Below are 61,518 nucleotides of genomic sequence, written 5' to 3'. Positions count from 1 at the left end.
GTTGATGTAGAAGCCAGGGTAGACTTGAGTATCGCCGCGTGGTCGTGTCGCTTGAAGATGACGACAATACGAGCTCATCAATGTACACCTTGGGGCGTCATAGTTATGGCGACGACCACTGCTTGGTGTAGGGATTTGACGTAGAAGAATGGTGGCGTGCAAGTTTCGACAACATCCTCGCTAGGCGACAAGTCGAATCAGATGGTGATGTCATGTGGACGTCTGGTGGTGCTGGTGTAGAGGACATCCTCGTGAGATCAAGAGTTTACGAAGATTACAACGTCATATCGACGTAGTCGAATGGCGGTGTGTCAATGTAGCCAGCGTCCATGCCGGGTGTGAAGTTGATGAAGATGGTGAAATCATGTTGATGTAGATCAATGAAGGGGGGTCGGTGCAGCTGAGTGATTCTCCCCTATCACTGCTAACCATCGATTGCTTGAGTAGAGGAGTATTGATGGTCCGACCAAGGTAAAGATCCGCGTGGCGCCATGCATGAAAACATCTTTACTATTGGAGTCTTCACCACCTTCATATTAAACCATGAGTTCTTTGTGTTGTTCGCGGGAGAGATGAAATGGTCATGCATGTTCTGGACATGTCCACATGCCAAGAATTTGACATCGCGATGAACTTTAAACCCATGAGGAATAGACCTCGCCGGGGTGTCCATGCATCGTCCAAATATTTCATATTTTCCCCTTATTCACATTTTCTGTTTAAAATTGTCCAAATATTTCAAATAATTCTTGCTTTCCAAATTGTCTTCATAACTTTAAAAATTCAAAAAATGTTTGGAACTTTAAATCTGTTCATAATTTCAAAAAATGTACTCCCTTTTTTAAAAAAGTTTTCGTTCTAAGACAAAATGTTCAGAGAAGGCACGTGGAGTTTCTATAACCAGGCTGAAATGCTCCTTGGTGAATAGTAAATTCGAAAAAGCATATTTTTTAAAAAAAATCTTAATATTTTTGGGCAAAATTGAAGGAACGGTTAGAGTGTACACGAAAATTCATCACCGAAAAGCGTGGTAATAAAAAGCCAAATGATAAGTGCCACACGTGTGGCACGAAGTTGACGGTTTTTTACAACTAAAATTGTAATAAAAAAACCCCCAAAACCCGAAACTTGCCATCTAAACAAAAGTTGCCATGTTTCATAATTAAAGGTGCCATCCTCGGGTAATTAGACTTGCCATGCTTTGTGCCATACGTGTGGCACTTATCAGGGTCCTAAAAAAGTTATATGCTCCGAAAATGTTACTCTCAAATGCATTTTGGAGCTCTAATTGTTTTTTTGCCACAACTTCCACTAATGTGATTTCAGATGAAATTGTGCATGCACGAAAGCCATTTGTTTAAAGTATGCCACACCGGGAGCATTTGAGCCCGGGTGTAGAAAGGTACTTTCGTCAGAGTAGTCGATTTAACCCTAAGCCCAAAGCAAGCCCACTCAAAAAAAGGAAACGGCCCATTTAAGCTTAAACCCATTTGTCTCCTAAACCCTCATAGGTCTTTCCCATTCCCGTCCACCTCCTTTCCAGAACCTTCCACACCTCCACGCTAGGATTCCGCCGCCGCCGATGGCCGCCGCCATGGCCCGCAGGCTGCTCTCCCCTCCTCCACCGCCGATGGCCCCGTCCATCCCGCGCGCCCCGGCGGCGGCGGCGAAGGAGATGCTGCGCCCAGCGGCCGTCGGGTACACCTCGTCCCTCCTCCCCATTATGACCAACCTTATCATTTAGCTTTATTGACAATAACTAAGAAGACAACCTTTTTTTTGCCTAAAAACGTGGTTTATTTCTTCTCTTTGTATTCAGTGCCAATTTTTGACCTTAAATTTAACTAAAAATGTCAATATATGTCATAAAAATAATACAATTGGGCACTATGTTCAAATACGAATCAAATGATATAATTTTTGGTGACATGCATTAATATTTTGTTAGTTAAATCCTAGTTAAAATTTGGCACAAAACACGTAGGGGACTTATAAATCAGGACGTAGGTAGTATGTGGCACTTTTAAGATAACATCATTGTACATCCCCGAAAATTGGCCGGGAGCGAGATGCCCGTGGAGATCGGACGGCGCGTAGGATGCCCGTGGAATACTTAGTTACTCCCCATTGTGGCGGCTTATATCAAACTAAACATGCATTGCTACGTTGAAGCTGAATTATAACAACCTCACTAATTTTTTTGATAGGCTTATTTGACATGGAGATTTCGATCGAGGATGCCCGTAAAGAGATTGTAAAGTGCATCGAGATGAGCAAAGATGGCATACATGCTATGCTTATGGTGTTCTCAGCCACATCACGGTTTTCTTGTGAAGAGAAGAAGACAGTTGAGTCGATTAAACGGTTTTTTGGTGACAAAATCCTCAACCACATTATATTAGTTTTCACGCATGGAGATGCGGTGGGGGATGAAGTTGCTTGGAAGAAAATGCTAGGTGTGAGGTCTCCGGTAAATTTATCTCCAGGTCTATTTCATATCTTAACACTATCAATGAAGTGTTTCACACTGCGTTTTATTTGATTGTATCACATCACAAGAATGATTCTTGTGCAGTTAGTATATATCAGTTGCAATCTTCTTGTTAACAGCTTATAATTTCATCCTCATTTTTGCAGGACATGATAAAGCTATGCCAAAATAGGGGTGTTCTCTTTGACAACATGACCAGTAATATTGAGCGTCATGAGATGCAACGTGGGAAATTGCTTGGTGCAGTTGACTTTGTTATATCAAGTAATGGTGGCACAGCATTTCCCTACAAGATGCTCCCTAACATTCAGGTGATTGATTCAGCTTTTAGTAGTATTATACCTCTGGATAGATGCACCTCTCTCTCTTTTCTCACCTGTGCTTTTGTTCCCTTGTTGCAGGAAGCAAATGATGGACAAAGTGAGAATAGTATTGGTGGATATTCTGCAGAAAGGATTTATGAACAATTGACACATATAACCAAGACGGTAAATGATTTTTACACATTAGTCAATTTTGTAGTGCAATGATGATGTCTACTGAACAGTATACGTTAATCTGTATTCCTGCAAAAAAAAAGATATGCTTATATGTATTACTATGACTATGAGGTGTGGAACAAGGTTTCCTCTACAGTCTTCTCAAGGTGACAACTATTGTTTTAGAAAAAACTGAGACTGTTGAAGTTTAATTTAGATAAAGAATATTCATTTTTCAGTATGAGAATATTCTTTAAATGGATTTTTATCTGTTGATCATGTGTTATAGTGCTCTGTATAAGTTGACTATTATGAACGTCGGATACATGATTCCTACCAATATAGAACCTGACTTAATTAATTTCATCGGTAGGTTGATGAAAACCTGAACAGTACAGAAGAGGAGATCAAGAGGCTCAAGGAGAGGCTGGAGAAATCTCAGAAAGAGCATGATAATGTCAAGCAAGAAATGACAAATGCAGAGAATCTGAGAAGGCTAGAGGAGGAGAAGATGAAAGAGCAGAAAGAGGAGATCAACAATCTCAGGGAGGAACTTGAGAAGGCAAGGCAAGAAGACTTGTTGCGCAAGGAGAAGGAGATCCAGAGGCTCATGGAGAGCCTGGACCTGGCGAACAAGGAGAAGGACAACTACAGAACAATGTATGAGAACAAGTGCATCGTTATGTGAAGAAATCCGAGGCGCAGAGCATCAGCCTGCGCCTGAACTTCTGTCATGTTACTAAGTATTTTATTGAAACTCTTTTGCATGGGGCTGCCATCTATCCTGCCTTTTGTGTATTGCATGCTTCATGTCATCTGGAAACCTTGCCTGGGTTCTTGTTTCAGTGGTATCTTTGAACAGCAATAAAGCTTAAATTAGCGCTCTGTTTATCCATTGCATCTTATCTACCAGAATTTACTCCTTACACTGGCGGAAGTAAGAATGTGGTAAATTCATTGCACTCGTAAGAATGTGCATATTATCATCTTATTTATTTCTTTGATATATCAAATAATTAGCACTCGTGACCACTTTAATAGTTTGGACTTGGTCGCCCTCTAATTTTCAACACATGAAAACCCCATGCTTTAATGATGTACCTTTTCACAATTACTCTTTCAGTTTCAAAATGAGGGCATATTTTGTTTCTTTTTCGTAAGAAAAACAAAAAAGACATGTGGAAAAAGAAAATACCCCATGGATCTATGGTTTAGGTAATCCAAAACTAAAAATAAATGAGCAACGTTTATGATAAATTCCGTACTAACTCAATAAGTGCCTTAACCGAATCAAAGCATGTTTGATAAATCGATTCCCCCCTTGATCAATAAATCCAATTTCTTTGAGCGGACTATAAAATGCACACCCACTTCTACTTTTTTATGGGTACTATTTTAGAACAATCGCACGAAGCTTTATTGAACCTTCACAATGTTTACATAGATGAACAAAAGATCACCGGGTTGGCCTAACCATACATGGCGCCCAACCCCCAGTGTAAACCATGCTTCTAAAAAATCGGGACTCGAAATTCATGCTGCTAAACTCATGGACAAAGTTACACAAATAAAAAACACCACACCCTCCGTCTTGCTTCAACGGAGGAAGTAGAAAATGTAAACTACTTTGGTCTGCCTATGTCTCGCTTGAAGCGAGACAGTATGATATTTCGCCAAAAGCAGCCGTCCGATTGGGCCGGCCAGTGTGGACACATGCCTTCATTCGTTGCTTTATTTTTTTTTACTTTTGCTCATATTTCGAAATTTCCTGAGTATGTCCACTATAAAAATCACTTTATATGCAAAATTTGAAAAATGTTAATTATGCACTAAAAATTTCAAATATGTATAGAAATAATGTTTCTGATGTATAAATTTTTTTATGAAAATTGTACAATGCGTTCGGAGAAGGTAGAATTTTGTTTGAAAAATGTTAATCATGCATTTAAAAAATGTTAAATGTATATAGAAAAGGTGGTTCCGATGTATACAAAAAATGAACAATATGTATGGAGAAAAGTAGACGTAAAAAATATAAGTTTTTGAAAATGTTAGTCACATATTTGGAAAATGTTAAATGTTATATAAAAAATTCTCCTGGTGTATGCAAACATTTTAGAATGTGTATGAAAGTAAAAAAAATGTATTTTAAAAATTTATCATGAATTTGAAAATTTTAACGTGTATATAAAATTGTTTCTAATGCATACAAAAAATGTAGATTGTTTATGGAAAAAGTAGAAATGAAAAACTATATGTTATAAAAAATATTAATCATCAATTTGGAATATATTACACGTGTTTATATAAAATGTTCCTGATGTATAAAAAAAGCACAATGTTTCTGAAAAAGTAGGTATGTAAATATTTATTTTCATGATTTTAATCTTCTAATTTTAAAATATTAAATATGTGTATAAATATGTTCCTAGTATAAAGAAAAAAGTTATAATGTGCATGAAAAAATTAGGCACTCAAAAATATAAGTTGTGACAAATATTAATCACATATTTGAAAGATGTTAAACGTGTATATAAAAACGGTTTCTGGTGTATAAGAATAATATACAAAGAAAACCTACAAAAACCTAAAGGGAAACAAAAACGAAAAGAAAAAATCATTCAAACCAGACAAAGAAAAAGAAATACATAAAAAACCGATGAAAACTTAGAAGGAAACAAGAAATGGTTGAAAAACAAAACTTTGTACCTCTCACCTCTACAAATATTTTGCAATACATGGGGCATGAAAATCCTTCAGCGAAACAAACTACCGTCTCGTGTTGATCGAGATATAGGGAGTAACTAGGGGGTACCTTTGCGGAAGCCCTTCAAAGATCAGTTTTGGTGCGCTGAGAGAGTGGCGTGCTCTCAGTTGCCGTCATGTTTTGCGTGTTGGGCGCTCCCTCGTGATATTGTTTTTTGTATTTTTTATACGCGTTCTCGGTGTTTAGATGGTTTTTGGGTTGGGTTACGGATTTTTGGGTTATTGCTAGATTTTGAGTATATATTTTATTTAAACATTGCACGAAAAAAATCATTTTTTTTCATAGAGGCACAAAATTTCTTCTCGTGGTAGCATAGATTTGTTTCCGGGAGAGGCACAACTGCGCCTCTTGAAAAGGATTTTTCTTTTTTGCTTCCACGAGGGTCACATGTGTTGCTTCTTATGATGGCACATATTTGCACAACTATGCCTCTCAGAAAAGGAAAAAAATGCGTTATTTTTGCTTCCATGATAGGACAGATTTACTTCTCATGGAGACACAAATTACATCCCGAGAAAAAGAGTGTTTTTTCTTCCATGAGAATCGCAGGTTTGCTTGTTGTGGAGGCACAAGTTTACTTCCGCGGGAGACATGGTTGTGGCTTTTGGAAAAGGGAAAACATATTTTTTTTTCCTTTTAGGAGAGGCACGGGTTTGCTTCTCGTGTAGGCACAAATTTTTCTTTCATGAGAAGCACAGTCGTGCCTCTCGAAAGGGGAAAATGTGGATAAAAACGTATTTTTGGCTACAATTTTTTCTATTGTTTTTTTTTTTGTAAAAAAGAAAGTTTGTCGAAACCTATTAACATGTGGTCTGGTTTTGAATTTGTGAAGCGTGGAGCCGGAGTACTTCAAATAGGCCCTAACAATCCAACGATGAGAACGATTCAGGATTCACACGGTTTATTGGTTTTTTTTTTGAGGAATCTCGCCACTTTATTGATTATCGGTGATGTTCATGGGTACAATACGTTGGTCATAAGGGTTGACCAACCATAAATGTCTATCAGACTAAAGATTACAAGCTAATTTGGCAAGATAGTGAGTCTCGAAATTAAAGTTTCTATGCTCATGAACAAAAGAAACAAAAGTGAACATATTTCTACGCCCCAAAATCTCCTAGATGATCGCAGAGTGCGGTCCTCCTGTTCCTTGGTTGATGTCATTGACCACACCTTGGCAATCCGATGCTATTATCATATGTGACACTTGCAGATCACTAGCAAGTGCCAGAGCCTTCCTACATGCATAAGTTTCCAAGATCGTCGGATCAAAAACTCCATTATAAACCACCGCCGATGATCCTAGATATAGACCCGTGTGGTCTCGGCAAACTGTGGCAACAGCCCTGCCACGGCTGCGCCTTGCCACCGCTTCGTCGACGTTGAACTTCACCAACCCGGGTGGTGAGGCTATCCATCTTCGTTCAGCTTCCCTCCTAGGTGTAGCAGAAACCCGAGGGGTTGTTTTTTCCCTTACTTGTTCCAGCTCGCGAAGGTAGGACTCCACAAAAGAATGGGTCTGCATGGGTGATTGAAATATTCCTTCGTGTATCGCCTGCCTCCATACTGCCCATAATGTTACGACCATCTTTGTGAAAAGCAATAGACGCACGGTTTATTGGTACCATTAACTAGTGATTTCGCGAGATATAGCTGTCGCGGGCTTCAGTCGGCCGGGAAAAAGCCCATGTGATCCTGAGCCCACACATGCGAGAGCAAGAGGCCCATTTAAGCTTAAACCCCCCGTAGGTCTCCGTCCCGACGAATTCCCCATTCCCCATCTCCCTGCCTCTCCATGGCCGCCGCCGCCGCCGCCTCCATGGCCCGCAGGCTGCTCTCCCCCACCACCACCTCCTACTCGACCGCCGCCCGCCTCCTCATCTCCCGCCGCCTCGCCTCCGCCCCGATCATCCCGCGCGCCCCGGCGGCGGCGATGGAGCTGCTGCGCCCGGCGGCCGTCGCGTCCTCCTCGTCGTCCCTCCTCCTGCGCAGCGTCGGGGGCGCCAGGGGCATGGCGCGGCGTCCCGGGGGCGGCGACGGGTACTCCCCCGCGCGGGGCGGGGGCGGAGGCGGCGGGGACCGCGCGCCGACGGAGATGGCGCCGCTGTTCCCCGGGTGCGACTACGAGCACTGGCTGATCGTCATGGACAAGCCCGGCGGCGAGGGCGCCTCCAAGCACCAGATGGTCGACTGCTACGTCCACACCCTCGCCAAGGTCCTCGGCAGGTATGTACCCGTCCATCCGGCCTCCATCCCGTCGCGAGAGCGGCTCAGCCTGTCTCGCTCGCTGCTCGGAAATGAGTGGCAAAGACTGCAAATTTGAGTCTTGTTTGGGCTCGAAGGCTAGCTCAGTGTTACTCTATGTCAAGTAGTATTGTTCATGTAAGCCTGACGGTCTGATGTTGTTCTGTCTCCGAATGCTGTGGCAGCGAGGAGGAGGCCAAGAGGAAGATTTACAACGTCTCGTGCGAGCGCTACTTCGGGTTCGGGTGCGAGATCGACGAGGAGACATCCAACAAGCTCGAAGGTTTTCGTGTTATCCACATCTAAAATTACCAGAGCAGACAAACTTGTCGGTCTGCTTCTCCTTTCGGTAGATGGGAGCATGTCTAAATACGTCTGTTGGTTGTGCTGCAGGGATTCCTGGTGTTCTCTTTGTGCTCCCTGATTCCTATGTTGACCCAGAGCACAAGGACTATGGAGGTAATTCTGGACATATTATACATATCCTGCAACCTTTTTAGATTTGTGGGAGGGAGCTAGACTATTGGGTTCTTTGTGGGATTACGACTGCTCAAATCGACAGCAGTATATCTATTGTTTTGTGACAACCACAGAGACATATATTGTCCAGTAGCATTTAAATGTGTCCGATGCAGCCTTCTGGGTAATATCTTTGATTCGATTGCTGATAAACTTTTAGATGGTTGTGTATGTGGGTACAAAAAATGATCATGGAACGTCCTCCCTCTGTAATTGCAATCCTTGGTGCTCTGATCTGTCTCTGCTTAGCAATGAATCCTAACACACACTATCACGTGCTGTAGGCAGTATGTATAATACATCATTAAATATTAATGCTCCATATAAAGTGGTAGGAGCAAAGTGTATAATTGTGTATTTATGAGTATATTGTCAACTTCCAACATTTGCTCTGTTGTCCATGTGGTTAAAGCAATGAAGTCATGTAAGTATGTAACAAGTACCTGCATATTCTCTGAAGGTTAATTATGCCCCATGTATTGCAAAATATTTGTAGAGGTGTGAGGTACAATAAATTATCACGAAACATACTCCCTCTTTAGTTATAACTTTACAACCATTGCTGCTCTAATCTATCTAGGGTGGGCAGTGATACCTAACACACACAATCAAGTGCTATGAGCATTGTTTGTATATACTCCCTCCGTAAAGAAATGCAAGAGCGGATCACTACTTTAGTGATCTAAACACTCTTGTATTTCTTTACAGAGGGAGTATATAACAGTAACAGTGCACGGTATCAAGTGCTATGAGAATTTGTATGTAACTGCCGAAATTTGCTATACAGTCCATGTGGCTGAAGCAATGAGGTGCAGTGTGTGATTCTTGCTCTGAGTGCTAATGGGATCCTAACAAGTCCGTGTATATTCTCTAATGGTATTTGTACTGATAGAACATGGCTAAGTATCTGTAGAGGTAAGAGAGGTGCCTCTAGTATTGATTATATCTAAGAGAAATGCTCTGCCTTGCTAATTTTACCATGAAATTTGGGGTAATCACCTAGTTTTGGTCAAAGCAAGTGATTTTCCTGAGCTATGCCTTAGTTTGCAGGCTACTCCCTCTGGTCACAAATATAAGATGCTGTATTTTTTTTTTTTTGTGAATCGGATGCATATATAGATGTTTTATTGTGTTTGCTCACTCATTTTAGTCCGTATGTAGTCCATATTGAAATATCCAAAACATCTTATATTTGTGAATTGAGGGAGAAGCACACTATTAATTTGTTCCTTCGCCTTGATGTAGTGTGCAAGTTTCTGTTTATGAAACGTTGACACAAAAGAGATGCTTCATTCACTATGTCTTGCTTACATTACATGTTTGGTTGTGATAATCTTATTCTGACGCTTGGTTGTGATGTGCAGCCGAGCTGTTTGTGAATGGGGAGATTGTGCAGAGACCACCCGAGAGGCAGAGGAGGGTGGAGCCCGTGCCGCAGAGAGCGTCGGACAGGCCGCGGTACAACGACAGGACCCGGTACGCGCGGCGGAGGGAGAACCAGCAGCAGCAGCAGCCGCAGCGATGATCCATCACACGACCGAGGCCGAGGCCAGAGCTGGAGGCAACCTGCTGTGCCTGTTTCAGCCCCTCGACATAGCGAGCAGTTGTTATTGCTTGGTTTTTAGTAACCCGTTTCGTGTTGCCACTCTGTTATCTGTATGTATTTGACCACTTGGAACTTGAAACTGTGAATCTTGATAGCATAAAAGAATTTTAGAGCCGCGGGTCGTGTGCTTCTGCTAGCTTGTCGTGCGGAGACTTGAACAGCATAGATGATTCAAGCTGAGATTTTGATTGAGGGTTGAATGTTCACAAGGAATGTGACTACAAGCACTAAAAATTTCAGGTCCAAACTCGAAACGCACATTGAGAAATAAAAATGACAGATCTAGATATGGATAGTGTCAATGTTGAACCAATCAACTCGTCGTACCTGAGTGCTCACAGGTGTATTTTTTTACATTAAAATCTCGGAACGATTTTATGCTATCAAAGTGTTTTTGTCTTTTTACACTATTCATGTTAGATTTTACATTTTTGTTTCTCAATCTGTGTTTTGATTTTGGACCTGAAATTTTTATGGGTTGTAGTCACATTTCTTGTGGACATTCATATTTTTTTTTGGGAATTTTTTAAACATTTAAAAAATAGACAAACCAAACACAACCTTTGATGGACTGGCTTAGGGCTGGAATTCGAGCCGAGTCGAGCCAGCTAGAGCTCGTTTCGTTAACGAGCTAGCTCGACTCGACTCGTTACTATAACGAGCTCAACCCCAAGATTGGCTCGACTCGTATAACTCGTGAGCCGAGCTCGCTTAGCTTGTTAAACTCATTTAAGATATAAACATAAAGCCCTCAAATATGATAAAAAATGATTATGTATATAATAAACATATATATCACTAAACAATTGTAATTTTTTTGTAACGCAAGTCTCCTAGGAGGCTAGGCCTTGAACTGCTCGACTTGGGTTGTGCGGCTGGGATGTATTGGGAGTGATTGATTTATTGTATCGAGCCTAACGAGTTACACGAGTACTCGTGAGATTGACTCGTTTAACTTGGTCTATAAACAATGATCTTAAACTAAAGCTTGGCTCGACTCGTTATTCTTCGAGTTCGAGTCGATTCGAGCCGAGTCACGAGCCCTTGACTGGCTGCAGAGACCACTGGGTTGGACCGCATGTGACTATAAACACATAGATGCAACACCAAATACACAGACCAGCAAAGCAACCACACCCCCACAACTGTACGACCACCATCCAAAGTTGCACACCAACGGCTTCGTCCTTCCACCACAACTGTAGAATTAGCAACCACACACGGTTTTTGTGTTTGGGCAATGGCGGCGACATCTTCCAGAACACTGGATTTAGCCAGAGACGGGAAAAGAGTAAGAACGAGATTGATCCGGAGAGGGCCCTCGATGAAGAACATGAAGCTGAAGGAGGCGGAACTCGATGGCGTGTTCGCTAGGGCACAAGAGATCTGCGAATTGGAGAAGAAGACCAGGTGGCAAAGGTCAATACCCGAAAGCCTTTCAGTGTTTATGCGTTCAGAGACACAATGGAATTTGCTTGGCGGCTGGCTTATGACCTTGAGATTCTGCCATGTGATTGGAATAGGGTGATGCATCAGGGACCACGGATATTCAGGGGTCTCATGGTGGTGACCGAGGAGTACCATGGGAAGGGAAGGCCAGCTGCAATTACTGAAAAAGATTTTCACCCCGCTTTATTATATATATATATAAAGCAACCAACGAAGCCACAAAGTTCAACATAGCTCACACCACAAACACACGCACACACACACGCCACACAAGCCGTAGCACAACACACGGACACAAAGGTTCTGCTGGAGGCACAACTCAACAATCCCAAAGAAAACAAGTGGTGGCAAAGCATGCAAGGATCAAATCCGGCTCTGGGGGTGGAGGAAGCGGCGGCGCCAAGCGAAGGGTCATCGCACGCAGATCTATAATTATGGTGGTGATAGCGTCTCGGTCCTGGGGCGCGGCTAAGCAGCCGCCAGCTGCATGTAACCACACATTTTCGACACAGCGTTAGTAGCACGTCAAAAGAGGAACACGCCGGATCACAAGCTTATTCCAGACCGTCCACAGCGTCCAGGCAAGAACCCCAATAGTCAGCCACTTAGTGTGGCAGACAACTGGAGGTGAAGCCTGGAGTTCGCTCACTCGGACCTCTAGCCAATCTCTCCCGGGAGACATATGAATGACATCGAGTTTTGCCCAGCAATCAACCCAATCCGATCAATCGAAAAACGCAGTCCATAATCCATCGAAGTTTTGTTCAAATCATAGTTGACCAAAGCTTGACGACAGGCGCGGCCCATAGTGCTCGGGCCAAATCAAGCTTTTAGTAAACTCGTTCTACAAAACCTCAACCAATTCGGGGCTAAACCTATGGGAGCGCCACCAGGCATATTCCTCACTTAGCTTTCTAATTTTTCATAAAGTATGCTCAATACCTAGCGCTCACACTTCGTCTCCATCCCGGTCCTGACCCGATCGTCTGGTTGGCAACAGAAAAAGATAATAGTCAATGTAAGAAGTACTACTGGAATGATTACTCCCTAGACTGTCCAGCTTTTCTCTAAAATCGGCAGTTTCGAGGCTGAGTTCATCGATGAAGACTCGCCTGCTTGACCCAGTTCCAGGCTGAATTTATTTATCATGCCGAGTGCACGAAGATCAGTCCGACCGATTCAGCTCCAGGACGAGCTTATTTACTGTGCCAAGCGCATGAAGATCCATCTGATTGACTCAACTTCAGACGAAAAGATATTTACCATGTCGGCTGCATGGAGGTTCACCAAGAGACTTAAACCCTCCGCTAGACTTATCTAGTCTGGCAGAGGCTCAGACACTACACCCAGCGGGTGCACTCAGTGTGCCCCCACTGAAAAAGAACTCAAAAGAAACATTCTGCTCGGGCAAATCCAGCAACAAAATTCAAGTACAACAAACCCTACAGACTCCAACTGACTACCAACAATCAGCCAGAGTCTCGGGGGCTACACCCTATGGGTGAACAAAATTCCGAGTAATCAGTTACTCGGTGCAGGACCAGCTCGAGATCACTCAAAACATTACTATAAGGTGAGTTTAACGCTCCTCCACGGACCCATTTTGATCCTTCTCCTAGGACTCAAAGTGTGAAAGTCATAAGTTTGAATCTAGAGCCGACTCGTATTAACGTTCCTCCGGGATAAGAATGGCATCTCTCCGAGAGAGCAGTCCATGCATCAGTCTTGTTGCCCAGATTTAACGACACTCACATACTCTAATCAAGAGTTAACCTCTTCCGAGAGATGAACGACTGTTACCAAGTTTCTCCTCGTGGCCTGTTACCCTAATCAGTCGGGAAACGTGGTGCCAAAATCTATTGGGATTTTGTTCAAACCTTGGTTGTTTGAGAGCACGATGATGGGTACCGAGTATTTCCGTAATCACTCGGGCCAAATTGTGTCTTTCACAAACTTGTTCTGCAAAATCGCAACCGATTCGGGGGCTAATGTTGGGGATACACATAGCAGGTAGGACCACGAAGGGTCAAAATATCATAAATCATGGGGTCCATACATCAGGTGGGCCCAGATAAATCTCATACATGCATACTACCCACTCGGACATATCGATGTACCGTCCACTCGGATGACATTCAACCACTCGGCGTATGACTCACTCGTACATATGAAGACCAACTGTCACCATGGCGGTTTTGTAGTAGGCTGATATACATGCATTGATGCTCCACCTTGTAATATAAGAGGTGAGGGGATGGCGCACTCGATATAAGCCACCCTTGCCGCGAGACTTGGGGCAGGCCCTCATTCTTGTCCCCTGGCTCTCTCGCCATTAGTCTCAGGACTTAGCTGAGGCATAGAGATTCGTTCTCATCTGTCCCTCTCATACCACTACAAGAAACTTGTTAATCCATGACGGATTTCTCATGACGTTTTCAAAAACTGTCATCGATGGCCTGGTACAGCCCCGCAAGCCCACCGAAGGCCGCTGAAGCCTGCCTAATCTTTACCCATATAAAGACCTAACCCTAGCCCTCCTCCACAGCCCGTTCCTCATTCCCCATTGACCCACACGTCGCCGCCACCCCCACCTCCTTGCCTCCCTGCTCCCACAGCTCGTCGCTGTTCTCCCCTCCTCCCCATCCCACTCCATCTTCTCCCTCCCCTCTACCTCGACCCCAACCGCCAAGCGACTACACATCACCGCCGCCCGCACCCACCGGCCACCTTGCTCACGGGCTCAGTCCTCTCATCTACCCTCCCCTCATGTTCTCTCCTAGATCTGATCGACTAGCCGACAGCCAGATCTACTGCGGTGCTTTCGGTGCCCAAGCCATGGAGCTCATCCACTAGGTCCCCTCATCTCCTCCCCGCGCCTCCCTCTCCCCCTTTCTCTCATTGATTTGATTCGGTTAAATTTCGCAGGCATGATTCGATTTCGTCAAGTTGGTGGTGCTGCTAACCTAACGAGGTGGAGAAGAAGTGAAAGTGCTAATATTCTCCTAGAGGGGGGGGGGGTGAATAGGCAATTTTTATGGAAGTCTTCAAAACAGGGATGTTTCAAAGAGAAACGATAGAAATGAACCTATAGATATGCAGTGGAAGGTATACTACACTAGACAAGCCATAGTCAAGTAAGCAATGTAATGAAAGCACGAACACTATGAGCAGCTAGGTAATATGGATCAGGAAGGAAGATAGTATGAAGCCAAACAGACAATTGTCTTCACTAGGTGCAGTCAAACAGATAAGGCGAGTAGGCAAAGACTTCATGAAGACAAACTGTAAGTAAAGCAAGAGAGGTAGGATAGAACCAGTTGCTCGGAGAGGACAAGGGATTTGTTCAACCAGTTCCAGTTGCTGTGACAACTTTACGTCTGGTTAGGGAGGCTGAGATTTAACTCAGAAGACCGCGTCTTCACCTTATTCTCCTTGAGCTAAGAACACTTATTCCTCGCCCAATCACTATGATAAGTCTTCAAGGGAGACTTCCAAACCTTCACAGACTTCTTTCACCGGCAATCCACAAGACTCTTGGATGCTCAGAACGTGATGCCTAACCGGCTAGAGGATTCACATTCCTCAAGTGTAATAAGTCTTCAGATCACGCGGATAGAAAGATTTCAGTGATGCCTAACACTCTTTGGCTCTGGGTGTTTTGGGCTTTGTCCTCGCAAGGATTCTCTCTCAAGGCTTCTGAGGTGGGTTGCTCTCAAACGACAAAAGCCATGCACTAACTCTGAGCAGCCACCAATTTATGGTGTAGGAGGTGGGCTATTTATAGCTAGAAGGCAACCCGACCTGATATGTCCGAAATGACCCTGGGTCACTAAGGAACTAACACGTGTTCCAACGGTCAGATTTCAAACACACGTGGCAGCTTGACTTGGGCTACAAGTAAAGCTGACTCATCCAGCTCTGGATAAGATTTGCTCTCATTGTCTTTGCTCGAAGACATAGGATTTGGTTGAGCATCACATCAGTCACTCTGACTTTGTTCACTTGGACCCCACTTAACAATACGGTGGTTCATATGACTCAACAAAGAAGAAAAGGAAACTACGAAACAACTATGTCTTCGCACTCCATAGTCTTCACGCGATGTCTTCTCATGTCATAATCTTCAATGTGAATGTCTTCACAGACCACCCTTGTCTTCAATGTCTTCACACATTTTTAGGGGTCATCTCTGGTAGGTAAACCGAATCAATATGGGACTACTACCTGTGTTATCCTGCAATTCTCACAAACACATTAGTCCCTCAACCAAGTTTGTCGTCAATACTCCAAAACCAACTAGGGGTGGCACTAGATGCACTTACAATCTCCCCCTTTTTGGTGATTGATGACAAACTGGTTGAAGTTTTCAATGGGGATAAAAGTATGTGAAAGTTTTAGTGTTGTGAGTATTGTCTTCATACATGAGACGAGGCTCCCCCTGAAGATGTGCATATAAATGATTTGCGTTTGAATGCAAATGCACATGGCAGGTTTTGCTTTGTGGAGGCCATCATCAAAGTGTGAAGACAATGCATTATGCATATAAGAAGTAACAAAGATAATGATATGCATAATGACAAATGGACGTCTGCAGAATGACTTCATGCGGGATTTATCATCGCATCACAGAATAGCAAGTAAAGTAGCAGACGACCATCAAGTTTAAGTGTTACAACTCAGAGAACCAAATGTATCAAAAGCGAGAGTTGTAAGACTTGGCAAAAGTAATGCAGCAAAATAATGCAACCACCCATAAGGACCCGCTTGAAGACTATCAACTCATATGCTTCTCCCCCTTTTGTCAGTAATGACCAAAAAGGTTTGAAGACATAGAGTGTCTACTCGTTCGCAGTAGGAGCAGGGTCGATGTTGGAGTTTGGTGGTGCAGGCGGGCCTGGTGCAGTGTCGATACGCGCTGAAGTGGTTGTTGGTGATGTAGCATCGTCTTCATCATCGATGACTCTGGCATTTACAGTGGCTGCCGAAGAGGAGTACTCAGAATCTTCGAGTGAAGGAGTCCGACGCAAGACAACATTCCTGGGAGGAGTGAAATCAAACTTGAATCACTCTGTGAAGCCATCTTGCTGAAGATCATCTTCAGAACTGAGTAGTGTCAGACTCTTCCACGAACGCCGACAGGTTTCATGAGTGACAAATGCATTCTTTGTGGCGAGATTGCGAATGCGATTAACATCCATCAAGAGACTCTGCATCTGATGCTTCAGCCAGAAATGATGCTTATTGTGTTTCTGATGCAAGGCCACGAGAAGCTCTTGATCATTGAGAACACGAGATCTCTTCCGAGGCCTTTGAGCAATAGTGCTTTCAGTGGCTTCAGTACGGGCACGACAAGGTGCACGAGTATTTCCAGCCAAAGGACAAACACGAATGGCAGCATGAACTCCTTCAACATGTTGAGAGAAACTTTGATGATCGACATTGTGAAGATAAATTGCCTCCTTGGCAGGCTCTGGGTATATGGCTTCGACAAACATATCAACCTCTGGCAAGAATATGAGATGGTTATGTGCAGAGGGCTGATAGTTAAGAGCAGAGTGAAGCTTGATAAGTCACATTACCCATGGAGCATAGAACTTCAGACCAAATATATCTGAGCCAGATGCAGCAAGTTGGCGAATGAAGAAATCCTGAGCATTGAAGCTGATGCCATTGAGAATATAGAAGACCAATGTCTTCATTGAGCCTTCAAGCTTTGCTGCAGAAGAATGTCCTTTGATGGGCCATAGAGTTCGCCTGATAATGTGATAGATGGTGCAAGGCAGATACTCTAGGTCATCAACAAAGAATTCCTTAGGATATTCAACATCTTGTGGCAGAGGCTTCATCATACTCAGCATTTGGCTCATGTTGGGCTCTAGCTTCTGGAATATGCTTTCCAAAGCATTGCGGTGAAGCTAACAACCAGGTTCATATAGTTCACCTGGAGTGGGCAGGCCAGTAAGCTCAATGAGATCAAGATCTTTGGCTTCATGGTGCATGAGGGAGTCCTGGACTAGGGGGTGTCCGGACAGCCGGACTATCATCGTCAGCCGGACTCCAAGACTATGAAGATACAAGATTGAAGACTTCGTCCCGTGTCCGGATGGGACTTTCCTTGGCGTGGAAGGCAAGCTTGGCGATACGGATATGTAGACCTCCTACCATTGTAACCGACTTTGTGTAACCCTATCCCTCTCCGGTGCCTATGTAAACCGGAGGGCTTTAGTCCGTAGGACGAACAACCATTACAACAATCATACCATAGGCTAGCTTCTAGGGTTTAGCCTCCTTGATCTCGTGGTAGATCCACTCTTGTAACACACATCTTCAATATTAATCAAGCAGGATGTAGGGTTTTACCTCCATCAAGAGGGCCCGAACCTGGGTAAAACATCGTGTCCCTCGTCTCCTGTTACCATCCACCTAGACGCACAGTTCGGGACCCCCTACCCGAGATCCGCCGGTTTTGACACCGACATTGGTGCTTCCATTGAGAGTTCCTCTGTGTCGTCACTGATAGGCTTGATGGCTTCTTCAATCAACAACCACGCCGTCCAGGGTGAGACTTTTCTCCCCAGACAGATCTTCGTGTTCGGCAGCTTCGCACTGCGGGCCAATTCGCTTGGCCATCTGGAGCAGATCGAAAGCTACACCCCTGGCCATCAGGTCAGGTTTGGAAGCCTAAACTTCACAGCTAACATCCGCGGGGACTTGATCTTCGATGGAGTTGAGCCACAGCCGAGCGTGCCGCACTGTCACGATGGGCATAATCTAGCTCTGCCGTTGGACAGTACCCTGGAGGCCGCACACAAGTCCGCTCTGACCCATAGTTCCGAGCCGACCGCACAGATCGAGGACAGGTGGCTGGACACCGCCTCGGGAGCTGCAACTTCCACGGCGATGGAGCCGAATACGGACCTTGTCCCTTGCAAAGCTCGTGACTCCGAGGCGCCGGACCCCTTGCCGGACTCCGAACCTCCTGCGCCCCTACCAATCGAATCCGATTGGGCGCCGATCATGGAATTCACCGCTGCGGACATCTTTCAGCACTCACCGTTTGGCGACATCCTGAATTCGCTAAAGTGTCTCTCGTTATCAGGAGAACCCTGACCGGACTGCGGACATGATGGCCGGGATGCGGACGACGAAGAAATTCAAAGCCCACCCACCACCCACTTTGTAGCCACTGTCGATGATCTAACCGACATGCTAGACTATGACTCCGAAGACATCGACAGTATGGACAACGATGCCGGAGACGATCAAGAACCAGCGCCTACAGGGCACTGGAAAGCCACCTCAATTCATGATATATACATGATGGACACCCCAAAAGGGAGCGATAACGAGGAACAACGGGACGCGGCGAAGGATAATTCCCCCGAAAAACAACCAAAACGGCGACGCAAGCGCCGCCCCAAGTCCCGCCTCGATAACAACAGCACTCATAGTGACCCAGCCATAGCGCAGGGCAAACCAGTGGGCGACGAACATGCAACCAAGCAGCCATCCGAACAGGATGAATCGGATAATCAACTCACCCTCGGCGAAGACAACAGTCCGGACGATCTCACACCGGACACACCACCGGAGCATAAGAACCTCCAAAAAAGGCTTGTCGCCACTGCAAGAAAGTTGAAGAAGGAGAAGCGGAAGCTCAAAACAGCGGAAGACATACTCAGAATGAGGTGGAGCAAAGTACTCAAGACCGCGGACAAATATGGCAATAGCCAACAAACAAAGAGCTACCTAAAGCGCAAGCTGCTACCCGAATTCGACGAGGAGGCCGTAGAGCCCCCACAATTAAAAAGCAAAGAGGCCGCCTGGCCGGATAGACGACCAGAAGGCAGGCCAGGAGCGGCAAGCGGCGCCGCATACAAGCCAACACATGACACACATAAATATCTTCGCAAAACGGATGGCCCAGTCAGGTCCATTTATGGGCCGAAGAAGAGGGCCCCAGGAAGTAACATAACACGCCGAGTGTTCGAAGATAACGGTACACCCAAATACAGGGGCGCCGCACACCCACTATGTTTCACCGATGAGGTGCTAGATCACGAATTTCCAGCAGGGTTCAAACCCGTAAACATAGAGGCATATGATGGAACAACAAACCCCGGAGTCTGGATTGAGGATTACATCCTGCATATACACATGGCTAGAGGAGATGGTCTCCACGCCATAAAATATCTACCCCTTAAGCTCAAAGGGCCAGCCAGGCATTGGCTCAAAAGCCTCCCAGAAAATACCATTGCAAGCTGGGAAGAGCTCGAGGACGCGTTTAGAGCAAACTTTCAGGGGACTTATGTCCGCCCTCCGGATGCAGACGATTTAAGTCACATAACCCAACAGCTCGGAGAATCAGCGCGCAAATTCTGGAACAGGTTCCTCACCAAAAAGAACCAAATAGTCGCTGTCCGGACGCCGAAGCCTTAGCAACTTTTAAACATAATGTCCGAGACGAATGGCTCGCCAGACACCTCGGCCAAGAGAAGCCGAGGACAATGGCCACGCTAACAAGCCTCATGACCCGCTTTTGCATGGGGGAAGATAGCTGGCTAGCAAGATGCAGCACCAGCGACCCGAGTACATCCGAGATCAGAGATGGAAACGGAAAACCACGGCGCAGAAAGGACCAGCGCTGAAATAAAGAAAAGAGCCCAAAGAGCACGACGGTTAACGCCGGATTCAAAAGCTCGCGGCCGAACAACAAAACACTTCCCCTCAAGGACAACAGCGATGAGCTATCCAACCTGAACAAAATTTTGGATCGGATATGTCAAATCCACAGTACACCCGGGAAGCCTGCAAACCACACCCACCGAGATTGTTGGGTCTTCAAACAGTCCGGCCAACTCAACACCGAACACAAGGGGCTCGACGCGCCAAGCGAGGATGATGATAAACCCCACCAGCAGAGCACCGGAAAACAGAAGACTTTCCCATAAGAAGTCAAAACAGTAAACTCACTTCATGTGATAACACGAAACAACAATGCGGCACCCGCCAAAGTAGGTGTCGCATGGTCCACCCCAGCGGAACCCCGAGATTGGATGTCAAAACCAATTATTTTCGACCACCTGGACTATTCCAGGAGCATTCGAAACGCAGGATGGACTGCTCTGATATTAGATCCTATAATCGACGGACTACAATTTACACAGGTCCTAATGGATGGCGGCAGCGACTTAAACCTGCTATATCCGGACACAATCCGCAAGTTGGGGGTAGACCGTACTAAAATTCGACATAGCCACACTTCCTTTAAAGGAGTGGCGCCAGGCCCTCCCGCCAAGTGCACGAGCTCCTTACTACTAGAAGTTATGTTCGGGTCACCCGACAACTTCCGACGCGAAAAGCTAATTTTTCATGTCGCCCCATTCAAAAGTTGCCATCAAGCACTATTGGGACGTGAAGCTTTTGTCCGCTTTAATGCAATACCACACTACGCGTCTCTTGCACTTAAAATGCCCGGTCCACGCGGCATCATCTCATTAAAAGGTCGTTCAAGACCCCGGACACGGCTAGAACGAGTCCGGCATAAATAAACTAGGGGCTCCCTAGCCAGACACCCCTTTACAAGGGGCTGTGCGTATGAGCAACAAGGAGCCAATAAAGGCTCGATTTTATTCATTTATTCATGCTCTGTTTCAAATACATTTTCGACACGATTTCTTTTTAAACCAAGTTCCTATCTTTTACAGATGAACAGCGTGTTACACCCGTCCAGGATACCGCACAACGGAGACACAGGCGCAGACGTGCAGTAGGGACCCGTTGCAAGGATTCTTTTCAGATTAAGACCCTGCGTAAACCTTTTTTACTATCTCTTGTTGCTATACATCCCCTGATTTCTCATCATAACCAGTGAGGAGGCTGACGTTTTGGCATCGGCCGCGTCAGAGGATCTTGCGCGTACCTGGACACTAGGGGCTTAGGGCATTGATGTGCCCGTCATCATAAAGACCGAACACCTCAGGGAGTGTTCGGCGTCTCGAGTTAGGCCTTATATGCATCAGCTTCGAATCATGTCTTTGGTCAAATGTTGGGTTTACCCGGCTCCTGTGTTTTGCTGCCTTACGTTCCGCATCGTCGGCTAACGCGGCACCAAGAGAACTACTGCGATTGTGCCCCGGTTCGGCCGGGTGAGCGCCTCAGTAGAGAAAGCCGAAAACTGACTGTCATGATGTAGCGAGAGACTGGTCAACCACTCGATCGACCTCAGGAATGTTTAGAATTCCTCCGCTTTGGCGAAGGACCGCTTCCCGGTTAGGCACACACGCGCCCCAAATTCGGAGAGCGCGGTGCCCCTAGGGGCTATATCATAGCCCCACCTTCGAACTCCTATGGCTAAGTGAAAGTGATAAAGCATTATAGTCCGGTTGCCTTGTTTGCTACGCTATCACCTCCTTAATAGGACCAAGACGTTGGATTAAGTGTGAAAACGCGCTATTTCGCAAACACCCCCGCACCATGTGCGTGGGGGCTGAAGCCGAAGACTGCCATCTTTCAGGTTATACACAAGTATACATCAACGGCCGCACAGGAGATGTTTCAATACTTGAATGCACAAGTACCAAAAAGCGCTGAAATAGTAAACATCGTTTTACAAACAAAAACGTTCACTTGAACATGACATTTTTTGAGCACTGCGACTCTATTACATGAGCACCACGCAGAACTTCCCCAAAATAGTGCTCAGCGGGTAACCGGCTCTCGTCCGAACCCTGGGTCGCAACAGCGGTGGCATCCATCTCTGTCCAATGTGTCTTCACACGGGCAAGGGCCATCCGTGCACCTTCTATGCAAGCCGACCGCTTCATTGCCTTGATATGCGACACCGCCCCAATGAATTGCTGCAATAAGCCAAAATAACTCTTCGGTCTGGGTCTATCCGGCCAGACATGAGCCACGATATCCATCATGGCAAGTCCGGACAACCTATTCAGTTCTGCCCACTCGGCCAGCCGATCGGTCAGCGGAAGTGAACGCTCCGGACTATGGAATTGAGACCAAAACAGCTCTTCCGTCTTGTGATCCTTCTGACTTCGGAAGTGCACAACGGCATCTGCCGTACTCGCCGCTAAGTCCATATAAGGATCCTCCAGACCCCACAGCTGGCCAAGCTGAGCATACTTTGGATCTGTAAACCTTCGGCGCAGCAGAAATGGCTTGCCGGCCACAATGTCTCCGGACTAGCGCAGCTCCTCCTTTATAGCCCGCATTGCAGTACGGGCATCCTTGGCCTCGGCGGTGGCCTTCCCTAGGTCTTCTTGCTCCGCTAGGCGTTCCTTTTCAAGAACGTCATTGCAGTCGGTAGCATCTTTCAACTTCACGGCCATTTCGGCCATTTCCTCCCTGCTTCGGCAGTGTGCGGCCCTTTCGGCTTTTAGCTCTTCGGCCGCCCTAGAGGCAGCCGCATCACTCCTTCTGGCTTGCTCCTTGGCTTGAGCAACTTCCGCCCGAAGGCTCTCCACAGCAGCGGCACCATCTGCATTGAACACACATGTTGTAAGGAGTGGGCTTTGGCTCCCTTACTAGGTGACCACGGAGAAAAAACCTACCTTGTGACTCGTCAAGTCGTTTATTGACCAGCGCGATGTCCGCATCCGCAACGTCGAGCTGCCGCTTTAGTTCGGCAACTCCATCTGTCCGGCTAGCCACCGAACTGTCCCCCACCTACTTAGGAAAGGTGTAAATCAATACCTAGGATTTTGATCCTCGGCACGCTATTGTTCTCGACACCCTACCGAGTCTCAGGGGCTACTATCTATACAGGGTGCACTTTATGTGTAAAACTGTCAAAGGGTATGTCATTTTTACGTACCTCAAACCCCGCCAGCAAACTCCTGACGGCATCACGCAATCCGCCCTCGGCGGACGAAATTCTTTCAATCACCGTACTCATCAGTGTACGGTGACCTTCTGAGATGGACGCCCTCTCAAGCAGATCCTTCAACTCCCCCGGCCGCACACCAGTTGGTGCTGAATTATTCAGCCCTGCCGGACTCAGGGATACCCTCCGTGATGACACTTCAGGCTCGTCCCCCCTATCCGACGGGGCGGCAGATGGAGGCGTCTCGCTCTCCATCATCTCCGGACGGAGTTCCCCCGAAGACGAGCTCATCTGAGAAGGACGGAGATCCGAACTACAAGGTAAAAACTTAAGTTATCCTCAGAAGCACAAATAGGGATGTCCCTTATTTACAAAACTCCCTTTTTTCCACTTACGGCTCGTTGGAGGGCTGATTCTTTAGGGGAGACTGTGCGGCTGGAGCCTCTCCGGACGCAGGACCCTCTGGTGAAGATCTCTTCCCCCGCTTGGGGGCTTTGGCCTCCGGGTTTTCGGAGGCGGTCCTCTTCTCCCCCTGGAAGGAGGGGTTCTCGATCCCCCCTCCTCAAACGCCTCCTTGGTTGAGGCGGTAGTTCCTCTGTTCTCCCCTTCGCCTTCCTCTGAAGGCGCGCCCTCCAGCATCCTGACCAGCACGGAATCCGGCGCGGTCTCTGGGAGGGGAGCCGGACACCGTATTAGTTTTGCTTGCGCTATCCACTCCTGTTTAGAGGGTAATTGGTCAGAAAGCGAATCATAGAAAGGCAAAAGAAAAAAATGGTATGTCCGGACACGGAGCTACTTACTTGTGTATCCGGGCGATTGCAGCTTAGGCCGGCGTCCTCGGTCAATTCCGGGCATGCCTCTCGTGATCCGAAGAACAGTTTATACATCTCCACGGGTGTCGCACCCATGAAGTGTTGGAGAATTCGTGGTCCCTCCGGATTAAACTCCCACATCCGGAGAGGACGACGTTTGCAGGGCAGGAGACGCCTAATCAGCATGACCTACATCACCACGACTAGATCGATCTCCCTCGCCTGGAGGTCTTGAATCTGGCCCTGCAATAGGGGCACGTCCTTTGATGGCCCCCAGTTGAGCCCTTGGCTGAGCCATGACACCAGCCGCTGCGGAGGGCCCGAGCGGAAGATGGGCGGCGGCTTCTGCCTGCTGCCCCTGGGAGCGGTTATGTAGAACCACTCCTGCTGCCACAAGCCGAGCTCCTCCTGAAAAGAGCCCTCGGGCCATGGAGCGTCGGCGCACTCTGCTTGACGCCCCTCGATCATCTTCGGCTCCATGTCGAAGGTCTTAAGCCATAAGCCGAAGTGAGGGGTAACACGGAGGAAGGCTTCGCAAAAAACAATGAATGAAGAGATATGGAGGATGGACTCTGGAGCCAAGTCGTGGAATTCCAACCCGTAGTAAAACATGAGCCCTCTCACAAAAGGATCCATTGGGAAGCCTAAACCCCGACGGAGGTGGGATACAAACACGACATACTCGTTGGGCTCGGGGGTGGGAATGACTTGCCCTTTGACGGGCAACCTATGCGAAATCTCGTGAGACAGGTACTTGGCCTCTCGCAGCTTTAGCACGTCTTCTTCCGTGACGGAGGAAGGCATCCACCAGCCCTGTAGGTCGGAGCCGGACATTGTTGAAGGTCCGAAGCGCTCGAATCTGGGGCTCTGAGTGTTGGAACTCGGGGCAAGGAGTAGATTCGATTGAGGATTGAAGAAAAGAAACGAGCCTTGGTCCCGTTATAAAGAAGGGGAATACCAAGAGTCGTCCCCGTGACCGTTCGGGACTCGCCTCCGATAGAGGGGGCGGGGCAACGGGCGCGGTTGGGTTACCCACGTCCGTATTGATGGGAATCCCGGAATAAGGGGAACACGATCTCTGCTTCGACAAGACGTGCCAAGGAAATCGCTTCGCTAAACGCGCTGAGGTGGTATAATAAGAAACGATTCAAGTAAAGGCTTGGTAGTGGTGTGACGTCATGCCACAAAATACGTCAGCAGATTGGACTTGTGTACATATTATTCTCTCTACGGTGGAATGTGGAATTTATTTTGCAGAGCCGGACACTATCCTGGTGTTCACAATCTTCTATGGATTATTCGGATGAGGAACCCGCCTTGCAATGCCGAACAATATGCGCGCCGGACTCATCGTCATTGAAGCCTGGTTCAGGGGCTACTGAGGGAGTCCTGGACTAGGGGTTGTCCGGACAGCCGGACTATCATCGTCAGCCGACTCCAAGACTATGAAGATACAAGATTGAAGACTTTGTCCCGTGTCCGGATGGGACTTTCCTTGGCGTGGAAGGCAAGCTTGGCGATACGGATATGTAGATCTCCTACCATTGTAACCGACTTTGTGTAACCCTAGCCCTCTCCGGTGCCTATATAAACCGGGGGGCTTTAGTCCGTAGGACGAACAACCATTACAACAATCATACCATAGGCTAGCTTCTAGGGTTTAGCCTCCTTGATCTCGTGGTAGATCCACTCTTGTAACACACATCTTCAATATTAATCAAGCAGGACGTAGGGTTTTACCTCCATCAAGAGGGCCCGAACCTGGGTAAAACATCGTGTCCCTCGTCTCCTGTTACCATCCGCCTAGACGCACAGTTCGGGACCCCCTACCCGAGATCCGCCGGTTTTGACACCGACAGTGCACATTGCCTGTCATCCACTCAAGGACCCAGGTTTTGATGTCCTTGTTGTAGCCGTGGATGTGAAGTGTAGCATAGAATTGTAAAAGAAGCTCTTCATTCCAATTTTCCTTGTCGGTCACGAACTGGAGAAGGCCAGCATCTGCGAAGAAGTCTAGGGCTTCTTCCAAACAGGTCAGACTAGCAATGGCTTTGCAGTCAAGACGCATATGAGAAAAAATGTGCCCTTGATTGTATAAGACACAGGAATAATAACTGCGGTGCTGATAGCTCCAGAACCGATCAGATGAAATTCTGGGCTTTGAGTACGGGTTCTTGGCTCTATCAAAGAAAGTGTTGTGTTCAATGAAGCCATTTGCCTTGAACGATCCTGGCGCAGATGCAGTACCTGAAAACCTTGGCAGCCTTGGTTTTTGCTTCTGAACCTGAGGTCTGTGCTCCGCATGATAATCAAATTGAGGTCCGGGAGCAGGCGGAGAAACCAGAATGGGCCATCTGACAGTGACAAGCTCGCCTTGATAAAATGCTTGCTCAATGGTGTGTGGCCTTGGAGGCGGTACAGGAGCAGAGGCATTGATAATGGCTTCAGGCTATACATGGGTGACAGGTGCGTCATTGGCTTCAGACACCCACTACAGGTGCCACATTAGCTTCAGCCATGACAACATCATTGGCTTCAGTCGTGTTGTTGGTGGCTGCCTCAGTATTTTCAACCTCCACTTGAGTAGCTGGAGGGTCGGGCATAGACACGTTCTCCTCGAGAACATTTTCTTGATTGGTGGGGGTGTGTGGCAACACGCTGTTCTTCTTCATGGGGTTCTTGATTTTCATCGGCTGATGCAGCCGATATGTCTTCAACAGCTTTGGCTTCAGACTCAGAGACAATCACAGTAGGAGTGGCTTCAGGAAACACTTGTCGTGCTACTGAGTTGGGTTGCACTTCTCCTGCTGGATCCTCGACACAACAACTTGTGGCCTTGGTCCTTTGCGAAGCCTACGGAATGCAGACGTTGCTCTTGGAGTGTGAGTTGGATGGACCACATAGTCATCATCATCAAGCACCGGAGTGGTGCACTACTAGGAAAATGCTTATACATAGAAGTTTACTAGTAGCGTTTATTTGTGTCCCCACGCTACTGGTAATTACCAGTAGCGCTGTGTACAAAGCACGCTACTAGTATGGTTTAGCAGCAGCGTTGGTTTTTTTTGGGCACGTTACTGGTAAATAATTCTCGACCGTGCGCCGCGGACAAACCATAACAATAGCGTGGGTCGTAAACCTACGCTACTGCTAATTGGATAACCGTAGCGCCGGTGAGACACCCTGCGCTACCGCTAGCACAGTACGTCAGTCCCACACCAGACCGCCCCCGATCCATTACCCACCCCACCAACCGTCCCATGACCAGTGCACCCCCACACCGCACCCATCCCCCTCGATACAGATTCCCTCCACCTCCTCTCCTCTCCTCTGCCGCCGGGATCCCGGTTCTTCTCCGATCTGTCGTCCCCGTCTCTCCCTCTCCCCGATCAATGGTGGGATCCTCCGTCGTGTACACGTCCTGCAGGCCGCACGCACGCGCATCCTTCCTTCACCACCCAGCCGACCAGGCCCATCTCGGTGACAAGCCCGGGCTGCTCCCCGACGGCAGCGGTGATGGCAACTCCTCTCGTCTGAAAGGGTGCGGGGAGAGGTGTGTGGGCGCCGAGATGTTTGCGACGCGGCGCGGTGGGCAGCGAAGAAGGGGAAGCCCAAGATGCCGCCGATCGAGCTCACGACGGCGCCGGAGCAGGCACAGTCCATCACCCGCACCATCTTCAATGTCGTCAAGGAGCACGGGCCCCTCACCATCTCCGACGTTTGGGAGCACGTCAAGGTACTGCTACTGCTGCTGCTGAACTTGTGCGAGATTCATCTCCGCATGCAACCTGTTGGACGGAATGTCTTTCTGGCAACTTGGCTAGACGGACAGTGTCTTCTCTGTTCTTGCAACGTCATTTTAGATTCCTTGTCATTTAGAGCGTGCCTTGTGTGTTCATTTTCTTCAGGACGTAGGCCTGAGAGGTTTGACAAGCAAGAGGCAGATGAAGATCATGCTGCGGTGGATGAGGGAGAAGCAGAAGCTCAGGCTCATTTGTGACCATGACGGGCCTCACAAGCAATTCCTCTACACGACATGGTTCACCAACCCCAAGAATGCGCCACAGAGGCCCAAGAGGGAGCTCAACAGGGAGAGCCTAGTGGCGGCGTGGACGAAACGGAGGAAGCGGTGTACGAGGTGGTGCTGCGGCAGGCCGCGAATGGTGGAGGACGTGTAGGGGCCGGAGAGCAAGGCGTGGCACACGGGGCTGGTAGTGATGCAGGTAGTGGACACCGTGAGGATCCCGCTGCTGGCGGTCCGCCACGGCATGCCAGGCGGTAGGGTCGAGCGGTACTCCCTGGTGCTGTCCGACGGCCTGCACACAATGGAGATCAAGCTCATCACGCCCCTAAGGCATCTCGTCAGGGACGGCTGTGTCCGCCGGGCCTCCGTCGTGCGCCTCCTCTGCTACTGCAGCATCTTCGAGTAAGACTATGAGATCCATTAGACCATTATAATATCCCTCACTTTGCTCGCATATATACGAGTCAATTAGTGGTACGTTCATGGCCGATCAGGCATATAAATATATATTCCTTCTCGTCTTCAGCAGAAAATTGGGTACTTAGTTGCATGTATTTGAAATTATAAATGTGCCACTTTAGTGTTACCAGATATGTCCAACTAAGTTGCACACAATTATTTTTGTGTTCTTATTACTCTTGTAAATTATCAAGCTTCAAACTTTATTGAATGTCGACTGGAATTAATTTTCCATTAGTTGTTCAATGATTCTGCTTGTGTACTGTGTTCTACTCCCTCCGTTCCGATTTACTCGTCGTGGTTTTAGATCAAATTTGAACTAAAACCATGACGAGTAAATCGGAACGGAGGGAGTATGTGACAACCTCTACAATTGGAGGAGCACATTTAGTCCTTGTTCCTATCTCCAATGGTGTTGTAGCCGATCATCATGGCGAACCCTTAGTAGAGTTATTCTGCCAAATTAATTATTTTGTCTTTGCAGTGCTCTATGTATCTCTTGTCTGTTGTATGTTGGATCTGTAATTTTCTAAATCCAGTACTTTAGTATCTTCTGGAACCTCTCCTAGGCCCTTAATTTTTCAAGCTGGAAGTTCTAGTTATTGATATTTCACTCCGCAATCTCCCTGTCACTTTGCTGCACACTTACAAATTCTTGATTACTGTTTGGAATTCACTTGTCACCTGTAAATTGTCAAGAAGATTTATGTCTGTTACTAGAGCTATAAACCTGGTTACCTCATAGAACATGCCGAAAGTCAAAGTTATAGACTGCAGAAAAAAGTTTAATGTGCACCTGCTGCTGCTATTTTATTTCTCTTGTTCTTGTGTGTGACAAGATCACTCTAGTAAGTATGATTTCCTGCACATTCTGATTGTTCATCCTTCTCATGTAGGAGTAATAGGTTAACCAAACACACGGCTACAGGGCACCATGCTATAAGTCGTTCCATCTACTGGACTCCAAGTGATGGCTCTCCATTCAGATGTATTCAGTGGTTTGGCTATTGTGGTCTCATACCTGAATCGTGCGTCCTGTCTACCTGCCTTGTTGTCATCAACATAGTTGGGTTCAAGATTTCACAGACCTGAATTGTCACCAAAAAGCACCTGTCAATTACATGTAGTATCTTAGAAAAATCTTCTTGAAAATTGTTGAGGTTAAGCGTTAGTCTGATGGCGTTGGTTTACCATGTGACTGCAGTTATTGTACACATTTTAATTATGTTGCTAGCCTTTTTCAAAATATTTCTCAAAGCAACTTGATGCAACCTGACCCTTCATCATTGCAGGGACCACTGTTATTATTAGTGGACTTGGTATCGGCATCCTACTACAGTTTGACAAGGTCCACCTTCCCTTCCACTACCACATGCATACCTCTGTGAACAGAACTCGTCAATCGAATTGATGTTCTGCAACTGCAATCAATCACCAGTAAGCATCATCTAGGTGTTTTGATCCTGTGTGCATGGTCTTGTTATTGTTTCAGTCAGTGTGCCACGCGTTGGATAAGCATGTCAAGAGCAGGGTGTACTTCAAGGTATGTGCCAACACTCTTCTACCTGGCACGACATAGCTTTTTTTGAAGACCTTCGTTGTCTATTTCCCTATCCATGCAACAATAAATGTTGAACAGAATGTTAACTGTGAAATATTGCAAGCATATATAGCTCAAATACACAAGTATAAATTTCTTGTATGCACCAAAACGACAAGATAGCATGAACACGTATAGCTAGGGTATGCATTTAGTAGGTGTCTTTCCGTTTCGAAGATTCATAATAGACTAAAAGAGATTGATAAATGAAGAAAATACCCTATTGGATCTGCACAAGAATGTGAACTAACATGTTTTCACTTTCCTGGCGTGGTCGCAGAGGTGATCAACGCAGACTACCACGACCCGGTGGGCGTCGTGCTCTTCAACAACTCGGAGGCGGACTTTGACATGAAGCCCGACGACCGCGTCACACCGATGATTGTCTAGGTGATTGCAATACCGGAGGTTGTCGAGGTGGAGGACCCTGACGTCACCGTCCGGAGGTCGTCGAGACAGAGGACCTCAACGCCACCATCTCGAGGTTGCCGAGGTGGAGGACCTCGACACCACCGTCTCGAGGTTGCCGAGGTGAAGGACCTCGACGCCTTGGTAGATACATTTAGAGAAGTGGTCATGTTAGGTTGGTGGTGGAATGCTAGGGAAGGTACCCACCTTTCGATGACAGTTGTGTGCATCTGATGTATAAATGATATCTTGTGATCTTTTTGAGTTGAGATGTTCAATGTTGTATCCATGAATGCTGCAAGTGCTAAGATGGTTATGTGACCTTCTTTTATTTTGCCTTGGATGTGTCTTGTATTCCATCCATGAATATAGCATGTAAGTTTTTAAAAAAAATCTAATTACTTAGCAGTAGCGTGGGGGAAGAATGGCATGCTACTACTACTTAGAATAGTAGTAGCGTTGGGGAAGAATGGCACGCTGGTAGTACTTAGAATAGTAGTAGCGTGGGGGAAGAATAGCACACTACTAGTAGTTAGGAGTAGCTGTAGCGCGGGGCAAAAAACGCGCTACTGCTAAAATTTAGCTGTAGCGTCTTAGTAGTAGCACGGTTTCCCGCACTACTGCTATGAAAAAACCAACGCTACTGGTAGTGTTTTTCCTAGTAGTGGTGACTTGAGTGGGGAAGTACTTGGTGAGCTTCGACTTGGAGTATCTGGTTGGGGGCGATCAGCCCATGATGCATCCTGAGCAATTGGCGTCAAGGGACGACCAATGCTGATGATTTCGCAGTTCGTGAGAACAGGCGATGATACCATATTGTGCTCGATCTGAGGAAGAACTTCATCATCTTCTACATTGTCTTGGGGACCAATGTCTTCAGCTGCGGTGGGGTCAACAGTTGGAACTTCTTCAGCTTCAGGAGCCTCTGTGGAAGCAGGCTCATGAACAACTAACTGAAGCTCTTGGTGGGTGGATGCAGGACGAGCAACTGATAGGGGATCGACAAGAAGGGGCTCTGAAGGAGCAGCCTGATTCTTCTTCGAAGACTTTGTCTTCCGCTTCTTGGTCAGTGGAGCATCATCAGAAGCATTCTTGTTCTTGTGTTTTCTGGCTTCGGCCTCGACTGCCCTTGTCTTCTTCAGTTCTGAAGCCACTGTGGGGACCTTAGGCTTCGAACATGTCATGCTGGCAGGGAAGACAATGCGAGGTGCTTCTTGTCTTGATGCCTCAACTTGAGTCACGGTGGGCTTCTTCTTTTTGGCAGCCATCTTGGGGTTGATGCCTGGACGCCCAAGAGCCTTGCGCTTTTCAGCTTCATTATGAGCCTGAACACACTTGGCAGCAAGGTGTTTTATCCGCTCCTTGAACCTTTTGCTTCTTCACGTTTCTTGTGAAACGCCTCCTTGAGATCATGCAACATCATCTTGAAGTTCTGAACATCAGTGACACCGAGCTTGGCCATGTGCTTCTTGAACTGAGCCTTTTCATAGACAATTTTCTTCTTGAGCTTGACTATCTTCTAAGCCAGAGCTAGCTTATTTGCAATGGCACTGTGGAAAGCGACACTAATGCTAATGGGAAGTTGAAGATCATCAATACTGAGATCCGGATTGGCAAACCATTCATCAATGAAGTTGTTGAGGATGTCCACATCAAAGAGGGGCAAATCGTTGAAGATTTTCGCCTCTTGTTTGCTCTTTATCAGCAGCTCAAGAGCATCTTCAACAAAATCATCGTCACTTGAAAGATCAATGGCTTCATTCTCGTTCCTCAGAACGGCAGCTAGGGTCAGTGCTTGACCAGTACTCAGGATGGGCTTCTTCTTTTGCATAGACTTCTCGGCCTTCTTGGAGACGCGAGAGAGGTCTTCAGATTGCATACTTGATGCAGGAGGGGCAGTTGCCAATGGCTTCACATGTGAAGCTTTTGGTGCAGCAGAGGGTTTTGAAACCTTAGTTTTCTTCTGCTTCTATGGCTTAGGAGGAGCTGGCGCTTCATCAGAATTTGCGCCATCAGCTGAGTGATCCACATTAGCACCTTGAACTGCAATGTGAGTGATGAGGCCTTCGAGGTTGTAGAAGGGGCCGATTCTGTTTTCATTGGCTTCACGGGTGCCATCATCCCGAGGAGCAGATGGACCAGGGTTGAAGTCAAGTACAAATGCCTTCTTGTTCTTTACAGCAGAATCTCTGGCAAACCTGAGGTTGCGCTTGAACAGATTGTCTTCTCAACACCATAGCAGAGAAGATGGGTCAGCATTCTCTGGATGTGGTCTGCGAACCATGCACGGATAGAAACCTTGATCAACAGCTTCAGATAGGGACTGGGGTTGAAGATTTTTGTATAATATATCTCCCCAGGGTGGCTTGATGGCATTCTTCCCAGCATACTCAGTCGTGACAAATCTATACTTGTACCACTCTCCAGCCCAATATCTTCGAATCCATTGGATTTGAGTTTTGCGTTCACCATAAGTTTCTTCAGGGTATGTCTTGTACATTTCATGCAGATCTGGTGGCAAATCCTTGGATGTATTCCCACGGAGCTGTCTGCCACCCTTTCTAGCTGACTTTTCAGTTGCATGAAGCTTAAACTGAATGGCTTCAGAACATGCAAAGGCTTCCGATGGCTGGTCAAACAAGAACTGGCTTCAGGAGAATTTATGTGACTCTGTAAGAATTTTGCAAATGAATGCAGACTATGAGAACCAAGGGATTCTCCCACGGACATCATTATAGGTGCGAGGGAAGGGGAAGAGGTCATATGCATTCTCAGAAGATTTTGAAGATAAATCAGTTTGAAGACATTGACCTCATAACGCGAAGACATTCATTTATTTGTTGTGAGTTGGTTCCAGATTTGTACGAATGCAAGAATAGGTACAAGTGAGGAATCTAACTTGTAGTGAAGCATAAGCGAATATACTAGGCATAATATGAGATGCAGAACATGGTAGATTCAACTTTGGAAGCATAGAGACCACTTTTGGTAGAGAAGGATGAATCTATCAGATCAAAAAGACAGTAAAAAGTGAGTTTTAATTACCACACGAAGAACTGCTAGACAGAACCGAGTTGGGGGCCGAGCAGTTTAATCTCTCGTGCCCTAACTCGGCGACGGAAGACACCTATGGCGGCGGCGGAGAAGACGAGGTCCGCGGCCGGCGTGAGGACGGTGTCGGTGAGGTCCAAGGAATCATTTCTCATTGTTTATGCCTAGGCGAACTGCTTTCCCTTTATGTGTTTCATGTCCACAAGGAATCATTTCTCCAAGCACCTGCGGTGGCAATGAATCAGCATTCTTAATTAGAGGTCATAATTCAAGTGTACTGACAATAACTTAAAATACAAAACTAATCACCATTTGACAAGGATCGATACCTTTTTCTCATTGTTTTGAGGATGAGAGGAGGAAGAGCAAACTCCATTGCCCAGGCCATTAGCACACTGGTTCTCAATGTCATTCTTTTGTTTGGTGAGCCCATGTTGGCTAGTTTCTTCTCTATGTGTTTCATCTCCCCAACAGATTATTTCTCTAAGCACCTGTAAAGGAAATGGATTAACGTTCTTAATTAGTTACCATAATTCGATTTTACTAGCAATGATTAATAAATGTTTGACAATTATTAGAAAATTATGGAACATCAATTACTAATACTTTACAAGGATTAATTACCTCTGGCATCACATTGGTCATTTCTTTCTTAAGAGTGCCAAGGTATTCATCATCTTTGATGTAATGAGTACATAGATGCTGGAGGATATTGGCTGCTGCTTGTCTACATATCTTGTTGTTGTCATGTACAAGTACTTTAGTGAGGCTATGAAGAACATCACTGCTCATTTGTATCACAACTGTGGCATCCCTAATTCCGCCATGAAAAAATATCTCAGACATCCTCTGGTGGAGGCGCTATACTTGATACCGTGCTGCTGCTGCTCAGTGAAGATGCCAACAAGCAGCCTAACAAAATCTTCTCTGCTTCTGCTCCTACTCGTGCTGCTGCTGCTTTCTTTTTGGAGAACAACTTGTTAGAATAAATCCGAGGCATACCGTCGATCATCCGAGGACCAAGCAACCACACGAACACGACACCGAGATTTGTTAACGAGGTTCACCGATATGGCTACATCCCGGGGCTTGACTATGGACGCTCCTCCCCATGACACCGCTACAATACCGCACCCGGTCGCCCTGGACACTGGCACATGCCGCCGGCTTCCCCTGCGTTCCGGTGCTATTATGTTGGCATAGGATACATCATGTGTCTATCCCCGCTATATAAGAGAGGCCTAGGATACAAGTGTCCTACTTGGACACGACTCCATACCCTATAAACACAATACAACTACAAGTCCAACTGTAACCTAACTTGCACACTATATTCGACACAACTCCAACATAACTGATCTATCGCTTTCACTAGTATCGACGTATACTCGTGTGAGAATCCGAATGGCTATTTGCTGCAGCTCTTCCTCGCATTCCTTACACCTAAGAATCCTCCAAAGGGTCCTGATTGCTTTTTGACAGCTTGAGATTTGATGGCACAGCTTGGCCCCAGTTTCTCGTGGAGCACTGGCTAATCGGCTCATCACTTCCATTGCTTCCTTTATTACTAGGTTGGACCATTCACCATGTTCATCGGTTGTGTGGTGGAGTAGGTCGAAGGTGACAGGCGCCATGATCTTGGAGACCAAATCACGAGTGTCACCCATGACTCTGCAGTTGTTTTCCGTGAGGGCAAGCTTCTTAAGGATAAGCAGGCCATACAGCAATAGCTCCTTATACTCGTCGAATGTGTCTTGTGATGGGGACTTAGGAGTAGCACATAGTTCCCAATCTTCCTCATGAAGATCGTATAGGAAGTCTCGGAAATGCGGCTCGGCTATACTGTATTCTTGGAACGTCCCAATCAGGGAAGATATGTGGTCAATCCCATGAGGAAAGTCCTCCAAATTGATGTTCAATGCAAACCACTCCACTATGGTCGCGGCCTGCTTCCTTCCCTTTCTGTCATGTATGCCTCTTGAATTCAGCATCTCTATCAGGTTTTGCAGTATGTGTCTGTAGGATGGTGCAGACAAGATCAGATGTTTCATCAGCATGCCCAGCCCAATGAGTTGCCTAGGGTCCTCTGACACTGTGTTTTTCACAAGGCCTATGGCTGTGCAGAAGATTTTCACCCCAGAAATTGAGTCACCAACGGAACTGGAACCAATCTTGTCGATGGCATATATGACAAGGTTCCTTCCTTTCTCAAATGATGGGTCCTTCTCGCAACCCCTCCTAGTTTCGCACATGTAGCCAGAAAGGACTTGCAGTTCCAAGGCATTAGTCGCCAGTTTATATATTAACCAACTTCTGCTGCGCCAGGGACAAGGTGAACTTGTAGCACAAGAGCAAACTTTGGAACACAGCAAGGTAGTACAATGTATACATTGCCGGCAGCAGGTTTGATGCTTCTCCATGAGAGTCTGAGAAAGAGTAATCAAGGTCTATGAGACGCCACAATGAAATCCCTCCAGACATCAACATCCCAAGCAGATAAATAATTGCCAGAGGGCCCAATATCACAGCCAACACCACTACTTGGACCAGCACCAAAAACCATGCCAGCAAGAAGCGTGGAACATGAGTCCACAAAGGTTTTCGATCATCAATCACGCCATTGAAAACACTCATCAACAACCCATAGACTGCCTCCTTTGCATAGCCTAATTTCTCGTTCATGTAAACGTCAAAGATCCTGCCACACATTTTTTGGAGTCAGATAAAGATGGGGACAATAAAAGTGATGTGAAAAAAATAAAATAAGAATAAGCTTTTGAAAAAAGGAAACTATTTTTTTAAGCCAAAGGAAGAAGGAACATACAAAGATGATTTTACTAGGAAGCTACATACATGAGCAGCAAGAAAATATGAATCAAGCCAAAGGAAGAAGGAACATAAAAAGACATAGGCAGTAAATATACGAGTTAAATGTTGGAAAAGTACTAACCCAGCTGTCTGTATGACCGTCACAAATGTCAAGCACCAAAAGTCATTCGGATGCAGACTAGACACGAATCCACCAAGAAGAACAACAGTGGTCCAAGTTAGCATCAGCAACCCCAAGCCCTTGATGCCCATGGATAGGTAACCCATGAGCACAGCGTAATTGTTGATATACAGTACAATAGCCCAAGCATTGTCACAAAGAAGATTTTCCAGGTGACCCGACTCCATTAATTCCCCGTTTCCCTGGAGAGTAGACCCACCAGGTCAATTATTCGTAGTTAATTGATTAGCTCACAAACATAGATCCACAATATATTCATCTTTGTGACAAACATTTTTGGAAAATTCATATATGTTTCAATCATGTCAAGCTACTGAGATGATACACGAATTCATATGTATGTTGGGTCAAAAGTCTGGATAATATATATAGAGGGTTAACAGTGATACAAAATGCTTAAGCAACAAAAATAAGTAAATAACTAATGCTTGCAAAAAGAGATAAAGCATGCTGGAAACACTGACTTGAAGATTCTGAAACAACTAACGCTTGAGCATTGTGTTTCATACAGGACAATAAGGCAATGGCATAAAATTACTAAACTTCAATATTAAGTTGTCGTAAGAGCAGCAATCTAACGTACTTTCCTGTTGAAAAGGATCGCCTTTCACCAATAACACCTGGATTCTGTGTCCAGTAGCGGTTCGATTCAACTGGCAATAACATACGCATGCCAGGTATCGGAAGCAATAAAAGAAGAGAAAACTGAAGGTTAAGGAGAAGCATATGGATCTATGGATAGGTAGATGTATGCCAAACAGAGACGAAGTTGAAGGCACGATTACCATGACCCTCAATTTTATAGCAATTGACTAGAAGTGTAGAATATGAGACAATACACTATTATCCTTAGAAAACAAAAAAGCCAGTAACTCAGGTTTTACATCTTGTATGCCTAATTACCTTTTATGACCTGAAGCGTTGCAAAATGTTGAATAGGTAAATGCGGTCACAACATAAATTGGACTCTAATTACTCTGATGTTTGTATTGGCCTGATAAAAGTGCAGTACCCAACCTTGTATCGTATTGTCCAACAACGTGATGCGCTAGTTGCAACGATTATTCAGTCCACTCCCCTTAATATTCAGTTTCGGCAGGTGCTTGTTGGTGAGAGATGGGAAGCTTGCCTCCATCTGGTGCGTAGACTGATGGAAGTCCAGCTAGCTCAACAGCCCGATCAGCTGTGTTGGAAGCTTACTAGGAATGGACAATTTAATGTAAAGTCGATGTAAATTGATGTCATTAACTCCACTGTCATTCCTAGTACCAAACATGTTTGGAAAGTAAAAGTGCCTTTAAAAATTAAAGTGTTTATGTGGTTTGTCCATAAACAGGTAATTTTAACAAAGGATAACTTGGTCAAGCGCAATTGGACTGGATCTACTAGGTGTAGCTTCTGTGATCAGGACGAGACCATTAATCATCTCTTCCTTGACTGTCCTTTGGCGAGAATTCTGTGGCGCACCGTGCAAATCGCCTTTAACATTACTCCTCCGAGTACGGTCGGGTCGTTATTTGGAACGTGGCTGGATGGGATAGAGTCCGATACAGCTAAGACATATTCGTGTAGGAGTGTATGCGTTGTTATGGGCAATTTGGAACTGCAGAAATGATTTGGTTTTTAACAGAATAACTACTATTCATTTTTTGCAGGTTTTATTCGTGCTACGGCGCTGATCCGTATGTGGTCCTTACTCACTCCGACGGAGGCCAGGGAGCGTTTGGTTACTGGATCTGTCCGGTGGGAGATGGTAGTACGGGATATCTTCAACCGTTTTGGTTGGCGGTCATGTAATAGGATAGGCAATTAGTTTTCCTATCTTTATTTTACCAGCCGGTTGTGGCTCTTTGGCCTTTTCTTGGTTTAGCTTCGAGGCTCTCTGTGAGCTCGCCTTTATTGTGTTGAAGACTATATGACATTGTTGAACCTATTTTATTTATTGAAGTGGCCGTATGCATCATTCTGGCAGAGGCCCGGGAGTTCCCCTTTTAAAAAAAAAATAAAAGTGCAGTCCATGGAGTTAGGTGATAGCTAAAAATTGAACTAATAAAATATGCACGCACATGCCAAAGGGCTGTGTTTTGAGTTTTGACCTCATTAATATCGCAACTCAGTCAATAATGTATCTACGTCCATTATGTTACGAAGATCATCACGGGTATTGAAAATAGAAGAAAATAATGGATTGTGGAAGAATAAGAGTAAACAGTAGCACTAAAATAATGGACTGTGGTGGAAGAAGAATCTGTTGAATACTGTGTATACCAAAAGCATACTATGTGATAGGTGAACAGCGAAAATAAGAAATGCATCCGCTGCAGGCAGAACCGTCACGCCCCGCTGCCATAGCCAGGGGCTGTCCTCATGGACAGACAGGTTGCACCACACTGCAATAGCCAGGGGCGAAGAAGAAATGTGTCGACATAGCCAGGTTGGAGGCAAGTACTCTGTCGACAGTCGTGATCCAATTGAGGTCTCCAAGGGTAGAACCTAGTTTGTGCAGCAGCGGCGGAGAGGTCAGTTGAAACACAGGGTTTAGGGTTTTGCGTGGGGTGGCTAACATCCAGCCTCACGTCTCAATATATAGATGATCAGAATACAATTACATACGTATACAAATACGTGTTCATATACAATATGCTAGACCCTATTTTACATGCCCCCTCAATCTGAACTACATACAAGATTTAGATTGGTTCTAAAACGGTCTAGCATCTGTCGAGTAGCGGGTTTAGTAAATACATCCGCTAACTGATCATCAGTTGATATAAACCTAACTTCCAGTTTACCAACAACTACTCGTTCCCTCACAAAATGGAAATCAATCTTAATGTGTTTGGTACGAGCATGAAACACTGGATTCGCCGTCAGGTAAGTTGCCCCTAAGTCATCACACCATAATATGGGTGTGCGCTGCCGTGTGACTCCAAGTTCTGTGAGAACTGTGTCTATCCAAATGGCTTCAGCCGCGTCATTTGCCAATGCCTTATACTCTGCCTCGGTGCTAGACCTCGAAACCGTAGGTTGCTTCTTGGAACTCCAAGATATAAGATTGGGTCCAACAAATACAGCAAAGTCACTAGTAGAACGCCGGTCATCAACACAACCTACCCAGTCTGCATCGGTGAATATACTAACTCCAGTAAATCTAGACTTACGAATCCGTAGTACCGTGTCTAGCGTACCTTTGATATACCTCAGAATACGCTTAACCGCTTCCCAATGAACCTCGGTAGGCTGAGACAGGAACTGGCACACTTTGTTCACGGCAAAGGAGATATCTGGACGAGTGAGTGTCAGATACTGCAGTGCTCCAACTACACTGCGGTACCTGAAAGAGTCATCGATACTCAGCAATGCTCCACTGTGACGTGAGAGGCTCTCGGATGTAGCAAGTGGAGTGGAAGTGGACTTGCAGTTCTCCATGTTGACGCGATGAAGAAGATCAAGTGCATACTTCTTCTGTGTCAATGTCATGCCTCCTGAATGAAAGGACGCTTACAATCCAAGAAAGTACTCCAGCCTGCCCAAGTCTTTGATGGGAAAACTCGCAGACAAGGACTGCACAAGGCGATCCACCACATTAGGTGTAGAACCGGCAATCACAATATCATCAACATACACCAGCATGTAGATCTGAATAGCACCATGTGAAAACATGAACAAGGACACATCCGCCTTGGAAGGAATAAAGCCAAGCTGTGAGAGACACTGACTCAACCGACCATACCAGGCACGCGGCGACTGTTTGGGCCCGTAGATGGACCTCTCGAGTTTGCAGACATGAGAGGGATGATGAGCATCCTCAAAGCCAGGGGGCTGTTGCATGTAGACATCTTCGGCCAAAAATCCGTGAAGAAAAGCATTACTCACATCAATCTGTCGAAGACACCACCCACGGGAGACGGTGAGAGAGAGGACCAGACGAACCATGGTAGGCTTCACCACGGGGCTGAAAGTATCTCCATAGTCTATCCCTTGCTGTTGAGTAAAACCGCGAGCAACAAGACGAGCTTTGTGCTTGTCAACAGAACCATTCGGACGATGTTTGGTCTTAAAGATCCACTTGCAACCCACAATATTAACACCAGGAGGCCGAGGCACCAACACCCATGTGTTTGTGTGACGAAGGGCAGCACATTCCTCAGACATGGCGGCACGCCAAGCCGGTTCACCAAGAGCATCACGATGAGAAGTGGGTGCGGCGAAGAATGCACGCCGACGAGGGTCATACCGCACCTTACCATCCGTGTATGTCTTGGCCTTACACGTATGATCGCGGTGACGGGTGACCATAGTGTGCCCGGTAGCTGCATCGCCGGTAGAAGGTGGCGGCGACGAAGGAGACCCGGCCGGTGGTGTCGTGGCTGAATGATCGTCAGCAACAGGCCTGAACGGTCGTCAGCAACAGGCGACACGGGCCGGTGTGACGCGTCAGACTGGGCCGAAACAGGCGACAAAGGAGATCCAGGCGGAGACGGCAGCCCAAAAGGACACGGCTGGCGACTCAACGACAACCGAAGTAGGCGATGCGGGCTGGGCCGACCCAGGCGAGGCGGGGGACACAGAGGGCGACCCAATGAGCCGTTGGGCCCATTGGAGGAGAGATCAATCTAACACATAGTGGTCCGGGAAAGAAAAGATACTTTCCATGGGAGATACTTCTTCAGTTCATAAATGAGATTCCATTATAAACCATATATGGATGTATATAGATATTTATTTTAAAGCTGTCAGACAATGATATATGTTTGTGACGCAAAAACATGAAAGAGGGCTCTTTAGCCGCTACGCGAACCCCAAGTGGCAGTACTACTAGCTCAATATATAAACAGGATTCTGGTGAATGAGGGCTCGAGACTCTATTCCTTCACAATTTTTTAAATGTTACAGCAAGCCGCCAACATACAAATATTATCTGGTGAAAACAACCCTGCAACTAAACATGATTTTGCATCTCAAAATAAAAAAGTAAAAAATAACAGGAACAAAGGCTCCTAAATGTAACCACAGCCAGATCCAACAATCGCAAAGAAGACTTAGAAGAACATAAACATCGATCAAAGCTACGTGCAGCAACAAATAAAATAGAGGAACTAATATATAGTACCTGTTTCACACAGTGCATACATAGATAGTCATACATAGTATGGCTCTGCATACAATCTAAAGCCAGCTAGTGGATGCATGTATAAAAGCAGTCTAAATATAATTCAAATGAGTCATGCATGCAGTATACAGTCATGCATGATGAGGTCCCTTATTTTTGTAAATGATGGACCTTTCTCACAAACCCCGCAAGTAATTATCAACTACTCCCCCCGTTCGGAATTAGTTGTCTCGGAAATGGATGTATCTAGAACTAAAATACATCTAGATCTACATCTATTTCTGCGACAAGTAATTCCGAATGGAGGGAGTACTTGCAGATCAGAAGCAGTAAATACATTTGCGGACACTTTCTTAGTCAGCTTCTTCTCCGCACGATGCAAGGTGGACCTATAGCAGAAGAGCACAGTTTGGAGCACAGCAAGGCAGTACATAGTGTACATCGCCGGCAGCAGGTTTGATGCTTTTCCACCTGAGCCTGAGTTAGAGTAATGGTGCTCTATCAGACGCCACAATGAAATCCCTCCAGACATGACTATCCCAAGCTCGAACATAATTGCTATAACCACCATCAGAACCCATGCAACTGCTGGTAGAACCACCACCCAAACCCATGCAGCTGCTGCTAGAACAACCACCAAAACCCATTCAACTGAAGCCCGCCAATCTCCAGGTCTACCCCAAAAGATACCCAACATCAATCCATAAAATGCATTCCTAACATAGCGTAGTTTTTGGTCCATCCCAGCATCAAAGATCCTGTCATACATATTTTGGAGTCAGATAAAGACGGGGGCAATATAAGTGGTATGACAAACTAAGAATAGGCTTTTGGAAAAAGCAAACTATTTTTTCTTCTTCAGATTTTACTAGGAAGCTACGTACATGAGCAGCAAGAAAATATGAATCGAGCTCAAGGAAGAAGAAACATAAAAAATGTAAACAGTGAATATACGAGTTAAATGTTGGGAAAGTACTAACCCGGCTGTTTGTATGACGGTGATGAACACCAAGAACCAAAAGTCCTTCTGCAGCACAGACACCGATCCGCCAAGAATGATGAAACTGGTCCAAATTAGCACCAGGAAACCCAAGCCCTTGATGGCCATGGATTGGTAAGTGATGAACAGAACGTAGCTGTTGTTATACTTTACATCACGCCAAGCCTCATCATTATGAAGACGTTCCCAGTGACCCGGCTCCATGAATTCCCTGTTACCCTGAAAAGTAGATCCACCAGTTCAATCCAATGTATAGTTAACTAGTTAGCTCACAGGAGTAGATCCACAATACATTCATCTTTGTGACAAACAGTTATAGAAAATTCATAAATGTTAAAATCGTATCAAGCTACTGAGAAGATACACGAATTCATATGCACGTCAGGTCAAAAATCTATGTATATTATATAGGGTTAACAGTGAGACAAATTGGTCGAACATAAAAAATAAGTAAAAAACTACTCCCTCCGTTCCGAATTACTTGTTGCACGTATAGATACATTAATTTCAGCGACGAGTAATTTGGAACGGAGGGAGTATGATGGAAAAGAGATAAAACATGCTGGATTGACTGAATTGAAGAGGCTCAAACGACCAAAGCTTGAGCATACAGGATAGCAATTGACTTTTGTTGCAACAAAAAAAATAGCAGTTGACTAAAATATAACAAACTACAGCATTACATTTATAAAAGGAAAATAGTCCGGTAGGCTACTCCAAGACGAGTCCACTTCCCAGGAACGTAGTGTCTACATTTTGTATGCCAAATTAGGTATTTGATGGCCTAAAACAAAGCAAAATGTATAATAGGTATATTCGGTCATGATTATAACTGGAGTCTAGCTAGGTACAGGAAAAATGCACAATATGCTGAACACTGTTGTTTTTTATATTTATTACAGAAACTTAATACTATTACCATTGTGCTAGTTTTACAGAGAAAATCTGCTAAATACTACCTATATTTCCAGTCAAAGAGGCATACACGTGCGTCCATTCATGGGATACAAGTCGTATTCATCTCGTATGAATTTTTCTACACTCACTAGCACAAGAAAATCGTACCATATACACTAAAGAAATACACTCCGGGAAGGACGGCCTGATCTGCGCAGGGGTTCAAATCAATTGGCCGACGCGTCATGATTTTGGCAGACCAAAAAGGGATCCGTAGGCCGGAACCAAGGGGCCCGGGAGGAAAAAGGTCCCCCATCTTCTCCGGGAAACAAGGAGCTGGAAATTTGCACATAAGGCCTCCAAACAAAGAAAAAGACACAACCACACCTCTCAAGGAGGAACAAAAGACAAACGCACACTCGGTTGTAGTAAACGACCAAATACAATGAACAGGGGCATATCTAGGAACCACACACCGGTCGACACGCGTGTCTCTGTGAGTTCATGTTGCCTCTCTCATGAAACAGGAGTCGAATCTAGTAAAAGTAAAAAAAAAAAATTCAAGTCTTTAGTTATCTTATATACAACGGCGTATACTAATTAACGTGGTCGAGTATGAGTGGTTGGCGGATCAAATGGTCGCCAAAACTGATGATTCCGGCGACCCTCCGGCGAGATGTAGCACTGAAACCACCAAATCCATCATACAATATTTATCCTAGCTAAGCTAGTTCTAGTGCCACATTGGCTCCCAGATCTGATCTGGGATGATAACCTCTTCCGCCTTGGACCAAGAAGGCCAGCTACCTCTGGATGGGAGGAGGAGGAGGAGGCCGGCTTGATTCACAAAATGCGCGAAAATCCAGCAGCCCGATCCGAAAATACACCAGAAATGAAGGAGAAAAAAAACAACACAAGAACAGATCCAGATCACAAGAATCTACGAAACGGTAGACGCCAAGGGGATTTATATATTTACCCTTGGAGAAGATGATTAGCGGTGCGTTCGAGTGCGATGTTCCAGAGCACACGGGTCTTGTGCGAGCAGCGGTGCGTTCGAGTGATGCTCAAACCTGCAAACCTGCAAACGGACAATTGGGATATTTTCCTATCTACTGATGCTCAAACCTGCAAACCTAGCTAGAGGGATCTTTAAGTTAAAAAATTGGCTGTTTGTGGAAAAAAGAAGACTTTCATACTCATGTGAAAGCCAACTGGATTGGTTCTGGAAATAAATGCTTCCCCAATAGGACTGCTAATTATAACCTTGCAGATGCCTTGAGAGCTTGGTGCAAGAAGAAGAAACCGATTCAACAGGACATGTAAGCAAATCAGAAACATCCAAATGCAAGCAGTCCAGGTACATAACAACTTTCTTCAAGCCTCGCTTATTTGTAAATATGAGCGCAGTACCTGACTTGGCTCGCAGCATATTACAAATAAAGAGCCAAAAAGCACTGGGCTGAAAATGGTGATACAAACACAACCTACTTTCATCATGCGGTTCTTAAAAAGAAGAAACGAAAACATAATTGCTTCAATTAAAGATGATAATAATGTAGTCCAAGTTGAACAACAAGCTATTGCACTACCTTCATTAATTATTTCGAAAATGTTTTTTTTCTCATCTAATGTAAATCATGGCAGGCCTTATACATATACCTTGAGATAGAGGGAGAGAGAGTGACTACAATTCCAATATTCCAGACAGAATGAAACCTTGGAGACACTAAAGGCGGTGAAAAGAAATGCATCAATTGGACCAGGTGAATTTAATGTGGAATTATATATTGATGCTTAGGACTGGACTCAAGATGATATTACAAAGGTGGCAAGAGACTCCTACACTCAAAGCTCTCCTATCCCACATGAATGATATTCACGTTGTTTCGATACCAAAAACATTGAACCTTCTCACTTCTCGAGACTTTAGGCCTACTAGCCTGTATAATGTGGTTTCCAAAATTATTGCTAAACAATTGTTGGTAGACTTAAACCTCATATGCCTTGCTCCATCCATCAATCCCAACAAGCTTTCATAGAAGGCGGAAGAATCAACAACAATATCATCATTGCTCAGGAGATTAAAGCATGGACTAATCCTTCTTTTATGATTAAAATTGATGACCTAGCTAGCCAAGATTTTGATAGAACCGAATGGAACTTCATCATGCAGGTGCTCTGGCGTAAAGGGTTACATGGTCACTTCATAAATTTGCTCCCATGCTTGTATTGCACGCCCATGCATCTCTGTTATAATTAATGGCCAATCATATAGCCGATTCCCATGCAATAGAGGTACTAGGCAAGGATGTCCTTTATCCCGAACACAGAGTTTCTGCATCCGAGCTCAAATGAGCTCGGTGAACAGTAAAATCAAAACAAAATATAAAAATTCCAAAAATTCCAATATTTTTTGGGAGAAACATTGACAAAAGTTTTAAATTTGTCATGAAATCACATTCCTATAAGGCGTGATGAAAAAACAAAATCAGTACTCTAAAAATGCTACTTTCAAAAGCATTTTGGAGCACTGAATTTGTTTTTTTTTGCCACGCCTTACATGAATGTGATTTCATGACGATTTTTTTCACGCTCTTAGAACTTTTGCCAATGTTTCTCTCAAATTTTTTCTGGATTTTTTTTGAAATTTTTCGATTTTACTGATCACCGAGCTCATTTGAGCTCGGGAGTAGAAAAAACTTTCGCTTTATCCCCTTATTTATTAGTCCAGGCAATTAATGAGCTCTCCACGTCCCTGCAGGAAGCCATGATCACCTAACAATGCTCACTTTAGGGTCAAGATGTCCTCCTATCCATTCTCTTATGTTTGCTGATGATTTTTTTTATTTGTCGGCAGGCTACTATTTATGAAGCAAACCATATATATACCGATATTTTTGCCGATATTTTTGCTTCCTTAACGTGCATCGCCCCCCCTATCCCTTTCAGCCTTTGCAACTAACTCTAAGCCTCAACGGCTCAGCCCATGTACAGCCCAATCGTATTTCAGGCAGAACACCAAATCAAGCAAAGAAAAATGCCAGCCCATCGCTGGAGTTGGACACTTGGATTATCAACTAGTCATGCACATAGCTAAGCCTAAAATAAACGCACATATCGCTAACCTCTTCGTTATGCCGCTTCTATGATCTAAAGTTCTAAACCGACACCCGCAGCTGCAAGTGCTGGCTGCTGATCCTGATCAGATCTCTCCATCGCGTCTCCATTGAGAAGGGCGGAAGGGAAGGGGCCGCCCGAGACATGCCGGCAGACCGGGTGCACGGATGAGTGGCAACAACACGAGATCTTTCTACCTGTACTCCACTTAAATGACCGCCTATTGCCGCCAGGGCGAATTTGCTGCAGTTTCAAATCAGAAACCAGAATAGGTGCACAATTAATCCTTACTCCTTTAGTTCATCTCTTAATTTTCAATTTGATCAAATCTGTGCGGTTTGTGCCAGTAAAAAGTAAAAACTACTACAAACAGTTGAAAGTAATTAGGAAATATACTTGATTATCCAAATGTGCATGTGTAGATATGAAGGTGATTAGGAGAAGAGAACAATGGAAAACATATGCCAGGGCACTTGCGCCTAACAGTCCAAGCATTGAGACCCTCAATCAATCATTTGTCATTAACCAACATGTAGGGGATTAGGGGAAGCACGACGCGATTTGTTCACGTACATGATGATGCACGCCGTCATTTAGGCCTCTATGGTACTTTCAGTCTTATTATTAATTAACCGTGTCTAAAATCTCTAATTTTTGTTGTCTAACTTGAATAATCGTTGATTGATGAACACAAAAATTGGAGTTGGAATCAATTAGTTATAGCATGGTGTACCTAATTTTTCTATATAACTAATCTGGGAACTAATTTGTCTTTTTCAAAGTGGAAAATTTGTATTATCTTCTTGTGTACCAAACATTAACGAAAACATGAGTTCAAGTTAAGCATTGTTTCACACACTCTAAATGTTCAATTTTTAGCTCATTACTCTACTAGAGCTCAAGTGTGGAACTCGCCCCCCCATACCAAATTTCTGGCTCCGTCCCTGCGCGTCGCAGTGACTGCTTAGCGGGACCCGTATGGGTCACCAATGACACAACTAAATCCAGCAGATTTCGGGTAGGGGGTCCCGAAAGACATGGTAAAAAAGACACAAGATTTTACCCAGGTTCGGACTCTTCGGAGAGATAAAACCTTACGTCATGCTTGTCTTTGTTGCTTTTGGATGAAGTACAAAGTACAGATGATCTACTCTGAGATTGTTGTGTTTCTGTGAGCTCCACCCCTCGGCTGATATTGATACCAGGGGCCTAGGGTTACAACATCCTAGTCAGTTACATACAGCGGGACCGAGTCTTCTATGGATCCAACACCTTAGAGTACGCAACAACACTAGTAGAAAAAGGGCCTATTGTCCCGGTTCGTAAGGGCCATTTGTCCCGGTTGTTGAACCGGGACTAAAGTGTCGTTACTAATGCCCTAGGCCTTTAGTCCCGGTTCTTATTCAAACCGGGACAGATGGGCCTCCACGTGGCCGGTGCGGCGAGCCTAGGCAGGAGGCCCTTTGGTCCCGGTTGGTGGCACCAACCGGAACCAATAGGCATCCACGCGTCAGCATTTTGGGCTGGGTTTTTTGTTTTTTTGAAGGGGGGGGGGGGTTAGGGGGTTTTGGGGGGTTAATTTAGGTGTTTCATATATTGTGTTAGCTACCTAATTAATAGAGAGAAGTGTCCTCTCTTATCTCCATGCTTGGTCGACGCTACGTACTATATGTATAGAGAGGACTAGACATGCTAGCTAGTAAGCAAATGAAGGAAACAGAAGATCTTCATGAACATATGCATACTGAGAGATTGGTCGAACAACAAGTTCTACATATATACAATATAATTATCTCTTACAATATAATCTCCTAATTATATATGAACTCAGGGTCCACATGGTATTCTCCGTCTTTATCGATCACGTGGTCAAGAAAGAATGCCGCCAATTCCTCTTGAATTGCTCGCATACGATCTGGTGGTAGGAGTTCATCCCGCATCCGAAATATCTAATTTGAAGAAGGGGGTCAATACATATATATGAATAAATGAAACTCAACACAAATGATAGTAATAAAATAAAATTATGAATATTATTATTTACGCACTTCATATTGTTTGTCAGAGTAGCCCCGCTCACAGGTCGTGTGGCGGATGGACTCGCAAATGTAGTATCCAGAGTAATCATTCCCTTGTTCCTGCCACAACCACTTTACAAGAAATAGAGGTCAATCAAACTGATAAGCAAGCATGCTAAATGGTATTGATGAAACTAGCGCTTGAATCACTAGGAGATGCGCGGAACATGCTACTATAGTACTTACTTTCGGGTGTTTGAATTGCAGCTTCTTCGGCAGTCCCGGAGTTTTTGAGGTGAATTTTTTCCAAACCCTGCCAGACAAAGAAAACAATTACTTGATATCAAAAAATGAACAAAGTTGCCGATATGGTGCGATAATGATCGATTTAGCTTACTTCTCTAGAATTTCAGTAATGTCCACAGACTCCTTGGGATCTTTTCGTTTCGAGTCTAAGACGGTTACTAGTCCCCGCTCAAGCTTAATCTCTAGTAGAATATACTGGAAGTTGGGGCACACATGCATAACTCATCAATTACATTACTATAACCTCGACTAATAAGGGAAACCGAATATGCACAAGACAGTAACACTCACTTGAAATTGTAAGGAAAGAGTATTATAGCTTTGTTTTGATTTAATTCAAACGATTGTAGCAGCTTGGCCTCGGTATCTCTGGCCTGAAATTTAGCCATATATGCATCTATGAGATTTGTGTTAATGAATCCAATATCACCGATTTGTCTTTTCTTCAATTCGGCGATCTTCAATCTGCATAATATAGTGAGGATAATTAAATATACATGCAATGAAAGAGCTGACCTATATATAGAGACTTAATGACAGAAGTAGTACTACTTATAGACAGTAGCAAGTGACCGTTAATTTATCAAGGGCCTTTTGATTGAAAAACTAGAAGAACTCCTCAAACGGAACATTCAACAGCTCAATTCCAACGAGGTCATGCTCCTCTTTAACTCTCAACGTCAAAATATTCGTCCCCTCAGACTCTTTGCAGGTTTTCATGTACCAATCATGGAATCTTCGCATCATGGTTGTTAGAGATCTTTCATCTTTGACGAGAGGCTTCCCGTACTCGTATTTGTGTTTGTCCACCTCCAAGAAATCATAATGTACATCGTCGGACAGGTAATCTCCAAGATCGTTATAACCGGGCACCAACCCCGGGTTAATAGCGACGACGATAGACACCTGGAGAGGGGGAACGATTGGTTTGCTTGTTCGCCGAGCTGGGCAATTTTTTCCCAGCTCGTCATTCTGCTAACCTTTGATCACTGACAGTACTTCCTGACCGCTCCGCTTCGATAAATGACTTTTCAATAATGCGCCCATAGTTGCCTTTCGGCGGAGACTTTGGTGTTTTCTTCAGGGCAGCCAGAGTACACTTCACTTTCACTGGATCTATCTTCTCCTCCGAGGTGGATCTTTCTTTGCTTTCACCCCTTCAAAGAAGTTCTTCACTTCGGCCCACACGATCTTCGCGTTTTCCTCCAGGCTCCTCTCGTATGGTAACTTCTCTTGAGTCTTCAGAGAAGGACCGAATTTGTATTGCCTCCCACCTCTGGCTGTACTGCTAGACGCCGGAGCAGACGGAGCAGCCGCGGCTGTATTTTCTTTCTTATGAGGCGGAGGAGAAGGACTACGACACGCCGGAGCAGCCGGAGCGGCGGCGGGTCTTTTCCGCCCTTGTTGACGAGGCGGAGAAGGAGGAGGCTGGCTGCTCGGGTGCGCCAGCACAGGCGGAGAAGGAGGTGGAGTGCCGCCACGCGCCGGAGAAAGAAGTTGAGTGCCCTGATCACTCGCTGGAGGAGGAGGAGGAGGCGGAGGCGGAGTGCCCTGACTCGCCGAAGGAGGAGGAGGATGCGGATGCGTCCAGTTCAGACGGTTGATGAGCTCCTTCTGCCGTAGGCATGGAGTCTTCAGATAAGAACCCAGCCGAATCTCCCCTTCACCCGTAGGGTGGTCAAGCTCGAGGTCCTCAAATCCATCCTTTATTTCATCCACCATCACCCTAGCATATCCTTCTGGAATCAACCGGCAGTGGTAGGTTGTGCCAGGTTCAGTATGTAAAACAGAGCCAACAGTCGTCTTGACTTTCGATTTCATCCATTGCGTCATAAGGTGGCAATGTTGAGACTCCGTGATAGCATCCATGGGGTAGCTAGCAGGAGCCATGAAGACAGGCTCCAACTAAAGCTGCTCGGTGGAAGCCACGTCGCTTCTCCGCTAAGATGGCGGGGTAGCTTCAGGGGAAGCTTCGGCAGGTCGTTTGCTGCGATTTGCTTCTCGTTCCTCTATCGCTTGTACCCTTGCATGCAGCGCCTGCAGTTGGCTATGCTCCACTTTCTTCCTCCTCTCCTGGCATTTGTAACTCCCTGCGTACAGAAACCCAGCCTTACATGGAACGGAGCCTGGCGTGCCTCGTGTCCGTCCAGGGTGCTCAGGATTCCCGAGGGCCATTGTGAGCTCGTCCTTCTCTCTGTCTGGAACAAACTTCCCTTGCTGTGCTGCCTCGATATACTCCTGAAGCCTCATGACAGGTATTCGCAGTTGCTCGTCCGTCCAAATGCACTTCGCTGATACAGGGTCCAAGGTTCCGCCAACCCCGAAGAACCAAGTCCGGCAACGGTCTCGCCAGTTCAATATCTCTGGTTCGACCCCTTTATCAATCAGGTCATTCTCAGCCTTGGCCCACAACGGTTGGGCTTTGAGGTAGCCACCTGACCCCGTGCGATGGTGATGCTTCTTCTTCGCATCATTTTTCTTGTTTGTCGTTGACATCTTCTTACTCTTGTCTGATGTCTTGTGGGCCACAAATGCGGGCCAGTGATCTCTGATCTTCTCATACCTGCCGGTGAATTCTGGTGTCTTTTCTTCATCAACAAACGTTGTTTTCAGCTCATTCTTCCACCCCCTGAATAGTTCTGCCATCTTCTTAAGAGCATGAGACTTGATCAATTGCTCTTTAACTGTCTTCTCCGGATCCTCCTCTGGCGGTAGGGTGAAATTTGCCTTAAGCATTGTCCAAAGACCATCTTTCTGCATATCGGAGACATAAGGAACCTCAGGGTCTTCATTCTTAGGCTTTTACCATTGGTGGATACTGATCGGGATCTTGTCCCTAACAAGAACCCCGCACTGATAAGCAAATGCTTCCATTGTCCGGATGGGTTCAATCGGCTTGCCGATTGATGTGATCTCAAACCTTTCATCTGAGCGCAAGTTTTTCTGCAGGCCTCGTCTCTTTACCGAAGTTTTGCTCGATCCGGAGGGCTAGAAAAAAGAAGAAAGACGAGACTTAATTAATATGTGTACATACGAAAACAATGTATGCATCAATTAGCTAGTCAGCACAGGCTTAACTAATATATATACCTGGCCGGACTTGGTTCGGTCACTGGAGCCGTCATCATGGTCTCCTTCTTGTACCGAAATTGGGTCACCGGAGCCATCATAATCATAGCCTTCTTATTCACCGTATCCTTCCAGACCATCGCTGTCATTGAGAAAGGACAAGACGACATCACTTCCTTTTGCGATTATGTCCCCCAACATCGCTTCTGTTGCTTCGTCTCGGGGTGCTCCATAGTTTCTGCAAATATTTATAACATGGCAATTATTATTCAAACATGACAGATGGATATATTAGTGGCAAACGTAGAACTAGCTAGCTAATCACAATAAGGAATCATATTAGTGGCCTCGATGCTGCTTCTCTAGGGTTTGGGGTGGCCTCGACAATGCTTCAAGGGTTTGGGGTGGCCTCGACAATGCTTTAAGGGTTTGGGGTGGCCTCGACGATAACGCTCTTTTAACTTGGTAAATTTGGGTGGCCTCGAGAGAGTTTGTTGGGTAGGGGCACGGCGGGAGGGGGTAGGAGACCGACATCGTTTTTTCTAGGGTTTGGGTGTCCTCTAGAGTTTTGGTCACACGAGAGGGCCGAGCGGTGCTCCCGTGGTATAAGTTATCACGGTCGAGAGGGTGAACCTCGACCCTCTGCCCTAGTTCCCGACCCTCGACCCTCTGCCCTAGTTCGCGATAAAAAAGAAGAAGAAAAAAAGAGAGGAGAAGAAGAAGGAATAGAGGAGTAGAAGAAAAAAGTCTTCCACTACTCTATTCCTTCTTCTTCTCCTCTTTTTTTCTTCTTCTTCCTCTTCTTATTTTTTCCGACGCCCCCCTCATGTAAATGCGGTGGAAACACTTTATGAAAATGCGGTGGTGGCTGAGCTGGGCGGTTTTTTTTCCTTCTTCATTTTTTCCTTTGTTTTTCTTATATGTTTGTTTTCGTTTTCACTCTACATTTTCGTACATATGAAAAAAATAAAGTTTCTATACAAAAGTGCACAATTTTTATGAACAAATTACAACATCTAAATTAACTACACATATAAAAAAATATAACTACACATCTGAAATTTTCCTAATCTTAAAACTAAAGTAAACATAAACTAAAATTATCTAACAACATGTAAAAACATCTAAAAATAGCATCTAAAAACATCTAAAAAAACATCTGAAAACATCTAAAAATCTAATAGTAGCACGACGCAGGGGCGGAGGGGCACGACGGAGGGGCCGGCGCCGGCGCCGGCGGGGCAGGGCAGGGGCGCAGGGGTGCGGGACATGGGAGGGCGCGGGAGCAGGCTGGTGCTCACAGGGGGTGGCAGGGCACGGTGGGCGGCGCGTCGGGGCCGGCAGGGGAGAGAGGGGTCGACACCGTCATCGGGGCAGAGGGCGTCAGCGGCGGCGGCAGCGACGTTGAGCAGCCTGACGGTGTCGGTGGCGGCGGCGACGGCGACGTCGAGCAGCCTGACGGCATCGGTGGCGGCGGCGACGGCAAGGTGGAGCTGGGGCGTTGGGGGACGACGACGAGGAGGAGCAGGGGCGTCGGGGAGAAGAAGTGATGGATTTGGTCGAAACTGCTAAGTGTTTTCTTATATACCCAGGGCACTGGTACCGGTTCGTGGCACCAACCGGGAGCAATGCACCCTTTAGTCCCGGTTGGTGCCACCAAGCGGGACCAAAGGTCACTTTTTAGCAGCCCAAAGGGCGGGAAGCAGAGGCATTTGGTCTCGGTTGGTGGCATCAACCGGGACCAAAGGCCTTGCACAGCGGCGTGGTAGTGGGAGTTTAGTCCCACCTCGCTAGTTGAGAGGGGCGCGTAGTGATTTATAAGCCCCACTGCCGCTACCCTCTCGAGCTCCTCTCCATTGCAGGCTTATGGGCCTAATTGTGACTGCTATACCTGATGGGCCTACTGGGCCTTCTGCGGGCCTGAATCCTGGCCCATGGATGGGTTTCTAGTCATATTCACGCCGTGGTGGTCCAGTAAGTGGCAAATTTTTTATTTTTTCCCATTTTTGTTTTCTTTTTTGCTTTATTTATTTTGTTTTGTTTCTACTTACAACAAAATACTTATTTATTTTATTTTATTTTGTTTATAATTACTTATTTATTTTATTTTATGATAATTCTTTTTGCTATTAAAGTTTCTAACAAAAAAAGTTCTTTATGAAAGTTCTTTTTGCTTTTAATGATTTTGAACAGAAAATACTTTGATAATTTTAGTTGCATCAATTTTATGTAATTTTAGTTTCAATAATACTAGAGGTTGCTTATAATGTTTTGAACAGACAATACTTTGATAATTCTAGTTTCATAAATATTATTTACGTTATTAAAGTTTATTTTATTTTGTTTTGTTTTGTTTCTAATTATATATTTTATGAAAGTTTATATTGTTTTGTTTCAAATTACTTATTTATTTTATTTTATGATATTTTTTTTGCTATTAAAGTTTGTAACAAAAGATTTATTTATGAACTCTGAAACAAAGGGATTTCATACGGAAACTCGTCTGTTATAAAGGGATTTCGTTTTTGTTATCAGGGTTTCATACGGGAACTCGTCTGTTACAAAGGGATTTCATTTTTTTGAACTTATTTGAACTCTATAGTTTTTCTGTGTTCAAAATGCACCATTCAAAGCCACATCATCAATTCAACTCTTTCTGACATCATTTGTTATTTTTCATGCATTTGCTGATTATTTTGAGCTATAAGACCATGAAATTGAAAAGCATTTGAAATAAACTCTAAAAAGGGTTGAAAGTTGGCATGGTATCATCATTTCACCTAGATAGAATATGCAAGAAAGTAGAGAGGGTTATGGCAAAAACTGGATGCACTTCCTGTACAAAACGGACAATATCTTTCGAACTATCAGGGTTTCATACGGAAACTCGTCTGTTACAAAGGGATTTCATTTTTTTTTGAACTAATTTGAACTCCATAGTTTTTCTATGTTCAAAATGCACCATTCAAAGCCACATCATCAATTTTCAACCCTTTCTGACTTCATTTGTTATTTTTCATGCATTTACTGATTATTTTAAGCTATAAGACCATGAAATTGAAAATCATTTGAAATGAACTCTGAAAAGGTTGAAAGTTGGCATGGTATCATCATTTCACCCACATAGCATGTGCAAGAAAGTAGAGAGGGTTATGGCAAAAACTGGATGCACTTCGTGTACAAAACGGACAATCTCTTTCGAAGTATCAGGGTTTCACACGGAAACTCGTTTGTTACAAAGGGATATCATTTTTTTGAACTTATTTGAACTCCATAGTTTTTCTATGTTCAAAATGCACCATTCAAAGCCACATCATCAATTTTCAACCCTTTCTGACTTCATTTGTTATTTTTCATGCATTTATTGATTATTTTGAGCTATAAGACCATGAAATTGAAAAGCATTTGAAATGAACTCTAAAAAGGTTGAAAGTTGGCATGCTATCATCATTTCATCCACATAGCATGTGCAAGAAAGTAGAGAGGGTTACAGAAAAAACTAGATACACTTCGTGTACAAAACGGACATTCTCTTTCGAAGTATGAGGGTTTCATACGGAAACTCGTCTGTTACAAAGAGATTTCATTTTTTGAACTTATTTGAACTCCATAGTTTTTCTGTGTTCAAAATGCACCATTCAAAGCCACGTCATCAATTTTCAACCCTTTTTGACTTCATTTTTTATTTTCATTCATTTACTGATTATTTTGAGCTATAAGACAATAAAATTGAAAAGCATTTGAAATGAACTCTGAAAAGGTTGAAAGTCGGCATGGTGTCATCATTTCACCCATATAGCATGTGCAAGAAAGTAGAGAGGGTTACGGCAAAATCTGGATGCACTTCGTGTACAAAACGGACAATCTCTTTCGAAGTATCAGGGTTTCATACATAAACTCGTCTGTTACAAAGGGATTTCATTTTTTTGAACTTATTTGAACTCCATAGTTTTTCTATGTTCAAAATGCACCATTCAAAGCCACATCATCAATTTCAACTCTTTCTGACTTCATTTGTTATTTTTCATGCATTTACTGATTATTTTGAGCTATAAGACGATGAAATTGAAAATCATTTGAAATCAACTCTGAAAAGGTTGAAAGTTGGCATGGTATCATCATTTCACACACATAGCATGTGCAAGAAAGTAGAGAGGGTTACAGCAAAAATTGGATGCACTACGTCTACAAAACGGACAATCTCTTTCGAAGTATCAGGGTTTCATACGGAAACTCGTCTGTTACAAAGGGATTTCATTTTTTTGAACTTATTTGAACTCCATTGTTTTTCTGTGTTCAAAATGCACCATTCAAAGCCACATCATCAATTTTGAACCCTTTCTGACTTCATTTGTTATTTTTCATGCATTTACTGATTATTTCGAGCTATAAGACCATGAAATTGAAAGCATTTGAAATGAACTCTAAAAAGGGTTGAAAGTTGGCATGGTATCACTAGTAGAAAAAGGGTCAAACGTGAAGCACATTAGTGCCGGTTTGTATTTGAGCCGGCACAAATGTATACATTAGTGCCGGTTCCAACAGCTAGCCGGACCGCTCTCATTAGTACCGGTTCGTGGCTAACCTTTAGCACCGGTTCGTGCCACAAACCGGTACTAATGAGAGTGGTGGCAGGATGTTGTCAGTCTGGGCCCCCTCCAGCACCTTTAGTACCGGCTCTTGGCACGAACCGGTACTAAAGGTCGTCCTACATAAACCCTTCGTCCACCCGAGCTCGCTCTGTTCTTCCCCTTTCCCCTCTCCTCTCCATTCTTCCCCTCTTCCTCTCGAGCTCATCACACATTTTGCCCAAAATTTGTCAAGATTTGAAGGCCCCCATCCATTCAAATGATCACAAAGGTTAGCAACTTTGTCCTTTCATCTCTCATTGCTAGATTAGCTCTTGCAATGCTTTATATAGTTATTAATTTGTGAGTTTAGTAATTTGGGAGGAAATATATATATGTGCTAGTATTTGATTTATATGCAATTTGAGGTTAAAATAACACTTAGTTTGCATATGTAGGTGTGGTTTACTTAGTGCCTTCTAAATTTCCGTCGTAACCACCGTCGATCGCCCGCACCGTCCCGTCGCCGGCACCACCTTGTGGTGAGCCTCTTGTTCATGAAATTTTATATAAAAAATTGATGTTTGTGTGATTTGGATATATAGTTACTCGTATAATAATTATCTTACCCGTACGTTCTTTGTTATACATAGTGCCATGGTTTTGATATCCGTCCCCATCGGCCCTCGTCCTTGTTATGATTCGGATGTGGTATATTCTCTTTTAAAACTATTTGTTGCATTTCGTGTTTATGACAAATTATGCCCATCAAGTTGACATAGATATTTTTATCTAGGAGGTATGTGAACCGGAAATTCCAACCGACCCTATTGTTGAGAGGTTAAATTTAGTTGAAAGAGAAAATGAGTACTTGAAAGAAAAATTGACAAGAATTGAGGGGGAGAAGATGGAATTGGAGTTGCATGTTGCCGATGTCGTCGATGATCACAAGATCAAGAAGGAGAAAATGTGCTTGAAGATTAGAAAGATTAGAAAATATGCCATCGATAGTGAGGCTTGGTATCATTATGCTGTTGGATCAATTGTTACCTTAGTTGCGATCTTGATCGCATTTGTTGTTGCATTTAAATGCTTTAGCTAGAGAGTTATTTGTTTGTTGCATTTAAGTGTTGTATGAACTTTATGTATGAACTTGTATTAATTTGGTCTATTCGGTGTTGTGTAATGAAGATGAGCCGGCAATGGATGTACGATGACCGATGCTCTCCCCAGTTCGTTGAGGGCGTGCATACTTTTCTGGTTGCGGCTGAGGCAAACAAGCGGGCGGATGGTTTTATGCCTTGTCCATGTGCTGGCTGTAAGAATGGTCGCAATTACTCTACGTCAAGAACCATTCACGTCCACCTGTTTGAGTCCGGTTTCATGCCCCACTATAATGTTTGGACCAATCACGGAGAAAGAGGGGTTATGATGGAAGACAATGAAGAAGAAGAGGACGACGACAGCTATCCTGGCCATGGGTTCCCTGAATATGATGATACAACAATGGGGGAAGAAGCTGAGCCGGTAATGCGGGAAGAAGCTGAGCCGGCAATGCGGGAAGAAGCTGAAGAAGAGGCATCAGATGAGCCCGTTGATGATCTAGGTCGGGCCATTGCCGATGCAAAGAGAAATTGCACAAGTGATTTGGAGAAGAAGAAGTTGCAGCGCATGTTAGAGGATCACAAAAAATTGTTGTACCCGAATTGCGTAGGTGACAAGAAAAAGTTGGGCACCACACGGGAATTGCTGCAATGGAAGGCAGAGAATGGTGTATCTGACAAGGGATTTGGAAAGTTGCTGGTAATGATAAAGGATATGCATCCAAAGGACAACGAATTGCTCGAGAGTACGTACGAAGCAAAGAAGGCTGTCTGCCCTCTAGGGTTAGAGGTGCAGAAGATACATGCATGCCCTAATGATTGCATCCTCTACCGCGGTGAGTACGAGGATTTGAACACTTGCCCGGTATGTGGTGCATTGCGCTATAAGATCAGCCGCGATGAGCATGGTGATGTCGAGGGCGAGCGCCCCAGGAAGAAGATTCCTACCAAGGTGATGTGGTATTCTCCTATAATACCACGGTTGAAACATTTGTTCCAAAACAAAGAGCATGCCAAGGCGATGCGATGGCACAGAGAAGACCGTAAGAAAGACGGAAAGTTGAGAGTACCCGCTGACGGGTCGCAGTGGAGAAAAATCGAAAGAAAGTACGGGAAGGAGTTTGCAGATGACGCAAGGAGCGTATGGTTTGGTCTAAGCGCAGATGGCATTAATCCTTTTGGGGAGCAGAGCAGCAACCATAGCACCTGGCCTGTGACTCTATGTTTGTATAACCTTCCTCCTTGGTTGTGCATGCAGCGGAAGTTCATTATGATGCCAGTGCTCATCCAAGGCCCTAAACAACCCGGCAACGACATTGATGTGTACCTAAGGCCATTAGTTGAAGAACTCTTACAACTGTGGAATGGAACAGGTGTACGTGCATGGGATGAGCACAAACAGGAAGAATTTGACCTAAAGGCATTGTTGTTCGTGACCATCAATGATTGGCCTGCTCTCAGTAACCTTTCAGGACAGACAAACAAGGGATACCACGGATGCACGCACTGTTTGGATGATACCGACAGTATATATTTGAATAGTTGTAAGAAGAATGTATACCTGGGACATCGTCGATTTCTTCCGAGCATGCATCCCGTAAGAAAGAAAGGCAAGCATTTCAAAGGTGAGGCGGATCACCGGATGAAGCCTCGCCACCGTACTTGTTGGGGATATTACCACTGGGTGTAAACCGGCCTACTTGGGCCGGGTTAACTTCATAGTGGTATAAGCAGGTGAAGGCCCAAGGCCTATAGTCGGTTTAGAATCTGTAGCTATAAAACCGACCTGATGTATAACTTGTATTGTAAGTTAGGAATAGAGAGATACCGACCGGGATACGAATATGAACCGACTGGGACTCTATGGACCGACGGGCGTCACCCGTGTATATAAGGGGACGGCCCGGCGGCGGTTCAAGAGAGAGAACACAACTCGGGCCTAGGCGAAGCTTGTTTGCTCCTTAGCCATCGAGACCACATCAATTCCATCACAACTAGATGTAGGCTTTTACCTTCATCGAAGGGGCCGAACTAGTATAAACCCCACGTGTCTTTGTGTCCGCTTTAACCCCTTCAAGTAAACTCGTAGCGATGGCTCCACGACTAAGTCCTTTCGCTAGGACATCTGCCGTGACAAATCCACGACAGTTGGCGCCCACCGTGGGGCTATCGCACGATGGTTTGACGATCTTGGAGGTCAAGCTCAAAGGACTCGAAGGCTATGTTGTGGGCCGGATGACCAAGAGTCGTCGGGGCAGGATCTACATCGATGATGCAGGATGGGGTCCTGAGGCCGATTCAATTGAGTATGGTTACCGGGTCCCCTTTGGCAGCGTACACGTCTTCATCGGCAAGATCGGTGAGCCTGGGCCTGAGCCGGACATCTACACCGACCCCGTCGAGACGGCTCAGCGTGCGAGATTTACTCAGGTTAAACCGGCCATGAAGCGTGCCTTCGTTGGAGTCATCTACGGAGGAGAGCGCGAGGACGAATCAGAGCACGATAGCGAGACCGTCGTCTATTCTGGCGACGAGTCCTCGACCGGAGAGACCGAGTCGCTATACCGGATGCAAGACGATCAGGTTAGGGGTTGTTCCGATGGCGACAGTATTCCGGACCCCCCAGGCCAGATCAACCGGGTTGGAATATTCATGGCTGGCACCCAGGCGGCGAATTATTCTTCGACTGCCACAGCAATGCTCTCCGGATCCGCAGCGGCAGCAGCAGCAGGGGCAGGAGGCCTTGTGCGCCCGCCGGTTCAAGTTCTATCTGATCTTTTTAACGCACTGGCCGCGCTTATGGCAGAGGATGACCCGGCGGATCAAGATGTTCATAATGCAGAAATCGCGAAGGTGAGAGAGCAGATCGTGCAAGCCAAAGCGGATCTGGCAGCAGAAAAAGACCGGATGGCCGCAGAGCGGGCCGCTTTGGACGCACAGGCCTATAAACTCATGCTTGACCAGAATGCATCACAGGAGGTTTTAAAGCGAAAGCACAGATCACGCCTGCCGTTAGGGTTTGACCCCCGAAATCTCTTTCACACTCCGGGAGCTGGACCCAGTAATCCACCGCGGTACCAGGAGACAAACCGGATTGAGGCGCCAGGGCCAGGAGCGACGGTCCAACCTCGCCTGATGGAGCCCCCTCACTAAAATATTGCGGTGCCTCCACCGGTCCAGACGCCCCCGGGTTATTACTCGAATCCTATGGACCACCTTGTTGCGGCCGCAGCACGGTTAGAGGCCATCCCAGTCGAAGGGGATTCTCCGCAAGCAGTAGAAACGCGCCGGGTTAAGGAGCTTCTCCGGACCGCGCTGATGCAGCAGGAGGCATACTCATACAGCCGTGATCGGATTCATTCTACGCCCCGTCCGAGCCGGAGTTACAGTAGGCGCATAGATGAACCGGCCATATCAAGCAATGCGCACGGCCGTGAAGCGGCCCGTGGTGATGACCCGGCAGGTGGTGTTGTCGATGCTTGGGATGCGGTGAACCGGGCCCGGGCACAAAGGGAGGCCGAGTTAGCAGCACAGGATAATGCGGGCCAACTTACACCGGTTCGTTC

The 61,518-nt window shown here is 45.5% G+C and overlaps 2 protein-coding genes across 2 annotated transcripts; both read left to right on the top strand.

Moving 5' to 3' along the window:
• The first annotated feature begins 7,486 nt into the window (after positions 1-7,486).
• Positions 7,487-10,242, top strand: LOC123133074 (multiple organellar RNA editing factor 2, chloroplastic). Its single transcript, XM_044552612.1, has 4 exons — positions 7,487-7,963; positions 8,167-8,264; positions 8,375-8,440; positions 9,865-10,242. The coding sequence occupies exons 1-4, from the start codon at positions 7,533-7,535 to the stop codon at positions 10,023-10,025; spliced, it is 756 nt and encodes a 251-aa protein (XP_044408547.1). The 5' UTR covers positions 7,487-7,532; the 3' UTR covers positions 10,026-10,242.
• A 17,341-nt stretch (positions 10,243-27,583) lies between these two features.
• LOC123133073 (uncharacterized) lies at positions 27,584-28,626 on the top strand. The gene is made up of 2 exons (XM_044552611.1): positions 27,584-27,942; positions 28,115-28,626. The coding sequence occupies exons 1-2, from the start codon at positions 27,823-27,825 to the stop codon at positions 28,382-28,384; spliced, it is 390 nt and encodes a 129-aa protein (XP_044408546.1). The 5' UTR covers positions 27,584-27,822; the 3' UTR covers positions 28,385-28,626.
• The last annotated feature ends 32,892 nt before the right edge of the window (positions 28,627-61,518 follow it).

The sequence above is a fragment of the Triticum aestivum genome, chromosome 6B, assembly GCF_018294505.1.
Source record: "Triticum aestivum cultivar Chinese Spring chromosome 6B, IWGSC CS RefSeq v2.1, whole genome shotgun sequence".
Taxonomy (NCBI): Eukaryota; Viridiplantae; Streptophyta; class Magnoliopsida; order Poales; family Poaceae; genus Triticum; species Triticum aestivum.
The sequence above is the reverse complement of the archived record's forward strand: the minus strand, read 5'-3'. Positions and strand labels throughout refer to the sequence as shown.

Bases quoted from the DNA above. Each gene is read 5' to 3' on its own strand.
- LOC123133073 (XM_044552611.1), top strand. From the start codon at position 27,823: ATGCCGCCGATCGAGCTCACGACGGCGCCGGAGCAGGCACAGTCCATC. The intron at 27,943-28,114 runs GTACTGCTACTG...CATTTTCTTCAG, and splicing joins ACGTTTGGGAGCACGTCAAG to GACGTAGGCCTGAGAGGTTT.
- LOC123133074 (XM_044552612.1), top strand. From the start codon at position 7,533: ATGGCCGCCGCCGCCGCCGCCTCCATGGCCCGCAGGCTGCTCTCCCCC. The intron at 7,964-8,166 runs GTATGTACCCGT...ATGCTGTGGCAG, and splicing joins CTCGCCAAGGTCCTCGGCAG to CGAGGAGGAGGCCAAGAGGA. The intron at 8,441-9,864 runs GTAATTCTGGAC...TGTGATGTGCAG, and splicing joins AGAGCACAAGGACTATGGAG to CCGAGCTGTTTGTGAATGGG.